Source organism: Aulonocara stuartgranti (genome assembly GCF_965226115.1).
Source record: "Aulonocara stuartgranti genome assembly, chromosome: 15".
Lineage (NCBI taxonomy): Eukaryota > Metazoa > Chordata > Actinopteri > Cichliformes > Cichlidae > Aulonocara > Aulonocara stuartgranti.
Window position 1 is genome coordinate 38,564,035 of NC_138951.1, and position 52,461 is coordinate 38,616,495.

General features: G+C 41.0%; 2 protein-coding genes and 1 pseudogene across 3 annotated transcripts in view; all 3 read left to right on the forward strand.

The window, feature by feature from the left end:
• The window catches only part of LOC309690041 (5-hydroxytryptamine receptor 3A-like), a gene marked incomplete at its 3' end in the record, with an annotated part of 24,836 nt that extends 24,243 nt beyond the window's left edge, over positions 1–593 (forward strand). Inside the window, exons 17-18 of the mRNA XM_082506874.1 lie at positions 18–227; positions 310–593. Coding sequence (XP_082363000.1) covers positions 18–227; positions 310–593 — 494 coding nt within the window. The remainder of the gene's footprint in view (positions 1–17; positions 228–309) is intronic.
• A 13,865-nt stretch (positions 594–14,458) lies between these two features.
• Positions 14,459–28,867, forward strand: LOC309690042 (5-hydroxytryptamine receptor 3C-like; annotated as a pseudogene). Its single transcript, XR_014280753.1, has 11 exons — positions 14,459–14,642; positions 14,934–15,119; positions 15,260–15,503; positions 20,882–21,045; positions 21,349–21,393; positions 21,674–21,780; positions 22,397–22,566; positions 22,689–22,852; positions 23,609–23,819; positions 27,404–27,613; positions 27,799–28,867. The product of XR_014280753.1 is annotated as a 5-hydroxytryptamine receptor 3C-like (transcript).
• Positions 28,868–32,006: 3,139 nt separating this feature from the next.
• LOC309690044 (5-hydroxytryptamine receptor 3A-like) lies at positions 32,007–46,139 on the forward strand (the record flags this gene model as incomplete). Its single annotated transcript, XM_082506876.1, has 9 exons — positions 32,007–32,061; positions 42,188–42,351; positions 42,514–42,558; positions 42,678–42,787; positions 43,348–43,517; positions 44,081–44,241; positions 44,835–45,045; positions 45,215–45,502; positions 45,740–46,139. The coding sequence occupies 9 exons, from the start codon at positions 32,007–32,009 to the stop codon at positions 45,955–45,957; spliced, it is 1,422 nt and encodes a 473-aa protein (XP_082363002.1). The 3' UTR covers positions 45,958–46,139.
• Between the last annotated feature and the right edge of the window lie 6,322 nt (positions 46,140–52,461).

Sequence of the window (52,461 nt, forward strand, 5' to 3'; positions counted from 1 at the left end):
CACTATCATTTTTATAGATGTTTTCCTGTCTATGTGCCTGACTATGATGGTGGGCAGTCTACTGGAAACTATTGTCGTTACAAGCTTCCTGCACGGTTCCTCTAACTATTCTCGAGCTCCTCGCTGGATCAGAGTGCTTTTTCTTAAAATCCTGGGTCGACTAGTATGCCTTCCTCCAAAGCCCAGAGATCGGAACGACACAGTGATCCAAAATCCAGTCACACAGGGTAGGAAACAAGATCAGGATATGCAAATTCTTAAAAAAATGTCAAAGCTGACATAATCTTCTGACTTGTCTCCGCTCAATAGAAATGCCAATCTACTCTCCAGTGACAGAGGAATCCAAGACTCTGGAGAAGAAGGGGCCACTGGGTGAGGACAAAACCCTGCAAGAGCTGAGGAGCCTGGGCAGAGGCCTCCAGGCCGTCCGCCTTCAGTTGGAGAAGCATCTGAGCAAAAGCCTGAGCACAGAGGAATGGATCCAGATAGGTTTAATCATAGACCGCCTGCTGTTCATCCTTTACATCATCTTCATAACAGTCAGCTTCATTACCATCATCATTATCTGGATGGTTTCATACAATGCGGCCTAATTTAACTTTTTAGCTTGTCTGTTCTTTAAACTCTTTGTATTATATGTTTTGTCTTTTTAGTATGCCAGTTATGCAAATAAATATATAGCAGAGCCCTGTTTTCCAACAAAGCCCTTCATCTGTCTTAAATTTCAATGACTTTGTGAACCAATAAGACAATTAAATCAAGATATTTTAAAGTCCAGATAATAAATCTTACAAATATTCTAAGCTGTGTAAAAGCATCTTAACTGATGATCGTTTTATATTGAGTTCTTGTGAACCCTATACATACATCTTCTATAGCAGCAGTTTTCTGTATTTGATGTTTGGTGCTAAATTACTCAAAAGGATTCAAAATTAAAATAAAATTAAATAATAAAACAAAAGCACTCATAGTGTGCAACCCCCACACTATGGTGTATTTTATTATCTTCACCCACTGCTATCTTTTATGGTGTGGTCTGCTGGGGCGGCAGCATCTCTGCTGGGGACAGGAAGAGACTGAACAGGGTGATCCGAAGGGCCAGCTCTGTTCTAGGATGCCCTCTGGACCCAGTGGAGGTGGTGAGTGACAGGAGAACGGCGGCTAAGCTGTCATCCCTGTTGGACAACATCTCCCACCCCATGCAGCAGACTGTGACAGCACTGAGCAGCTCCTTCAGTGGGAGACTGCGGCACCCACGGTGTGGGACGGAGAGATTTCGCAGGTCTTTCCTCCCCACTGCTGTCAGACTCCATAATAAAGACTTTAACTGATCAAGCACACACATCCATACATATGCAATAATACTAAGTGCAATAATCCTTTCTGTCATCGTTGTATTTTTACTCAGTTGTATATAGTATTTGTATTTGTATTCTATTTTTATCTTATTGTATATTTATTTTATTTTATTCTACTGTATATAGTATTTTATTTTATTCTATTCTGTACAGTTGTGTACTGTATTTATTCTTATTGTATTCTAATTTTTGCCTCATAACTTTTGCACTGTCCACTTCCTGCTGTGACAAAACAAATTTCCCACGTGTGGGACTAATAAAGGTTATCTTATCTTATCTTATCTTATTTTGGCTGAAATTGTTTGCTTCTATAAGCTGTAAAATTCCTTTAAAGCCTGAACCACACTAGAGGATCCTTTTTTTGTTTTTGAAAATGGACTGTTTATTGACTCTATTGATGACATTTTTAAAAAATCTTAAATATTAAATTCAGTATAATTTTCATTTGTGTCATATTTGCTACATCCTGCATTTGTTTGTTATTTTAATGCTTAGAAAAAAAAATTCCAATTTATTTCACGCTGACGATGCAGAAGTTTCAAAACCCCCCAAACTCATGTAGGAAATATGACACGGATGGTTTTAAAGGGTTAAGATGTTTTCATGTACTGTGTGATTTTGCTACATTTATTGCGTCATTGTGATTGGGAAAAACTATGTTTTGCACAGTTCTCTACAGGCATTTTCATATGATATATTACTCAGTGTGCTTTGGGGGGGGGGGTTTGTGGTCAACTTTGATCTTGGGATATAACAATGCTCTGATTTATTCCATTCGAATTCTCACCACCATGGTCATCACACTGAAAATCTTAGGATCTACATGATTGGTCTTGTTACCATGCCTTTGCCAAACTTTATGGTATGCTGAAGAGGTAATTCAACCATTTGATTCAGCTGTGTTGGAGTAGGGATGGATCCAAAGCTGCAGAACAGTAGCTCTGGACTAATTGGAGTTGGAAACACCTGGTTTGAAGCATATTGCACACCATTCTATACTGCCCCCCTGTGGTCATCTTACACACAATGTAGCATGCCGAAGTTGCATGTCACATACAATGATGCAATGAGAATCCTTTTTAAAATAGCCAGAGGGGGTTGTAAGACGTTTTTTCAGATGTTTGGAACTGCAGGTGTTTGCACTTTTAAAGCACTTTTACGAAAGTTAATATTTGGTTGGTTTTATATATTGTGCTTTTTTTTCTTTTGTATAATCATGAACTTAAGTCTGTTAATAAAGCTTGATTAATGAATTATATAATCACATGGAGCACAAGCATACTTCCAGCCTATTGTAAGATTGTGTTGTATAGATTACATTCAAATTGCTTTTTGGATTTTTATTAAGAAAAAAAACATCAAGAAGACACAAGCAAAAGGAGAACACACAATTGTATTCATCAAAATGATTTATTAATCAAATTGACATAGCATAATTTTTTCACCAAAAAATATATGTTCAAAGCACCAGAACGGTAGCCCAATATCCCACAGAACCGTCACATGATCTTAAACAGAAGCTGTCAAATCAGCTCTGCAGATGGGGCAATCATAATTAGGGATGGGTATCGTTTAGGTTTTATCCGATACCGGTGCTTAAATGGTGCTCGAACCGGTGTTTTAAGAATGGAGAACACAAACTTTGTCCAAAAACCTCTCATGTTTAGCTGTTTTTCTTTGTAAAAAGATAACAATGTTAGCCTTTTTTGTAGCTATAGGGCATATATGGTATCACTCTATCAAACAAGAAGACAGCCGCATGTACTAGGGCTGGGTATCATCACTGATATCTAGAATCGATTAGATTCCAATTCACAAGGTCCTGAATCGATACGATTCGATTCAATTCGATTTGAATCGGGGAAATTTTGCCTCAGACAGTCAGAAATATTATATTTCAGATCATGCGTCAGTACATTTCCATATTTTTATATCTATAAAAAGAAAGCTGACACTTGCAAGACTTCATCAGAGGTATAAGCATCACAGCAGATGCCTTTGTGTCAAAGTAGATGAGGATGAAACACAGAAAAACATGAAGGCAATTTTCCTGGCCTGGGATTTTATAAAAATATTCTGCAGTAGATGTTTATGTGAAGCCTACACTGTAAAAAATGTTTGTGAAATTAACAGTAAAATTGTGTAAAATCTTGACATCAAAAATGTTTAAATAGAAAAACAAGAAAGCAATGTTTAATTTACATCAACATTTTGTAAATAATACATATATACCTGTAAAGTCCTGAACCAAATAAAAGTGTTAATTTTACAGTAGGAATATGTTTTAAATATCAAATGTCCTTGTTGAATTTACAGTTTACTGTTTTATAAACACTGAAAAATTGTAATTTAAAAGTCAACACATACAACTGAAACTGTACCAAAATAATGTTAAAATTACATATTTTGTTAGTTTTTTTTAAATTCAGAAAGTATCTGTATTACATTTCACAAATTCATTCAAACTCATTTACAATGTTGGTCACATGCAGACCACTTTTTAAGTGGGACAGACCAGTACAATTTCTGTCAGTGTAAGGAAGTTATCAGAGATATCTTTATATGACAGTACAATTTCAACAGTACTTGTCAGTTTTTCTACATTTTAAAGACAAACTGTTGTAGTACATAAATGAAATCATTCAGCATAAGTCTTTAGTCTTAAACTGTAATAAATAAATGTTAAAAATGACCTAAAAGTTATGGCGGCCCACTGGCCAGATTGTCATGTAATTATAAAATAGAAAGGTTTTTGTTGTTTCATAGAAAATGTCCTGTTTTTTTTATAGACAGTGAAAAGACAGGAATGTTTCTTTCATTTAGTTGTTATTATTTTGGTGTAGTAGGAATGGCTTTGGGGGAGGTCTTTTTCAGTGGAAGAAAAATCCAAAACTTGTTAAAATTAAAATTTCCAAAGCTGGCCAGTGGGCCAGACTAGAGTCTGTGCTGATTATCTTTCAAATAGACAGCTGGTCATCTCCTCCATGTTAGTCATTTCTTTAATTTTGCACCACGTTCAATCAATTTTAGCCAGATTTAGTAAAAGTTAAATTAATCATTTGCTCAAATAATTATTTTTTTAATGCCCAAAGTGTGTTAGTATTTAAAACTACACAAGCTCTACCTTGGCAAATCACTGAGAGTTTGTTTCTGTTCTTTGATTGGACTACTTAAAATTATTGCGGGAGTAGCAAGCTTGGCGGCTCGTGCCATTACGCGCTCAGTCTGCAAGCAGAGTGGTGGAGATGTGTATACGTTGAGATATTCAGCTATTTTAGCATGAGCAAAAGTTTTGGTAAGCTAACATTGCATTTTCTGTTATCTTAAAATACATGAGAGTATGTTTTCCAGTAATAGTATTAATGGCGTCTGACCGAGCAATAGGCTACTCCTATTTTTTCCATGCTGTTTTCAAGCAGTGGTTATTATAAGGTCATAGGAGGTTAGTAACCTAAAACAAATGTGCTGTTGACAGCTACAATGATTTCGTGCTCTTTTTGCAACAAAACGCTGAAGACGTTGAGGGGTTATGTGCTGCATTGTCGCGTTCACAGGAACAAACCCCATCATTTTTTCAAATGCATCGGTAGTGAATGCAGGCATACATTTTAAAGCCCATTTCTATCGGGTTCACAATGTACCTGCACGCCCTATTGCTGGTAGCGCCATTTTTACAGACTTAAAATGTGCCACAACACTATGTGAGCGCCAATGTCACACAGTGAAAGAACTTATATCTCACTTAAAACAGCATAGAGTGGAGGGGTGACCTGTGGCATGTCCAGTAACTGGTTGTAAAAGTATGTTCTCTGTGAAATCGTCATTTACTGCTCATATGTCCAGAAAATATAGAGAATGCTCTGTTGAAAGCATAAACGACATGTATAGGGGGACACTTCCTCAGTCTTCTACTGTATTTGAAAAAAATAATAAAATAAAAATAATATGTACATTTGATGACAATATGTACTTCTCTCGGCACACAGACTCATTGAGGTGTGTAAGGTCGACACATATGCGTACATCTTCTGTCTTCTTCAGTACCACCACCACCAGAAATCAGTGTCAATTAAGCCCGAAGCTCCTCGGAAGGTGCGGATGCCGCTGGGTCCATGTTTGGTCGGCTCGTACTATCACGGCAGCCGAGGCAAGCCGCGTGGTGTTGGAGGAAAAGGACCCAAAATGCAGGCAGTTGACTGATAATGCAAGTGATGTTTATTTACAAGTAATGGGGTGACGGAACTGGCAGTGACAAATGACTAAAGAAACCTAAACTGGGAAAACCAAATAACAAACCTGAGAACATAAGAAACGGGGTGCGGGGCAGAGAGACGCAGAGAGGGGAACGAAACACCATGGAACACAGACAAGCCCACGACGAGCACAGACCAACACCCACCATCGAAGGCGTTTGGAAAGGGGGGGATGGGTGTGTGCATATCAGTGTATATGTATGTGTGTGCGTGTCCAGAGTTCAGCTGAGACAGTGTCCTTCGCCCTGCAAGGCTAAGTAAACAGTCTTCCAGCCAACCCAGGTGGCCTTGCATGGAATGGGAAGGAACAGTCTAAACACAGTTGTTATCAGGGTGTTTTTGTTCGGCTCCAGCCTTGGGACCGAAGCTGGCGCCGAAAGGGTATCCACATGAGGTGTTGGTGCTTTTTACTTTAGTGCGAGCAGCTCATATGAATTTCAAAGCTGTTCTAACAGCCCAACACTGGTAGGTAGATATCTTCAGCACTCAGGCTCACCCAAGCCCAAACTTCTCGTTGAGAAAGGGGTGTCAATTGCATTTAGGGACCAGTTGATCAAATCCATAATTCCTCTTTTAGGTTTTAGAGAACAGACTGTGAGAGAGTGTTCCAGGGAAAAGTAATACAAAAAACATGAGACTAGACAAGGACATAAGAGGCAGGGAAGCTAAGGGAGAGGAGGAGAGGAGAAAAGTGCGACCGCCTTCGTCAAGAGCAAGAGGTGATGAATAGGTTGCTGAGCTGAGGGCGACTGAAGTAAAGGTTGAGATGATAACGGTGGTGAAGTTGGAGTAGGTGGTGGAGTAGATGACTGCACTAGCGGGGAAACAGGAGACTGAGCTAGTGAAAGAAACGATGACTGGGCTTGTGGCTGGGCAGCTATCTGAGCTTGTGGCTGGGCAGCTATCTGAGCTTGTGGTTGGGCAGAAAACTGAGCTTGTGGCTGGGCAGCAAACTGAGCTTGTGGCTGGGCAGCAAACTGAGCTTCTGGCTGGGCAGCCAAGTGAGCTTCTGGCTGTGCAGCCAAGTGAGCTTCTGGCTGGGCAGCTGACTCAAAAAACACAGCCCCGGAATAAACAGTCACAAAGTCTGGCAAAACAGAAAAAGTGTCTTTTCCACTCACCACAGCCGGCAGTTCTGAAGTCCCAACATCCGGCTGTGGGGTGATGGGCCGACGGCGCGAACGTCGCTTCCTTCTCGGAGACGGCTCCGATGGGCCGGGTAATTCCATATCCGGCGGGCCGGGCCGCAGATTCCCTGGCGGGCCGTGCAAAACATTCACCGCCGGGCTGGGTAGGGAAGCGGTAGCAGCTGGAGGGTGAAGGTGAAGCTCGTGGAGGATAAAATCCTGTGCGAGCAGGTGAAGAGAGTCCAGTAGCCTGGGGTGAGCAGAGATTAATTGCTGTAGCCTGTAGGGGTGGGGGGAAAAAATCGATACTGTGTAGTATCGTGATATTTAGTTTGCTAGTAATGTATCGATACAGGGACAGCAGAAATCGATATTTTGTTACAAAAAAGGTTTTTGTGCTCTGACTTCAGAGCATGTTGATCCTTTTTCTGAGCAAGAATCCTGACATTCCTTCACTGTCCAAATGTGTTTAACTTTTTTTTGGCAGCAATAAACATGACAGTTTACTTATTTTAATTTAAGACATGTTTTATTTTAATTAAGTTTAAAACTTTTTTATTTAATGTAAAATTATATTTTGTTTTAATTTACTTTCAAATTCTTCAGTTGCTGAAGGGGCTGCATAGTTTTCATAAATTGCATAGTTTAGAATAGCTATAATTGTACCAGATGGTTGCATTCAGTTAAGTTGGACTAGACTGTAATACAAACCGTTCAGTTTGTCAACAATAAAACTGACTGAAATGAGAGAAAGACTGAGTGTGAGACTTTGATATTAGATAAAGTGAATATTGATAAAGTTTACCTTTATGTACAGAATCTGAATATCGCAAAATATAAAAAAAAATTGCAATAATATCGTATCGTGCATTAAGTATTGTGATAATATCGTATCGTGGGATGTATGGTGATTCCCACCTCTAGTAGCCTGGCTTCCACAGTGCGGTGAAATCCTTCTCCCTCAGGTTCGAGCCACAGGTTAACCAACCTCGAAACAGAGTCAATTTAAGCCCGAAGCTCCTCGGAAGGTGCGGATGCCGCTGGGTCCATGTTTGGTCGGCTCGTACTGTCACAGCTGCCGAGGCAAGCCGCGTGGTGTTGGAGGAAAAGGACCCAAAATGCAGGCAGTTGACTGATAATGCAAGTGATGTTTATTTACAAGTAATGGGGTGACGGAACTGGCACTGACAAATGACAAATGACTAAAGAAACCTAAACTGGGAAAACCAAATAACAAACCTGAGAACATAAGAAACGGGGTGCGGGGCAGAGAGAGGAACGAAACACCATGGAACACAGACAAGCCGACAATGAGCACAGGCCAACACCCACTATATATACACACAAACAAGGAGACCAGGAAATGACATACAGGTGGGAGCACAGACGACCTGAGGATACAAGCTGAACACAGTGACAACAAACACAGACCTTCAAAATAAAACAGGAAATCCACAACACGAACAGGGCACAAGGGGAGGACACAGAATACCAACATCAGAATAAACTAGAACCGAAGACAATAATAATATGAAACACAAAACGCTGGGTCAACGACCCAGCACCATGACACACCTTAAGGGGTAGGACTGTCACATCAGCGCCCGTATCAATTTTAATTGACACGTTCTTGTTGTTTATGCTTAAGCCGACAGTCCACGGCTCACCCTCACACTTAACAAATGCCTAGGAACAAACCACGTTCATCCTCTTCAACCTCATGCACGGTTTTGGGTGCCCTGCATATGCTCCTGTAATGTCCTTTTTCCCCACATGCATGGCATTTCCCTTCATTCGCTGGACAATCCTGCTTTGAATGGGATGGAGCGCCACCACATTTCTGACAGGTTGGCCCTTTTTTGCCGTCTTCTCGGAATCCACGTGTTTTAGCTTGACGACTATCAGCCTGGAGAGGTTCGGTTCTAACAGGCTTACGACTGATTTTGTGCACTCTATCTACAGACTTAGCATCGCTAGCCACAGCTCTAGAGTCAGCTCGTAAGGAGGATTGTTGTCGCTTTACCTCTTCACTTTGCCTCGCCATGTTGATAGCCTTCTGCAAAGTCAAATCTGGGTCAAGCTGCATGCATTCTGACAGCCGTTTGTCCGTGAGACCAAAATGAGCCTGTCACGTATCAGCTCATCATGTAGCACTCCATAGTTGCAATGTTCTGCTAGCACATACAGTGCAGTCACAAAAGCATCCACTGTCTCATTTACGCTCGTAGATCACATTCTTCTTCACAATGAAAAAAGCCTGGAAACCATCATGTACCCCCTCATATGTTGTCCTTTGCTCAGCTGTTAAACTCAGACCGCAAAGCACATCGTCCTCCTCGTCTCCCATGCAGTAAATCAACGTGTTGACTTGGTTCTCCTCCGAACTGACGTTCAAATTACTGGTGAGATGGAATCTCTCGAACCTCCGTATCCATTTGGACTCTTGCGGTTTTGAAAAGTCGAAGGACTCCGGTGGCTGGATGCTGAATGTCGCACTCGGCCCCGCCGGTGCTCTCTGTGCAGTCTCATCCGCCACATTCTCCCCCTCATTTTTACGCAAGCTCCACCAGACACAGGTTCATTCAGTCGAGGTTATATGGATCAGTACAGGACTTCTGTCGTGTTATTCAATTGTACGCGGGTCCACTGTACAATTCTTCTCCCCACATAACATAACATTCTATTCAAAACATACCGGTCTCGCCCTCTAGCTGCCGTCAGCCTAACTACACTTACCGGCTGCATTAACATCTACTGTACAATGCAATTACACCACAATAACAGGCACCACACCCGCAGTAGATGTGCTCGGTGTGAGGTCTTTCAGCAAGCTATCAAACATGGTGCAAAGGGGCGATCGTGGCTCAAGAGTTGGGAGTTCGCCTTGTAATCGGAAGGTTGCCGGTTCGAGCCCCGGCTTGGACAGTCTTGGTCGTTGTGTCCTTGGGCAAGACACTTCACCCGTTGCCTACTGGTGGTGGTCAGAGGGCCCGGTGGCGCCAGTGTCCGGCAGCCTCCCCTCTGTCAGTGCGCCCCTGGGTGGCTGTGGCTACAATGTAGCTTGCCTTCACCAGTGTGTGAATGGGTGGATGACTGGTTGTTTAAAGTGCTTTGGGGTCCTTAGGGACTAGTAAAGCGCTATACAAATACAGGCCATTTACCATTTCTTGGCTTTTAAAAAAACACACCAGGTGTTTCATCAGATTCGAGGTGTTACATCCTTTGCATAGTATCACCTTAAAGCACTTCTTGCAGGCTGCTGAGTTTGCATCTTTTGTTGTGAAGTACAGCCACACTTTTGACCGCTTGGCCTTGGGCGTTTTTAATCTGTAGCTCTGCTCTAAAAGAACGTACGTACCTGGGCCCGCCTACTATCCTTGGAAAGGTAAAATGATTGGCTAGAATCCAAAGTGTATGACATCTCAAGAAAAAAATGCACAGAAATAAAGCACCGAAATGTGCGCTGCTTTTCAGTCTGGTTACTACCGTTTATGTCAGAACCGGTGCCACACCGGTATCCATCACTAATCATAATGAAGCAGTTTATTTCAAGTTGTAGATTCAAGCTGTTATTTATATTTTTGGCCACCAGATGTCAGCCAAGAGGACTGTGTTGAAAAATTTTGCATAATGAACCCTTTGTCAACATAAACTTCAGTAAAAGTATTGGCCACAAACAAGAATATCAAGAACAGGTGTGTGATTACACCAGGTGGGTGGAAACAGAAGACAGGAACCAGAGGAAGGCCCCACTTTTGCACCAAAACCAATTCATGGTTTAAAACTTTAAAAACAATTATGATGAGTAAACATTTATGGTATCTAGCAATGAGTTTTTCACATCACTGCAGAAGAATTGTGGGAGGTTTTGCCTGGAATATTTCATTTTTTCTGGACTGAGCTGTAATTGGAAATAAAAATTCATTAAATTCCAAATTATTTCTAAGAAGTACGAGATTGTTGAAATTGTTTTATTGTGAAACTCATATTGCAAACCAAATGCTGCAACATAGTTTGACTCAATATTATTGTACTGTCTCATCAGCACTTTGCATTGCTTGCAAGGCGAACTGCTGTAAGCCAAACGAGCCCACCCTGGTTGGTTTGGCCACAAGTGCCAAAATGAATTCAATAAATACATCATTAGACCATTAATTACATTTGTGATTAATAAATTAAAATAGACAAAAATAAATATATAAATAGTTAACTAAAAATCAGGCAATTTCATTTAAAACATTTATGAAATGATTCATTTATTTCCCAATTTAATTAATTCATTAATGACACATTTAATTAGTTATTCAGTTATTTATTTAATTATTTATTTTCAGCTTACATAAACACTGACTGCCACCAGACACAATTCACTTATATCTGTTGGGTTAAGTTTATTTCGCTGTTTTATTTGTTCCTGAGCAAATTAATATTAAGAAGTATGCATGCATTGTTATTGTATATAACTTAAACCAAGTCTGAAAAAATAGTAGACAAAAAAACTTTTTCAATAAACATGTTATATAAAATGATAAATAGCTTGGCTAGTAGGAGGTTTTGAAACCAAACACCACCTGTTTCTCACAGGTTACTCTTATTTGCTTGTGATCAGCCGGTGTGATACTGACGTTGCTGTGGTCAGTCTTCACCATTTTTTGAGTCACACACTGAGGTACATTACATTACCTGTGGTTTATCTGCACTTTGTTTCAAAACACATACAGCCAAAGCAGTCGCTCTGCCTTTAGTTTACCCTGCTCCACATCATTTGCCCGTGGTTTGTCCTCATCGCGCTTTGTTTAATGAGAATATGTATATCTTGGCCATGAAGGCTGGAAATTTGGAGCTGGTTTCCCAGAAAAGCTGCAGACTCTGAAGTCATGAAAAGGAATCTTCTGGTCTTTATGTTATGAAGTGTAACTAATAGGTAATGTACATAATAACTAATAGCAATAGTGCATCTGTTACTTTAATGCAATGTTTTACTGCTAGCTATTATTAATAAAACATCTTGATTATACTTCCTTTTAATTATACGGGGTCCTTCCATCATCAAGCCAACCATGATCGTTATATATATATATAAATTTCTGTTTAACCAGTTGGTGAAAATTCAATTCAATACTTTATTTTCTCACAAGGAGAAATTAGTTTAGCAGCATGGACAAAAAAAGACAACATGCATGGGAACATAATTAGACTCAATATTATTGTTCAACTGTTTCATCAGTTCTGTGCAGTGCTTACATGGTGAACTGTTCTGTGCCAAACCAACCTGCACTGCTGGACTGTCTGTCTCCAGTCTTTGAAGTAAGTGACATATGCCCCATGTCGGCCCTTTCCTCATGCTGTGTGGGATTCTAGGAGTGGTATGTTCACCTCTTTGAAGATGAGCTTGATATATAATTTAATGAGAGTATATACAGGCCGCAACATTTTCCAGAACTGCTTTCTAAAACTCTTCAAGTGTAGACAAATTACTGAGAGAAAAGCTTCATGATTTTATAAATAAATATTACATATGTTCGCAAACATGGCCAAAGCCTTGAATGTGAGTGTGAATGGTTTTCTGTCTTTATGTGTGAAATGTGTGTTCTTTGAATTTGAATGTTATGTTCTAAATAGACTTTAAAACACACATTGTTATTGTTTTCCTGGAGTTGATCTCAGGTGTGGTGCTTGCATTTCCATGTTCAAGAGAAACCCCCCCCACAATAGCCAACTGTGCGATATCCAAGTCTACCTTAAGACTGCATGAAAGTACTGGAAGTATTGGACTTTGAACATTTTTTGAACATCTAAAAAAGGCCAGCAAGCTTCTGGGATAAAAATCTTTGGACAGATGAAACCAAGATCAACCTCTACCAGAATTATGGCAAGAAAAAAGTACGGAGAAGCCGTGGAACAGCTCATGATGCAAAGCACATCATCACCACATCATCTGTAAAATACAGCGGAGGCAGTGTGATGGCACTAGCGTGCATGGCTGCCAGTGGCGCTGGGACACTAGTATTTACTGATGATGTGACACAGGACAGAAACTGCCAAATGAATTATGAGGTGTTCAGAGACATAATGTCTGCTCGATTTTGGCTTAATGCATTCAAACCGATTGGGCGGTGTTTCATAGTACAGATGGACAATGACCCAAAACATGCAGCCTAAGAAACCCAGAAGTTTATTAAAGCAAAGAAGTGGAATATTTTTGAATGTCCAAGTCAGTCACCTGATCTTAACCCAAGTGAGCATTTCACCTGTTAAAGACAGGCCCACAAAAAAAAAAACAGTAACTGAAAGCCTAATGGCCTGACAGAGCATTAAAAAGGAGGAAACCCTGGTGATATTCATGAGTTCAACACTTCAGACCGTCATTGCCAGCAACGGGTTTTCAACCAAGTATTGGAAATGAATGTTTTATGTTCAGTTATTTAATTTGTCCAATGACTTTTGAGGCCCTGAAATGAAGAGATTATGTTTAAAAATTCTTAGTTCAGTTCCACTGAATTAAAGCTGAAAAACTGCACTTCACATGCATCTGAGTTGTTTCATTTTAAATTCATTGTGGTAATGTCCAGAACCAAAATCTATCCAAATACTTATTTAGCTACGATATGTAAAGTAGTATGATAGTCCTATAAGTCCCATAAAGTGATTTAAGGGTTTAGATTTATATTTTGTAAATGTGATGACTACTCAGACCTGCTCTTTGTGCTGACACCAATTTTATTATTTTAGTCCTGGATGAAAGAGTTCATCAGTTGGGACAAAGTTCAGTTTGGTACTGACCTCCTGCATCTCCCCAGAACCAAATTCTGGCTTCCAGATATTGTAATCACTGAGTTGTAAGTATCATCATACAAAAGCTCATCAAACTGCACAAGTATTTTCCAAAGAACAGGAGAAATGTTGAGATAACCTCTAAATAAATAAATAGTTTGTTTAATTGTTTATTAATTCTTTGAATAGGGATATAATTTATTAAAACTACTGTACACTAGGTTTTGGTAAACAATTGTGCATAATTCTGCACGAGTATTTTGAGTCTTCAGACAACTTTTCTTTAAAAGGAGAGATGTGGAGATAACCTGTGTTTTCCTTACTGTCAACTATTATCATAAAAATCTTTCCAGTATTTAGACCTGTTAAGCTTAGGTTAATAGGTAAATGAATAAATATAATTGTATACTTTAAATCTTTGGGTGCCATTCTCTCACTTCACACATTTGATCGCAGTATGGAGGAAAACAAAACACCACCTACTCCCTACCTGCATAGCAACAGTAAAGTGGATGATGCTCAGCCTGTCAAAGTTGTCAGTTCCTGTAACCTTGATATCTACACCTTCCCCTGTGACATACAGACTCTACCATCGGTGAATGGGAGCTACTGGATATCACCTTGGATAAAAAAACAGAGAATGATACTGGCAGTGATGGTTTATGTGTTAATGAGCTTGAATTTTATGTAAGTTGATTGTAACTATAAACTACTATAAATAGTCAGAGTCAAAAGTAAGCAAATTTATATTGGAAATTTATTTTCATTTTTAAAAAGTTTTTCTTGTATAAGTCAAACACACCTAAAAATATGAATTCAATTAAAACCAGAATTATACAGTTATATAGTGAAGATACATGTACAGGTAATGACAAGACAGCTTAAGGACGCCTCTCATCTCTTCTTTTCATTCCTTCCACAGCTCAGATTGAAGCGCCGGGCCATTATGTATATGGTAAACCTCTTGCACCCAAGGTTTCTCATCGCAGTTGACCTCTTTAGCTTCCTGCTGCCTCCACAGACCGTGAACAGGTATGCTTTCAAGATGACCCTCAGCCTCGGCTACACTGTCTTCCCGCTCATCATGAATGACCTGCTGCCAGTCACTGGAAACACCACACCCCTCATAAGTCAGTGACACTCAACAAAAAGTCTACAGTGATTTCTTAAAATTACATTCTTACAAGAGTGTCTAAAAAAATTGAGTGTAGATAAAAAATAGAAACCTTGCTTGTAGCGTCTACACTTAATGCCTACAGCATGTATTGCTCTTCCTTCATGAGCATGTAGGACAATTAATGTGGCTCAAGGGCAAAATTACTAAAAGTGTTTATTGTAGTTTACATATATTTAGTCGATTAGACTGTGAAATTGTAAACCTTTGTTTCTGGGTCTCAACACAGACCGTTGTCTCTCTGTAGCCGTGTTCTTCTCCATCTGCCTGGCTCTGATGGTGGCCAGTCTGCTGGAAATAAACCTCATCGCCAACCTGCTGTGTGGGTCTGCTGACTTCTCTCTTGTCCCTCGCTGGAGCTGAGTCCTCGTTCTGCAGTTTCTGGGTTTTCTTGTCTGTACAGCTCGATTGAATAAGAGATCAGGAGCTTCAGGTATGTAGTTTATATTTTAACAAAAACAACTGAATTCACGGAGTAGTTGAAACTCATTTATTTTGTCATGAAAAGTTGTAAAAGAAGAGAATCACACTGAAAAACTAAAGCTAAAAAATATTTTTCCTGAATTAACTTAGAAGTAGACCTTAAGACCACAACTGCCATCTGAATAATGAAGCCTCAAGAAACAATGGGGCCAGCAGTGAAGGACAGGGCTGTGCGGGAACTAAAGAAAGTGGGCAAGGACCTCCAGGACATCCACCTGCAGGTCAAGCAGCAGCAGAAAGAGAACCAAGGCTCGGAGGAGTGGATCCAGCTGAATCCCGCAGAAAGTCAAGCCTTCGAAGCTTCTATTCATCTTCATCTCGCTGCTCATGCATGGTAACTAAAGTTCGTATAACATGCTAATACACATTTATTTATGTTTCTTATATTATTAATTCAAAATTGCAAAATCAATGTCAAAGAGCCAGATTATAACACCTATCAAAGGATAGTGTGACATTTTTGGATTTTGACAGTTAACTGGACTTAAGATAAGATAAAATACCTTTATTAGTCCCACAAGGGGAAATTTCATGTTAAGGCTGCCAACCTATTGCACGCAATGGCGGCGCCATCTTACCTTTCCTTTGCAGCTCAGTACAGCTCAACTACATCTTCAATGCTGGAGACACTTAAGCCATACTTTTACATACTGTACAAGATAAAGAGCATAAAATTAATCTTTTCTTTCAGGATAAGAAAGCCCAACTTCTAAAAACATTTCTCTGGCAAGATATTTTTAAGTACCTCATAGTAAATTCTGAATCAATAATGTTGATTTCTATCCATGCTATCCATAAAAATGTTTTTATAGATCAGAGTGTAAGTTTTGTCATTAAAAGAAATTCTGTACAGCAGAAGGTCAAACCCATTAGTTACTTTCAGTTAAATTCAATTCAATTCAGTTTTATATATATAGCCCCAAATCACAACAATTGTTGCCTCAAGTTGTAAGGTAAAGACCGTACAATAACACATTAAAATGATGAAAGACGGTGCCAGGCTCTTTAGTCTCTGGAGTTTCTTTTCATATGAAAACATCTGAGGTTTGAAATGGTAACTGTCTGGTTCATTTTATGAGACAGAAGACAAATATGCTCAAAGTATATTTTGTTAAATTTATTAAGGGTTAAAGGTTTAAGTTAAAAACAGTGCTATGTCTCTTACAGGAGACTGAAATGAACAAAGAGCACCACACCCAGGTTGCATACGCTTTTACTGTGTGTCATAAAAACACAATGTTAATGTGATTGGTTGAAACAGTTGAGGGTGTACCACGGTTTTAGACTTGGTCCTCCCTTTGGCTTGGGTCCATCCCTCAGGTCATCTTCCACCCTGTATGGAGCAAACATCTCTTGTCCTCTGGCTAGGCTAGCAGAGGTAGATTTAGACCATGATTTATACAGTTGTTTTCTTTTAGGTTTCACAACCCACACCCAAATCCTCAAGAGGGGTCTTCTGTCTTGTGTCTGTTAGCATCACAGTCCAACAGTCTAAATCCAAATCAGATTTGAATGTGTGATGTCAGATAAAGCATAAATGTGTGATCGAAATTATGAGCTAATTGTGAAATATAAAATAATGGGGTTAATAATGATTAAAGATAAAAAAATAAATAAATTCTAACATAACCAACAGGTTTCATGTTTTCTGCATAATTTCTGTTGTAGGAATGGGGAAACGAATTTACCAAGTGGGACCCAGAACAGTGCGGCTGTAGTCGGATTTAAGTTCCACGAACAAATCTCTGGGTACCAGACATTGTAATCAATGAATTGTAAGTCCCATCAGCAACTATTCAAAGATTACAATCCGTGTATATTTTATGTTTTTGTAAGATCTTGAGAACTAGAACTGAAGCATTATTAGCTCATAAAGACCTAAGTAGCAAAAAAAATTAAAAAATGTAAAAAATGCAAGTGAGAGTTTTTTCATGAGAGAAGACAAATATGCTCAGATTATACGTTTTCACAATTTATTATCAAACGGTTAGAATTTCAGATTAGTTTTACATGGCGCAATGGACCTCTGTCTCTCTGACTCAGAGACAACCAGCCACACACAGGCAGCAAACACTTCTATTGGTGGGCTCACAGAAACACAACGTGAACATGATTAGTAGAATCAGTTGAGGGTGGTCTGATATCGGCTCATGTTTCTTCTTCTGCACCTCTCTGGACATTTCCTTACATGGAGATGACCCTATTCCAGGCATCACTACCATTACCATGGCAACCCCTTCTTGTCCTCTGGTCAGGCATGTACAGTTAGAGAAGAGGAGAGAGTCAATTCCATTTCCTAACACCAGATATTACAGCCCTGTTTTGGTGTAGGAGAGTCAGCCAGTTTTGTACCTTCTGGTGCCATCAAGAGTCCAGGCAGACCATCCCCCACAAATTCCTCAGAGAAGAAGTCCTCTCTCTGTTTATATCTGTTATTAGTGTAACAATCTAAATCTCAAATATTCTACAATACATATCTGTGTGTAGTAAATGATAAAACAAATGTGTAATGCTAATTATGAGGTAATTGTGTAAGATACAGTAATGGGGGGACATAAGCCTTAAAAATAAAAAATAAATAAATTCCAACAGTACCTGAATGCTGTTGTCAGAAAATATTTGGGATGGGACTACAGCTACTTGCACTGAAAATAAAACAATGATAAAAGGGTGGATGGGATAATTTAGTGGCTTGTTGTTAATACTCCTATTAATATTTGAATGTTTTTGTCATCCAAAATGTATTTAGTCATGAAAATAAATTGAAAATAATTTGTGAATATTTTAGATACATCGAATAGGCAAATATTCCGCAAATAATTTGGAGTGAATCTCCATGAATCTGCGAATGCTGCACTGCAAATAGGCAGGGGTCGACTGTAGACGTAATTTTAATGATGTAGATTGGTTTTATTTAAAATCCATACTGCAATAAGGTCAAAACTGTGAAGCACTTCAGAATGTGTTTTAAAAGCAGCTGTACAAATAAAGTTATTATTACTATTAACAGGAAAACAATGTAAACTATCACACAGAGGATTTTATGTTCTCACAAAACTGGTGAATTTTAATTACCGTGTTATAAAAAATGACAACGCTTCACTGGTAGGAGGTTTTGAAACCACCACCTTTCTCAACGGTTACTCTCATTTGCTTGTGAGCAAAGCAGGTGTGGCACTGACGTCACACACTGACTTGAAAACCACATTAACCGTGGTTTATCTACACTTTGTCTCAAAACACATACAGCCAAAGCAGCTGCCCTGCCATGCCTAGTTTTTCCTGCTCCACATCATTTGCCCGTGGTTTCTCCAAATCCGCCAAATCAATCTTTGTTTAGTGACAATATGTATATCTTGGCCATGAAGGCTGACTTTAAGAGGGGCAAGAGTTAGTTTCCCAGGCAAGCTACAGACATACTTTTGCACTGTAGCTGCTCACTAATGCATCTGACAGCAAAATGTTTTGAATGTGACAATTCTTTAAAGAAGATAAATATTCTGTAGTAGTTTGAAGACAAACTTCTCAGAACGGAAAGAATACAATTTCACTTGGAACATCATGGTAAGAAATATTCTTGTCTTTATGTTACTAATAAGTAAAAACTGCCTTTTGTTTGGCCTCTGCGTTCTGTTTGTCTCAATCAGCTTCTTTGCTCGGTTACATACTGTTAGTAGCCGGCTGCTATGTTTTAGAGGTCCCAATTTATACTAGTGACATGAATGTTTACTTAATTTTGAGTAATATCCTTAGAGCGTTTGAAAATGGGTACATAGATAAGAATTGATATTCAAATATTTTTAGCATTTTTGGGTGCATATACAATCATAAAGCATGCTCATCACTCAAAAATAGGAAAAGAAAAGGCTTTAGCAGAAGAGTGTTAACAAGCGTAAAATGACTTTTATGCAGTAAACGCTTGTTTGATGAATGCGGAAAAAAACAACATGAAGTATGGTTGCTGAATCTTATGGTAGTTCAAATTTCTTGAATAGTCAAGTTTTTTATGAGACTGAAAACATTTATAATGTTGTGATATCCTGAAAACCCCTAAGCATATTTCTGTATTTTCCTGATACTATCAGTAATATGTTTACAAAATGTTACCAGTTAACGAAGGTAATTTTGCAGTTTTCCTGCAACTTAAGAATATCATTGATATAATGTCATGTTACAGTGCAGCACTTAACCCAAGTAATCTAAAACATGAATATATAGTTGTAACAGCTCTTATACATATAAAAAAACACTGAGTCAATGACCCAGGTACCCTAACATGAGTCAGCAAAGTAAAAGTAATCTCTGTGTCCCTTGAGCTCTCGCACTCTCTCCTGCCTCTGTTGCCTGGGTTTCATCTATCTCTGTCTCTGTGTGTTTCCCATACTTCCTGTTTTACTAAGTTAGTCTCCTGTCCTGTGTGCATCATGTTCAGATTTGCTTCTCCCTGTCTTGTTATTTGGATCACACTCAGCTGTGTTCCCTCCTGTGGTGTGTTCCCTCGTTTGCCCATGCCCTGGTTCAGTTTGAATGGTTTTTGAATTAATTGTGATGATTTTCTTAAAACAATAAAGGCAGTGTTACATTAAAAGTGAAAAACATTATTTTCTGTTTTGTCTTAAATAAAAATATTTATTTCATATCTTGAAATATCTGATTCTACTGTTGGGGATAAGTATCAGATTTTTGAAACAGACGAAGAAAAAGAAGAGATGTAATCATTAAAAAACACTTAAAATGCCACTAAGAATCTTTACAGGCATTCCTCACCACTTGCACACCACTGAAACTGACAACCTGTTTTGATGTAATTTTAATGTTTTTAGTGCTGCCTGCTGAAAGTAAGACCTTCTAAGCTTCTATTCATCTTCATATCTCTGCTTGTGAATGGTAAGTACAGCTGCTAAAATGTATAAAATGAATCAACTTGATTTGTCTTAAAAATGTATACACATCTTTTATGTGATTCCTTGATTTACATTTTTAATCAATTTTTGAGTGTTGATTTTCTTACAGTTTTCATTCAAGTCAGTTATCCAAAATACTAAAAAATATGCAAATGATTGTATGCATGGTAATGGTTCAGCATTAGAACTTTTTATTTTGTCTGTTAATCCAGGGTCATGACTTGTTTATTTTGTTAGCATAACTCACAATGACAGTTTAGCCAAAACATGTCCAAATCACACATTTAGTCAGAATGTGTGTTCGTGTCCACATTTTAAAGATTTTCTATGGCTGGATTAAAGACAAAATATTCAAAATCTTCGGAAATCTGACCACTGAATAAAATCACGTTTAGATTTAGACACATTTAGACTGATCATGCCTCGTTTGTGTTTTTAAAAATGAGGCATGATATTTAGATATTAAGAAAACTTGCAATAAATTGAGTGGGACTTTTACTGTAATGTTAATCAATGTTTACTCTGTACTCTGTTTTCACCTAAATGTAGGGTTGAAAAACATTTTGATGAAAAAATTCAAAATTGCACAAAACATTACCAGTCGTAATTGTTCATCCAAACCGAACCACTGTATACATTGAGGTTCAGGGTTATGGTTCTTCATTTCACACAAATGTTTATGTGGGTTTCTGATGCTTTGCTAGGGCCATTTATTCATTTGGGGCAAAAAAACATATCTGCTCCTAGATAGTGAAGCAAATGTCAATGTATATAAATCATAAGGGCACATTTCTTCTATCCTTTGTAGCTCAGTACAGCTCCACCTTGCTGAACTGCTCTAACCCTGATTCACCTTCAATGCTGGAGGCCCTTAAGCCAGTCTTCAACCTGAACGCCATTCGACCTGTGGTGAACATAACAACCGTCACTAACATTGGCATTTCTATAACTGTGTTTGGCATTTTGGGAGTGGTAAATAACACCTTTATTAACTTAAAATCAATTCAGTAATGGTCGCATGTGCTTTTCTGCATACTGTACAAGATAAAGAGCATAAAATGGTCAAAAGAAACTTCTCATGAGAGGCTTTTTTAAAAATGTTGTCTCCCTCTCATTCCACATATTTTTAATTTGAGTTTTAAATCAAAATGAATAAGTATAATACATCTGAACATCAATAATTAAGACAAATGAATGATTCAGTTCAGTATGTGCTCTACAGACATTAAGGTTCAGTAAAACTATCCAGTTATGGATAAAAATCTTCTTTTTCAGAATGAGAAAGCTCAACTCCTCAAAACATTTCTCTGGCAAGATTTTGTAAGTAGTTTCTTCATAGTAAGTTTTCAAGCAATAATGCTGATTTCTATCCATGAAAACGTTTTTAGGGATCACAGTGTAAGTTTTGTCCCAAAATAGCAGTAGAAGGTCAAATCCACTAGTGACTTTCAGTTTAGTACAGTTTTATTTATATAGCCCCAAATCACAACAATAGTTGCCTCAGTTTCTTTACATTGTAAGGTAAAGACCGTAAAATAATACAGAGAGAAAGTTAAAAAGAAGAAGGACGGTGTCAGACTCTTGGGTTTCTTTGTTGCAGAAATGGCAAAATGAATTTACCAAATGGGACCCAGAAGAGTGCGGAACTAGTCAGATGTCTGTTCCAAGAACAAATCTCTGGCTACCAGATATAATAATCAATGAATTGTAAGTCCTATCTTCAACAATTCACAGATTACAATCAGTTTCTTTTTTATGTATTTTTATGATCTTGAGAACTAGCCCTGAAGCATCATTAGCCAATAAAGAGCTAACTCTGCTAAGTAGGAAAGAAAAAATGGAGAAAGTGCATACAAGTGAAACTACAAAGGTACAGTTTATGTGTAGAATTTTGTCAGAAAACATGGGGCTTGTGACTCCAGTTGGTTTCATTGTACAAAAAAAAAAATCATAATGGCATGCACAGGACAATAGAGCAGCTTGGTAATCAGAATCAGAATCAGAATCAGAATACTTTATTGATCCCTGGGGGAAATTATTTTTTGTTACAGTAACACTGCTATCCGCTATATAAAGGTATAATCCTTATCATCTGCCTCCTATAATATTTAGCAGACAGAAAGAAGCAGATAATTTAACAATAATAAGTCACTTATTATTAGGCTGCACGTTTCTCAAGTCTTTGATCTATTATCATACCTGGTTATCACTTCTGGTGAAAATCAATATAGGCTACAGTCCAGTTTAAGCTATTTCTCCATACATTTTCCATTTCTTCCATGTAGATATCTGACTTCAATTAATGTCTTTTATCTTCCTGCAGCATGGATGAAAACACAGCTCCAAAGGTGCCATATGCCTACCTGCTTTCTGATGGTACTGTAAGTGATTCACAGCCTATCAAAGCCATCACCTCCTGCAAGCTTGACATCTACTTGTTTCCATTTGACATTCAGAACTGCACTTTATCATTCAACTCATACACACTCAAGAGTAAGTATAACCACGAGGATGTATCACAAGCAATCCTGGTGAATTGAGTGGATTAGTCTTTAAAGCTGTTTTTTTATTTATATGTATATGGTTTTATCTGACTTTGACTGTTTTCCATGCAGGTAATGCTTTGCAGCTTTACCTGAAAGAGACTCCAGAGAGGATGACTGAATACTCTAAATCTAGGATGGCAACTATGGGTGAATGGGAATTAATTGGAATTGCAGCAAAGAAATACACACTAACATCTACAGCATCGGGCTCTTACGATGAAATTCGCTTCTATGTAAGAAACTGCATTGCACTGTAAAAATTTAATGTTATTGTATGATTTACTTATTCATACTATAAGAAAACAGAAGACAAGTTCTTTCAGGAAGTAGAAGAGTTTTCTCTTCATTACCATTTGACTCTATTGTTTGTATATTTGATAGGAACCTAGGATATATTGCTTCATGTATATAAAGAATTTGGGTGTATAGTTGCAGTTTCCCATATGGAAAAGATATATATAAATCTTATAAAGTTTGTATCTGTTTTGTGTGAAACTTGTATGAAAAGCATACAAGAGTGAAAACAGATATAAGGTCCCTTGAAAAATTATATAATGAAACTTGTATGTTTTGGATACTTACTAAAACAATATATGAAAGTAATGAGAAAGTGGCCACTTTCATGAGTAAATCATATAAGCCTTACATGATTCACTATATGAAGCAAGCCAAATCTGATGCATGTCTTTTATAAGTTTTTTCTATTTATTTTCCATATGGATTAATTGCAGTTCAATTGTTTAGTTACTAATGAGAAGAAACTTCATTACCTGCTGCCACAAGTATTCTGATCATAACTAGTTCTCTACCACAGTAAACAGATTGAAAGGCTTTGTTTTACACACTTAAGATGGGGAAACCATTTCACAATTAAGTTATATCTGCAAATTTATGGGCCTTGTCATTTAACTATTGTATATGTATGAGGTACTGTATAATCAAAGCACAAAGAGCTATGTGAGATTAGTTAAGTTCTCACTTTGCTGCAGATCTCATTGCGGCGCCAGGCCATGCTGTATGTAGCGAACCTCCTGCTCCCCAGCTGCTTCCTCATCACTGTGGACCTCTTCAGCTTCATCTTACCTCCCAATGATGCTGACCGGTCTTCATTCAAGATGACACTGATCCTAGGCTACACCGTCTTCCTGCTCATGATGAATGACCTGCTGCCTGCCACTGGAAATGCCATACCTCTCATAAGTAAGTTTAAATTGTCTTGATTGGTATACACTTATTCCCAATGTGACTCTTTGGCCCAAATACAAAAGGGTATACAAATACAAAGTGGATGGATGACTTGTTTGGAACGTTTGTGAGGATAAAGAGGATAAAGTTCTCTCCAAACAATAAATCATCCAGCCATTTTCTTTAACTTATCTAAAGTCAGGTCAAATGGACAGCAGCCTAACCAAGGAAACCCCGAACTCCCTCTCACCAGCTGCCTTCTGCTTATTAGTGATGTGTGGATCGATCCTGAAATATCGATTCCTCCAATACCAATCATGTATGTTCTAGAATCGATTCTCACATTAAAATATCGATATTTTAGTAATTTAGGGTAAATATGTAGTTTAGCATTAACAGGAACACAGTGGAAAGAAACTATATCATTCAGATCGTTTACATTCAAAGGAACTACTTCCTCTTCCGCCTTTCATAGTCATGTGCGAAATACGGCTGTATAAATGTCTCGCAGTCCCTTGGCGGGCGCACTCACAGCAATGGCTGAGCGTAATTGTGCGGACGTATTTTACCTCCACAAACAGCTGAGACGTGGTTTGCGATACATGTGGCAAAAAAGTGAGGTGTTGTGGCCATACTTGCCAACCTTGAGACCTCAGAATTAGGGAGACGTTCAAAAGGGCTGTTTTGGGGTGATAAATACATTTTACAGTGTTTATTTATCGGATAAAATACGTTAAATGTCACCGTTATTATTGGCCGGCCTGGAAACAGCGGGGGTGTCCAAATTCAGAGGCTGCTTCCACCTGAGGACCCGGCCTTCGTGGTCTAAAGAAAGCCAGGTAGTACATCACGAGTTCCCTTGGTGGAGTGAAACTCTGCCGTCTGCTCCTTGCTATCTAAAATATAACAGGGCGCTGACGTAAACTCTCGACCGTCTCACACTTTGTTTAATTAGTTTTCTGTTTAACGTTTATTCAGCTGTGTGAAAACCCCGGAGGAACCCTCCCGAGGGATTAATAAAGTTAAATTTAATTGAATCTAATCTAATAACTTTAATCTCAGCCAAACCGATTTACTCACGAACAAATAAAACACTGAAAAAGCCAAACAGTAACATTTTTAAGTTATCAAAGTGACTTATATATCATGTTTACCCGAGTAGTGAAAGGCCGCGGGGGTTTGAAAACGATGTGTCGGTCGGCTCAGATATTTGAAGTTTACACAGCTTCTCACCTGAAAATATGTTTAAAAAAAATTTGCGACCCAGAAAGGGAAATAAGAGTAATATTAAAACTAAGTAGCTGCCATCATTGTTGGAAACTGGAATTGGCTATGGATTCTGCAATATGGTTTTCACTTTTGTTGCCTGGGTGGAAAATCGGGAGAAATTCGGGAGAATGGTGGCTCCGGGAGATTTTCGGGAGGGGCACTGAAATTCAGGAGGGTTGGCATGTATGGTTGTGGCAACATCACTAACCGTGTCAAACACCTCAGAGTAAATCATATCACAGAATATGACGAGCGTATGTTGAGACGAACTGAAGAGTGGGAGAGGGACAGGTGCTGCTAGGGCGAGACAGACGTCTCTCACGGAGTCCTTTAGTGCTGCAGGCAGGCAAGGTGTTCAAATAGCGCACAATTTCAGTTTTTTATTTCTATATGATGAACCCTGCATTATTAAGTGATAAGAACAAGTAATCTGATGTCCTGTAATCATTATGACGCTATAATTTGAGATACAATAAATAAAACAAGCTTTTGTACAAAGTATCGGATCAGTATCATCGATACCACCCTGAATCAAAATTCAAATCAAATCAAAATTTATTTATATAGCACATTTTTAAGACCGAAGTACACCAAAGTGCTTTCCATTAAAATCGCAGTACAAATAAAATCACAATAAAATATAAATTACAAATATATAAAATATAAGATAATTACATAATCTAAATACAGAGCCAGATGTAAAATACCCTAATTTGCCTCAAATGCTAGATCAAACAAATACGTTTTTAAACGTGATTTAAAAGACTGAATGGAATCTGACGCGCGAATATGAAGAGGGAGAGTATTCCATAGCCTGGGTGCAGCAACGGCAAAGGCACGGTCTCCTCTGGTCTTCAGCCGAGACCTAGGTTGCACCAAGAGCAGTTGGCCCGATGATCTTAGTGCTCTCTGAGGGCTGTACAGACAGAGGAGATCAGCTAAGTAGTCAGGTGCCATATTGTTCAAAATTTTATAAGTAAACAATAGAATTTTAAAATCAATTCGATATCTGATAGGAAGCCAGTGTAAATTTTTCAGAACAGGGGTGATAGAGTCAAACTTTCTAGTGCCGGTCAAGAGACGTGCTGCGGCATTCTGGACCAGCTGCAGACGCTGCAGAAGGGAAGATTGTAGACCCAAGTAGAGAGAATTACAATAGTCCAGTCTTGACATAATGAAAGCATGAATGAGTTTCTCCATATCTTTGTGTGGTATGTAGGGTTTAGCCTTAGAGATTAGGCGTAGTTGATGGAAGCTAGTTTTTACCACAGTAGAGACCTGTTTGTCAAGTTTGAAGGAGCTATCCATGAAAACTCCAAGATTCCTGGCAGTATCAGTAAGGTGGTTAGCAACAGGCCCAAATGTGTCAGTCAATTGTCCCAGAGGCATATTTTGGTCAAAAACAATAATTTCTGTCTTCTTTCCATTTAAAGTAAGAAAGTTACGTGATAACCAGTCCTTGACATCACTCAGACAATCAAACAGAGGATGTGGTGAGGATAAAGCATCCCCAGTCAGGTGAAGGTAGATTTGAATATCATCAGCGTAACAGTGAAAAGAGACATTGTGTTTTTCAAAAATGGAGCTCAAGGGCAACACAAGGGCAATATTACTTGGTATCAGATCGGAAAGGAAATCAGTGGTATCGCACATCACTACTGCTTATCCATGGAAAGATTGAGGTATTCCCAGGCCAGTCACGAGATTAAATCGCTCCAGTGTGTCCTGGGTATTCCGGGGGCTTTCTCCTGGTAGGAGATGCCCAGCTGGAACAGTTTACCCAGGAGGCAACTGCCTCAACTAGCAACCTTTCAATATGGAGGAGTAGCGGCTCTATTTTGAGCCCCTACCAATTGACTGAGTGAGAGGCCATCAACCCACTGAGAGCTAATTTCTGCCATTTGTATTCACAATCATTTGCTTTTAAAATATTTCACAATAATAGTGGTAACAAGATCAGGCCTAGATTAAAAACCTTGTTGACGTTTCTCAACAACAACATAACATTTTGGACACAACAATTTACCGACATTAGGCATCAATTAAAATGTTAATAATGAGATTAAACAACAAGTATGTCTGGTATCAATTAGTGATAATACTGAAAATGAATTGTCTAATCAAATAGTTGCACACATCCCTACAGTTAAACATTATTAGTTATGCAACACTCTTTACAGTGAACTGAAGGAATGTATCTCTCTCTGTCTTCCTCCATCTCCATGTCCTTTTTTTAGTTTTAAATGTTTTTGTCTGGATTTAACTTGTATTTGTCTGTAAAATATTGGCATTAATTATTTCTCTACTATTATTATTATTATTGTTATTAGATGTTTTCCTTTCTATGTGCCTGGCTATGATGGTGGCTAGTCTACTGGAAACTATCGTCATTACAAACTTCCTCTGCGGTTCCTCTAACTATTCTCGAGCTCCTCGCTGGATCAGAGTGCTTTTTCTTAAAATCCTGGGTCGACTAGTATGCCTTCCTCCAAAGCCCAGAGATCGGAACGACACAGTGATCCAAAATCCAGTCACACAGGGTAGGAAACAAGATCAGGATATGCAAATAATTAACAAATGTTAAAGCTGACATAATCTTCTGACTTGTCTCCGCTCAATAGAAATGCCAATCTATTAGATAGAATGTCGGGATGAGCAAGTTCTTAAAAAATGACAAAGCTGACATAATTTTCTCTGTTGTTTTCTCTGCAATACAAAATGCCAGTCTCCTCTCCAGTGACAGAGGAATCCAAGACTCTGGAGAAGAAGGGGCCACTGGGTGAGGACAAAACCCTGCAAGAGCTGAGGAGCCTGGGCAGAGTCCTCCAGGCCGTCCGCCTTCAGGTGGAGCAGCATCTGAGCAAAAGCCTGAGCACAGAGGAATGGATCCAGATAGGTTTAATCATAGACCGCCTGCTGTTCATCCTTTACATCATCTTCATAACAGTCAGCTTCATTACCATCATCATTATCTGGGTGGTTTCATACAATGCGGCCTAATTTAACTTTTTAGCTTGTCTGTTCTTTAAACTTTAAACTTTAAACTTTTTGCATTAACTTTTAGTTTTCAAATAATATTTAACATCACGCCCACAATGAGACAGGGAAAGCAAAACTGAACATAACACAGATGGGACAAGATGCTTTCAAAATAAATTAGGAAGTAACAAACACTGAGACCAAGACTAAGACAAATGAACTTGGAGGCTTGGGAGGCAGAAAGGTAGACAAACATGGATTCAAAACTGACTTCCAAAAGAAACGCTGAGGACCAGACACAGACGAGACTGGGAAGAGAACTAACATAATTTCATAAAGAACTAATTATTGGAAACACAGGAAATAACACCAGAAACAAAACACCATAAAAATAACACCATCTCTCAAAATCAAAAGTAACAAAAGGTCCAAAATGAAAAGCTGAAAATACTGGGTCAAAGATCCAGGTCCATGACATATGTCAGTTACAAAGGGTAGAAAGACCGAAGCTGGCATACATTAAGCTGCTAATATATACGGCGTGACTTACAAACAGCTAAATATCGTTTGACAAAAATTAATATTTTATGTGTTAAGTATCAATTACTTGTTGCCTTTACCTTTATTCTATTACTTACTATTAAGAATTTCTGATCTTGTGTAACTAGTATGATCTTTTGTTTTGTATCTGTGTGAAAATATTAAAGGTCTTTCTCACATTTTCTTTGCTGTTTGTTATTTTGTGTTTAATTCAAAAGTTAGTGGTAAATTTCTGTCTTGTTTAATCTTAGAATTAAAAAGACCTTGACTTTAAAAGTATGGCATTACTAGCATGTCATTATATTATTATGAATTATTATAATAAAAAAGCTGTCACTCTTGGTCAGTTAGTTGTCAGTTTTGCAGTTTACAATTAATTTTAACAAGCAACTGAGATGGAAAAAGTGCAATACTTGCTCAGATTGTTGTTGTTTTCTTTTGTTTGGTTGAGTTATGGAAGTGCATGGAAGCCTGTCTTCTCATCTCTGTTTAAAATACATGAATGGATGGTGTAATTGATTAAACAGCATTTAAAATTCCACTACTGGTGTCCCACTGATTAATATCCTTTGGAATTATAAAGAAATTCAATTTAAATACAAAAAGTAAAAATACAATGCCATTTGGAAAAGTTAACTGCAGTTCACTCAGTACATTATATTTAGCAACATGAAGACAGACAGCTTCTCATTAACAGATCTGCAGAGTATGCGCATCTAGAGAAACCCTCACACCCATCCAACCACACCTGGGGGACAACGTGTTGAAGGAACTGGGTTGGTCGTTGACCATCTATTAGTCATGAATCTTGTCTTCTGTCTGCTTTATAACCACTGTGTTTGGCTTCAGATGAAATCAACAGATCAGTCACCTACAGAGTTCATCTGGTTAAAAAAAAGGATTATAATATGCTGAATTTATTGATTTAGCAAGTGTTTACAATATTCAAAATGTTACTTTTCTGTGTTTCATTTCACACTTGCCTGACTAGTAGCTCCAAGTTTAATATATAATTTCATTATGAACCTGATTATCGGGGTAATTTGAGCCTTCCAAGAGTTCTACATCATACATCTTTAATGACTTTTAAAAACAACAAGTTAGAATTATTTTGGATTTTCTCTAATCCACACAGGGTTAAGAGTATACACACACAGTCGAATATAAATAGCCACCCCCACTAATTTTTGGTTATATATCTTTTTGTGTGGTTTTGTGCAGCCATCAACAAGCCTTCCCATATGGAAAAGATATATATAAATCTTATAAAGTTTGTATCTGTCTTGTGTGAAACTTGTATGAAAAGCATACAAGAGTGAAAACAGATATAAGAACCCTAGAAAAATTATATAAATGAAACTTGTATGTTTTGGATACTTACTAAAACAATATATGAAAGTGGCCACTTTCATGAGTAAATCATATAAGTCTTATATGATTCACTATATGAAGTAGGCCACATCTGATGCAAGTCTTTTATAAGTTTTTTCTATTTCTTTTCCATATGGGTTGGGCATAATTCAAGATAATTGATTACTCTTTTTGGCAGATTTGATAGTGGTTAGTTTCCTGACTTGGATGGTGAAGCTTAATGTTAGTCTGCTTTATGCATTCCAAAACCAGTGTTGATGTGTGTTTGCTTTCATTATCCTTTGGGAACATTGAAATGTGTTGCAAACATCTAGCTGTTGATTTGTAGTAAAGTTAAATAATTTGAAGGTGGTCTTCCGTTTGAATATTCCGTCCATTTGTGTTATCTACAAGTACTACTGGTAGCATAACAGCACCAGAGTATTTTGCTACCACTATCATGGTTGACGGTTTAGTGTTCTTTGGTTTCAAAGTCTCACCTTTACTCCAAACACACCGCTTGTTATTGAGGCCAAATAGTTCAATCTTTGTCTTGTCTGACCATAAAAATGTTCTCTAGAAAGCGTTTGGTTTGTCCACGTGGACAGATGCAAACTTCATTCAAGCTTGAAGGTGTGAGTTTTGAAGTAGGGGTGTCTTTCTTGATTGGCACCTTGGGTCCTTGTTCTTGTCTTTGTTTATGACAAAATGTACAATTTAAGAATCATACGTTTTATTTTAAGCTATGTATCAGGGTCAGAGCCTGTCATAGGTTTTCAAAAAAGCATAAATCCAAAAATAATTGTGTGGATCATTAGCACAGTACACACCGAAAGGTATCGGAAAAGACTGCTGCTCCCACAGGTGGAGGTGCTGAAAAACAAAATGGGTGAACGGTTACTGTAGGTGTGAAAAACAAGTTCTGTGCTACCCTGTATGTGTTTGTGACGCATTGCATAGACCACAGTTTTCTATTTACTGCTATTTTTGTTGGTGATTTTTGGTTTGTGTGTTTGTTTTTTAATCTATTCACGAGGCCTCAGTGACCTCAAACAGACTGAAATAATCTGCCATTGTGACTGTTTGCATAATAAAACACGTTAAAGGTTTGGGACTGTAAAGTTATTCGCCAGTATTGGTCTCTAATCCATGATCATTTACAAAATGTTTTTTCATTTGTTTTTCCTTCAACTTTTGAGACCATATTTTTGTGCAATGCACCAGTGGATAAACTGAATTCTAATGACAGAAGACTCCTGTATATCCTTCTGGCCGCAAGTAAAAAGCCTCTTACGAGAAGATGGCTTAAGCCTGAACCACCAACGATAGAAGACTGGATACATTCTGTACAAGAGATCTATACGATGGAAAAAGTGTCATTTTCTCTTAAACTTCAGAGGGATACCTTCTATGGAATATGGTCTAAATGGACAGACTATGTTAAGCATATGAGGTGTGATTTTGTATATGATGTTACAACCCTGAGTACTACGTAAACCTACCTGCCCTGCTGCCTCCTAACCCTAGTTTTTTTTTTCTCTTCTTCTTTTCTTTTCTCTTCTTTTTCTGTCTTCTTTATTTTTCAATTGCAAGTTAAAATGTGACAGCAAAGAAAGTGTAAAAAGGCAAACTACTGTTATGTTCAACAGCTGTCCCAATAAAAGAGATAATAACACAAAAAAACGTGTTAAAGGGTCCTGAAAGTTTGACAGGTATGCACAACAGAGTTCTAGCACATATATTGTTTTGTTTATTATTTTTGTTGTTCTTTTTTAGTGAAATCTGTTATTTGTGAGACACTTATAAAATGTGTATAAAACATTGATGATTTAAACAATAGAGTGTTTATTAGTCTTAAGATTGCTGTTTTGTTCGGGGTAAGGCAGGTAGTGGCTGTGGTTAAGGAGGCACTAAATCTCCAGAGGTTCATCATTACAATATTTCTTTAAGAGACAAAAACAAGTATGTGTGTGTGTGTGTGTGTGTGTTATCAGGAGGAGCTTTTCACTGCACATTATTAAAAGGTGGTGGTGGAGAAAGTTTAGTCTATCAAAAGCTTTCAGCATGAGCCCGTCTCAGCAGAGAATCAACTTCATCACAGGATTACTCTTAATGTCAGGTAATGATAACACCTCTATTTCCTACTTAAGTGTTCATACTTTATTTTCTAAACCTAAGCAGGTTTTCATCTGCAACAAATGTTTTTAATAATAATGATAAGCATGACTGTTATTATTTTAATTATTACTAATGTAAAGGTTTTATCTGTCAGGTTCAGGTTAAAATCAGTCTTACTGTGCAAATATATTTGTTTCTTTTCCCTTTTGTACATTTAGTTTATGTCACTGTGGTATGCTAGAATCACACTTTCTAAGTATAAGTACTGCAAAGACGTTTGTTTTTTTTACTGCTATAAATATTTTTTGTTATTTCATCTTCTAGTTGGCAACTGTCGTTATTGTTTAATGGCTTTTAATGAATAACATTTGATTTGACATTTGATGAATAACATTTGATTACAGCAGATCTCTTTCTAAAAGTGCTATAAATAAGTTCAATCATCCCCCCCCCCCCCCCCCCCCCCCTTTATCTTATGTGCAATACCACTGATTTCCTTTCTGATCTGATAATACAGTAAAATTCAGGCAGCAATACTGATCCAATACCGATACTTTGAGCAAAAACTTGATGTGTTTGGATTAAAAATGAGAGTATTTCAAACTATACGTTTATAATGAATACAGGACATTAGACTCTTGTTCTTATTGTTTAAATATGAAGAGTTATCATACAGTGTTAGTACATACATTTTAAAATATTCAGTTAAGAATCAAAACAAATCTGGCTGATTGAAAATGATAGAACTAAGTAACATTTTGTACATACACATTATTATGTCTTATGTATGAAATACGCCTATAAAAATCCATCATAAAGTCTACAATCAGAAGTGCCTAGTGTAACTCATAAACACACACCTGAAAGCAGATAAGCTGTAAACTGGAGAGGAAAAGTCATCTCACTAATTTAGAAGACGCTTATTTAGTTTAAGAAAAAAGTTTGTTGCGCTTTAAAAACCAAAAATTAAAAACTCCTCGGTGAAGCTAGGGCACTTATTGTTCATTGCTGAAAAAAGAGAATAGAATCATAAGGTTTCTTTTCAACACTGTAACCAAGCTGACAAACAGTCAGAGCTGCTGAATCAAGTTTTTCTTTAATCGAAACAACTAATGACTAAATGAATATTTTCACAAAATACATTTAAACCATCAGAGAATAAATTAGTCATCGCCATCTCACAGCTAATATTATGTACAGCTACTTGCACTACTACTGATATTTGTTTAGTACAATTCTCTCCAATGACCTTTCTGAATCATATCTACTGTATTTTTCACACTATAAGCACACTTAAAATCCTTTAATTTTCTCAAAAAACGACAGTGCGCCGGTGTGCTTTATGTATGAATTCTGGTTGTGCTTACTGACCTGGAACCGATTTTATGTGGCACAGCGTTCAAAAAACTGTCAAAAATGTTTTAGTACGACTTTTGTAAGCTATGAAGCCGCACTGCTGATGGATTGTTGGAGCATTATGGCTACCGTAGTCAGGAGCCTCGCGGAGTAATCTGGGTCCAACAATCCATCCGCCTCGGGTCCCAAAGTCAAATCAACACTGCGGCATCAATGAGAGGTAAAAACTGTCTAAATTCTTTCATCTTTAATAAAATGATCAGCGTTGCTGCTTTACCAGATGTAACAATTACGTTTAACATCCAGGCATCCATGAAAATAGGATTTATTAAATTTAACAGAGATAGAAGTTAGCCGTAAGTTAGCTCGCTAGTTTCCACCTAAATATGATATAGCATGTTCTGACTGAGAGATTTCTGAAACAATTCAAACATACAGCTCTGCTATCACTTCCAACATAAATGAAGACAGAAAACTAAACAGCAGTGACGTTTGTAGGGTTACTGAAGTTGGGCTAGCTCATAGGTGTCAAACTCTGGCCCGCAGGCCAAATTTGGCCCGCAACCTAATTACATTTGGCCCGCGAAGCCATACCAAATTACTATTAGAGCTGGCCTACTGGTATTATACAGCTAATATATATATATTGTTTTGTGGAGGTAAACACAGACGACACGAGAGCTCTCGATAAACACTGCTCATTTATTACTCATCACCACAGAACTGAACACTTTCCCTCCAAAACACAGCAACAACACTTCCTGAGAACTGGGTGTGAGTGGAGCCCTCCAGTGGTCCACCACACATGTCCCCCCCCCCCCCCCCCCCCGAACACCCAGTAGGGTCATCCCCTAGTCCAGAACCCTTGCTTTAATTAAACGTCCAGAACGGCTGAACCGGGGAGGTGGAGAGCTGGCGGAGGGGAAACGAGCCTGAGGGCCAGGCTGGCACGGACGGTCAGGAAAAACTGAAGATAGCTCGGGCCCCGCCAGGTGGGGGGCGCTCCCAGAGGAAGAAGCAGGGTTGTCCAGTCCAGTGGAAGGCGGGCGGCCACGGCGGGGGGCCTGAGCCGGCACCACTTGGTCATCCAGAAGCACATGTGCTGGTTTAAGTCTGTCAATAGAAACAGCCTCCTGCCGACCCCCAAAATCCAAAAGGAAATGCTTCCGGCCCGGTTGAATAACCCGAAAGGGGCCGTCATACAGTGGACGCAGCGGAGGCCTATGAGCGTCATGCCTGACAAAAACAAACTGCGAAGAGTCCAACGACCTCGGAACAAAGGTGTCAGGCACACAATGGTGCACTGGGCCAGGAAGAGAAAACGAGTCTCTTGGGGCACGGAGAGACAGCACAGAGGGAGCGAAGCACGGGGGTGGGCTCTCAGGCAAGAATTCCCCGGGGACCCGGAGGGGCTGACCAAGGACAAGTTCAGCCGGGGAAACCCCAAGGTCTTCTTTAACCGCGCAGCGCAACCCCAGTAAAACCCATGGAAGACGGTCAACCCAGTTGCCATCTGTGAGAGAAGCACGGAACGCGGCCTTAAGCGACCGGTGGAAACGTTCGCACATCCCGTTGGCCTGCGGGTGGTACTCAGTGGTGCGGTGGACCTTGACCCCCAGGCCGTCAGCCATGGCAGACCAAAGCTCGGAAACGAACTGGGGGCCCCTGTCTGAGGTAATGTCGGCGGGGGGACCGAAACGCGAAACCCACGTTGACAAAAATGCCCTGGCCACTGCTGCTGCTGTAGTGGAGGCCAGAGGCACTGCCTCAGGCCAGCGGGTTGTGCGGTCCACTACAGTCAAAAGGTGCGTGAAACCTTGTGACTGCGGCAGAGGACCAACCAGATCCACATGCACATGATCAAAACGCCTCCCTGGAACGCGGAAGGATTCGAGGGGCGCCTGTGTGTGCCTATGGATCTTAGTGCGTTGGCATGGGATACACGCGGCTGCCCAGTCTTTCACCGATTTACGAAGGCCCGGCCAAACGAACCTAGAGCTGACCAGCTTGACCGAGGCCCGGACGCCTGGATGAGAGAGGGCGTGTACGGAGTCGAAAACGCGACGACGCCACGAAAGGGGAACTACAGGGCGTGGACGGCTGGTGGAAACATCGCAAAGCAGGCTAGGCCCGCCGTTCCACACGGGTCTGTCCTCCAGTACAAGGCCCGTTTGCGCAGACCGAAGGGAAAGGACGTCCGGGTCGGCCTGTTGGTCAGCGGCCATAGCCTCAAAGTCTATGCCAACATAAACAGGAGAAACCAGCACGTGGGATAGACAGTCAGCCACGCAGTTGGACTTACCAGCCACGTGCTGAATGTCCGTTGTGAACTCGGAAATGGCTGCCAACTGGCGCTGCTGGCGCCCGCTCCATGGATCAGAGACCTTGGACATCGCGAATGTCAAAGGTTTATGATCGACGTACGCGGTGAAGCTCCGACCCTCGAGAAAAAAACGAAAATGCCGTGTGGCGAGGTGTAGGGCCAGCAACTCCCTGTCAAAAACGCTATATTTGCGCTCACTGTCTCTAAGCGTGCGACTAAAAAAAGCGAGCGGTTGCCAGACACCAGAGACCCGCTGTTCTAACACTGCGCCCACTGCCACGTCCGACGCGTCGGAGGTCAACGCAATCTCCACCGACGGAAACGGGTGGGCCAGCAGGGCGGCGTTTGCCAGTGCGGTCTTGGCCCCAGAAAATGCCTGGATGCGTTCAGGGAGCCAATCAATCGGGTCCTTAGCTGTTTTACCCTTCAAGGCAGCATAGAGAGGCTGCAGCAGGTGCGCAGCTCTGGGGAGAAAGCGGTTGTAGAAATTGACCATCCCCAAGAACTCCTGCAGCGCTTTAACTGACGCAGGACGCGGAAAAGCCGAAACGGCCCGGACCTTGTCTGGCAACGGAACCACACCGTCAGCGGAAATGCGGTGGCCCAAGAAATCCAGAACCGGCAAGCCGAACTGGCACTTGGAGGGGTTGACGATCAGGCCGTGTGCCGCCAAGCGCTGGAAAACCTGATGCAGATGGGACGCGTGCTGACTCTCAGAGCAGCTGGCCACCAATATATCGTCAAGGTACACGAAGACGAAAGGCAGCCCGCGCAAAACAGAGTCCATCAACCGCTGAAAAGTCTGGGCGGCGCCTTTCAGGCCGAACGGCATGCGCAAAAATTCAAACAGGCCGAAAGGGGTAATAACGGCAGTTCTGGGGACGTCTTCGGCGCGCACGGGAACCTGGTGATACCCCCGCACCAAGTCAATTTTAGAAAAAAATCGAGGTGCTGGCGAGGTGGGCGGAAAAATCCTGGATGTGGTGAATGGGGTAACGGTCATTCTCCGTGACATTATTCAAACGGCGAAAATCCCCACACGGCCGCCACCGACCGTCTGACTTGGGCACCATGTGTAGCGGAGAAGCCCAGGCACTATTCGAGCGCTGCACTATGCCGAGGCGCTCCATTGCGGAAAACTCTTCCCGAGCAACGGAGAGTTTCGCGGGGTCGAGGCGGCGCGCGCGTGCGAACACCGGGGAACCGACCGTCGGAATATAATGTTCAACCCCGTGCTTCGTTGCCGTGTTCGAGAAATTAGGAACAGTCAGTGAAGGGAACTCCAAGAGCAAACGCTGAAAAACATTCCCTGAAGTCACTAAATTAGCCCGATTCAGGGGCTCGATGGCGCGAGTGAAACAGGGTATTGAAGAAAAAGACAGTGCATCGATTAAGCGTCTGTTAGCGACATCGACCAGCAGTCCGTGGGCACAAAGAAAATCAGCGCCCAAAATAGGTACAGAGCTAGCGGCAACAACAAAGGTCCATTGGAAATCCCGACCATGAAAACAAACAGTCACGGACCTTTCCCCGAACGTTGCGATGGGAGAGCCATTAGCCGCAATAAGCTGCGGTCCGCAGCCTGCTGCTAAACTGTCGGCTCCGGACGGGGGAAGGAGGCTCTTCTGGGAGCCAGAGTCGACCAGGAAACGTCTCCCAATTCAATTCAATTCAATTCAATTTTATTTATATAGCGCCAAATCACAACAAAAGTCGCCTCAAGGCGCTTCATAGATACAGAGAAAAACCCAACAATCATATGACCCCCTATGAGCAAGCACTTTGGCGACAGTGGGAAGGAAAAACTCCCTTTTAACAGGAAGAAACCTCCGGCAGAACCAGGCTCAGGGAGGGGCGGCCATCTGCTGCGACCGGTTGGGGTGAGAGAAGGAAGACAGGATAAAGACATGCTGTGGAAGAGAGACAGAGGTTAATAACAGATATGATTCAATGCAGAGAGGTCTATTAATACATAGTGAGTGAGAAAGGTGACTGGAAAGGAAAAACTCAATGCATCATGGGAATCCCCCGGCAGCCTACATCTATTGCAGCATAACAAAGGGAGGATTCAGGGTCACCTGGTCCAGCCCTAACTATATGCTTTAGAAAAAAGGAAAGTTTTAAGCCTAATCTTAAAAGTAGAGATAGTGTCTGTCTCCCGAATCCAAACTGGAAGCTGGTTCCACAGAAGAGGGGCCTGAAAACTGAAGGCTCTCCCTCCCATTCTACTTTTAAATACTCTAGGAACAACAAGTAGGCCTGCAGAGCGAGAGCGGAGCGCTCTAATAGGGTGATATGGTACTACAAGGTCATTAAGATAAGATGGGGCCTGATTATTTAAGACCTTGTATGTGAGGAGCAGGATTTTGAATTCAATTCTGGATTTAACAGGAAGCCAATGAAGGGAAGCCAAAACAGGAGAAATATGCTCTCTCTTTCTAGTCCCTGTCAGGACTCTTGCTGCAGCATTTTGGATTAGCTGAAGGCTTTTCAGTGAGTTTTTTGGACATCCTGATAATAATGAATTACAGTAGTCCAGCCTGGAAGTAATAAATGCATGAACTAGTTTTTCAGCGTCACTCTGAGACAGGATATTTCTAATTTTAGAGATGTTGCGCAAATGGAAGAAAGCAGTCTTACATATTTGTTTAATATGTGCGTTGAAGGACATGTCCTGGTCAAAAATGACTCCAAGGTTCCTCACAGCGTTACTGGAGGCCAAGGTAATGCCATCCAGAGTAAGAATCTGATTAGATACCATATTTCTAAGATTTTCAGGGCCAAGTACAATAACCTCAGTTTTATCTGAATTAAGAAGCAGAAAGTTAGCGGCCATCCAGGTCTTTATGTCTTTAAGACATTCCTGCAGTTTAACTAATTGGTGTGTGTTATCTGGCTTCATGGACAGATAGAGCTGGGTGTCATCTGCATAGCAGTGAAAATGTATGCTATGTCTTCTAATGATGCTGCCTAAGGGAAGCATGTATAATGTAAACAGAATTGGTCCTAGCACTGAACCCTGTGGAACTCCATAATTAACCTCAGTGTGTGAAGAGGACTCTCCATTTACATGCACGAATTGGAGTCTATTAGATAGATATGATACAAACCACTGCAGTGCAGTACCTGTAATACCTACAGCATGTTCTAATCGCTCTAATAGGATATTATGGTCGACAGTATCGAACGCTGCACTGAGGTCTAGCAGGACAAGCACAGAGATGAGTCCACTGTCAGAGGCCATAAGAAGATCATTTGTAACCTTCACTAAAGCTGTTTCTGTGCTGTGCTGAGCTCTGAAACCTGACTGAAACTCTTCAAATAAACCATTCCTCTGCAGATGATCTGTTAGCTGTTTGACAACTACTCTTTCAAGGATTTTTGATATGAAAGGAAGGTTGGAGATTGGCCTATAATTAGCTAAGACTGCTGGGTCTAGAGATGGCTTTTTGAGTAAAGGTTTAACTACAGCCAGCTTGAAGGCCTGTGGTACATAGCCGATTATTAGAGATAGGTTGATCATATTTAAGATCGAAGAATTAATTAATGGCAGGACTTCTTTGAGCAGTTTTGTAGGAATGGGGTCTAAAAGACACGTTGATGGTTTGGAGGAAGTAATTATTGAAGTTAACTCAGAAAGATCAATTGGAGAAAAAGAGTCTAACTTAACATCAATGGTACTAAGAGTAGCTGTAGATAATATTACATCTGTGGGATGATTATTGGTAATTTTTTCTCTAATGATAAAAATTTTATTTGTGAAGAAGTTCATGAAGTCATTACTAGTTAACGTTAAAGGGATGGTTGGCTCAAAAGAGCTCTGACTTTTTGTCAGCCTGGCTACAGTGCTGAAGAGAAACCTAGGGTTGTTCTTATTTTCTTCAATCAGTGATGAATAGTAAGATGTTCTGGCTTTGCGGAGGGCTTTCTTATAAAGCAGCAAACTATTTCTCCAGGCTAAATGATGATCCTCTAGATTTGTGACACGCCATTTCCTCTCCAGATTACGAGTCATCTGCTTTAGGGTACGTGTTTCAGAATTATACCACGGAGTCAGGTACTTCTGATTTGAGGCCTTAGTTTTCACAGGAGCTACAGTATCCAGAGTCGTACGTAGTGAGGAGGTGAAATTATTAACAAGATAATCGACCTCTGTTGGGGTAGCGTTCAGATAGCTACTCTGTTCTGTGTTGGTACAGGGCATTGAAGATGATAACAGTGGGTGGATTATATTCTTAAACTTAGTTACAGTGCTTTCAGAAAGACATCTACTTTGATAAAGTCTACTCTCCACCGCTGTGTAATCAATTATTGTAAAAGTAAATGTTATCAGGAAATGATCAGACAGGAGAGGGTTTTCAGGAAACACTGTTAAATGTTCAGGTTCGATGCCATATGTTAGAACAAGATCTAGAGTGTGATTAAAGTGGTGGGTGGGTTCTTTTACATTTTGAGAGAAACCAATTGAGTCTAATAACAGATTAAATGCCATGTTGAGGCTGTCATTTTTAGCATCTACATGGATGTTAAAATCACCCACAATAATTATTTTATCTGAGCTCAGAACTAAATTAGATATAAAGTCTGAGAAATCAGACAGAAACTCTGTGTAAGGCCCAGGTGGACGATAGATGATAACAAGTAAGACTGGTTTCTGAGTTTCACAGCTGGGGTGGACAATGTTAAGCATCAGGCTTTCAAATGAATTAAAAGTCTGTCTTGGTCTTTCATTAATTAATAGGCTGGTGTGAAAAATTGCTGCCACACCGCCCCCTCGGCCTGTGCTTCGAGGTTTCTGGTAGTTAGAATGACTCGGGGGTGCGAGTCTTCTATGAAGAGCAGTTTTTCTTTGTCGCCAGCGGTCGCGGCCGCTACAGCGCGCTGGCGGGGTCCATGTCCCAGGGTCGGAAAAGCGCAAGGCGGCAGGCAGCGGCGCGCTCCGGCGCCAAAACGCTGATGGTAGAAACAGAGGTCCCGTCCGTGGTGTCGCTGTGCCGCGATCTTTGCCGTCAGCGAAGGATCGGGTACGTCGTGGCAGGTCAGCGGGGAAGTGGAAGGCGCCGCCGGCGAGGCTGGAACTAGGTCGTGATCGTGGAAAGTGCAGGTAGCCAGGAGAATACGATCCGCATCCTCAGCCAGGGAGCGATAATCCTTCGTGCCCAGAAGCGGAGAGTTGGCGAGGCCGGCTCTCACGGCCGCCGGCAGCTGTTGGAGGAAGATGTAGGCGAAGAGGAATCCCCCGTCGTCCGGTCCGAGAAAGGATAGCATGTGCTCCATCAGTTCGAGAGCCGTACCGCCACCTAGGCCTGAGAGGGAGAGGAGCTTCTCGGCTCGCTCTGCGTCGGTGAGGGCATAGCGCCGAAGAAGCAGCTCCTTAAGGGCAGCGTACTTCCCTCGGGTGGGTGGGTCCCGGAGGAGAGTCAACGCACGACGGGTGGCTAGCGGGTCGAGAGAAGCCACCACATGGTGATATTTCGTGTCGTCAGCCGAGATGCCACGAAGGGCAAACTGAGCCTCCACGTGCACGAACCACGACGGGGGATCGTGAAGCCAAAAGTCCGGCAGCTCGAGCGCCACAGCAAACGTAGCTGCAGCCGGAGGCAGAGAGCTGGCGGCTGCTGATGCATCCAGAGCGGAGTCGGCGCCACCATCGGACTGCAGCATGTTCGAGTCAGGGGTCACCAATGTGGAGGTAAACACAGACAACACGAGAGCTCTCGATAAACACTGCTCGTTTATTACTCATCACCACAGAACTGAACACTTTCCCTCCAAAACACAGCAACAACACTTCCTGAGAACTGGGTGTGAGTGGAGCCCTCCAGTGGTCCATCACAGTTTAGTATTAAGCTTTGCTTGTTCCATATTCAGTTTTTCAGCAAAACGTTTTTGAGTCCATAAGAAAAGATTCATTCTTATATCTGGAGGAATAAATATATTTCAATAAATATTAACGTTAGCCTGCGACTTTGTTCCAGTTTTGAATTTTGGCCCACTGTGTATTTGAGTTTGACACCCCTGGGCTAGCTGGTATATAATGATGTGCTCCGTGATCGCTAGCAGCACAGCTATATTAGCATAGCATAGCATAAACAGTGAAGCTGGAGGATGAATGCTAATGCTTGTTTTGCTTAACAAGCGCCTTATAATTCGGTGCGCCTTATGTATAAAAACACAGACCCGTTCATCGACAGTGCGCCTTATAATCTGTGTGCCTTATGGTCAGAAAAATACAGTAATTAATAGATTTCAATTTATTGTGCTTGCTCCAAGGGGGTCATTATTTTAGGGGTTTTATCTTACAATATAAAGTGCCTTGAGGTGACCCTCTTGGTCACCCCATCTAAACTGACACTATAGGTAAAAATCCATAAAGGCAAAAACTCAAAAGCAAAGTTTATTCTTTGTGTTTTGTTGTTTTTATGAAATACATTTTCTCTGTGGTCAGTGTCTGTATGTTACAGTATACTGTCTTGTAAAAATGGCCACAGTGGCCCAACACACGAGTCCTTGCAGGCTGTCTTTGACCTCCAACCCTTCAGGCCAGCCGTGAACCTCAGCAATCCCACCATAGCCAACATCTCCTTCACTTTGTATGCTGTCCTCGGTGTGGTGAGTTTCCTTATTACCACTTTAAGAAATGCACCAAGACTTCTTAAGGAATTTCTCTAAAACCCCATATTATTATCATACCTATTCTTATTTAATGCTGTTTTAACTCGAATTGAGTGGTACCAGTCAACAACAGGTTTACTCATATTCACTGTATTTCAGAATGAGAAAACTCAGATGCTCACTACTTTCTTGTGGCTGAGACTGGTAAGTACTCAATAAATGTCAAACTTATAGTAAGTATAACCATGGACACTGTAAAAAGCTGCTCACATATTTAAATGTTACACTGGAGGTTTAAAATGAATGCATTACTTCTGTGGCAGTACTGGCACAATGAGTTCCTGGTCTGGGACCCCAAGGAGTGTGATGGTGTCACGAAGATTTCTCTACCTGTGAAGGAGCTCTGGTCTCCGGACATCATTGTTTATGAGTTGTAAGCACTTCAAATAAAACATTTTTTTAAATAATAACATTTATACATTTAATCAGCTCAGCAAAATGAACCTTTAAGCACAAAACCACACATGCATAGTTGCCATAAGTACAGAGTGATAAGCATGAAATGCTGATACAGATCTGAAAAAGATATTTTTGTGAACAGGCTTGGAATCAGCCAAAGATCCTGAAGTCCAGTTACAAAATACAAACCATGTCGATATTCTAAGATGTCATCTGCAGGTACATTATCGACCTTTTCATGCAGACATTTTAGCTTGTCACAGTGGAGGAACCACAGGTGTAATAAGGATGGATACAGACCTCTTATGGTCCTAGTATTGTGTGTACTTGATTACTGTAATTACTTACAGGGGCACTTATAAAACTATGGAGTTATAAATAATGACTGTACTTGTATTTAGTTCTATTTTTACTTTACACTGTCTCATACATATGTATCCACAGTGGGACTGATACAAATACGATCTCTCTTTTCTGTCATTGTTTTTGTTCAATATTATACTATTTCCTAATTTCCCCACCTCCCCCTGCCAGTGTGGATGACGACGTCTCCCAGGCATGTCCTTACGTCTACGTTAACCACACGGGTCACATCCGCTGGGACAGGATGCTGCGGCTCGTCTCATCCTGCAATCTGGAGATCTTCAGTTTTCCTTTTGATGTGCAGAACTGCACATTTACATTTGGCTCTTACATGCACACCAGTAAGAATGGGCTGCTTTCAGCTTTAATTCAGAGGGTTTAACAAAAAAATTGCATCAGCCGTTTTAGGAATTACAGCCAATTTTACACATAGTTCACATCTTCAGTGGCTAAATAATATTAATGGAACAAAGTAACATAATTTTAAACATAATAATTGTTTTTAATACTGGGATACAAATTCTCTGACTGCCTGAAGTGCAGAAGCCATCTAACCAAATACTGTTTCCTCCCTTTCCTCCCTGCTAGGGTTTTACTGAAGCCACCTTCAGTTGCTGTTTGTTTTTGGGTCTTTTTGGGTTGTAATAAATAAATAAAAAACATGTTTGTTTGGGTTGAGATTGGGTAACTGCTATGAGACTGACTCCAATTAATTTGAAGGACTATGTTTGAAAATGTCTGTATTTCCTAAAGGGTTAATTGAATACCTTTATTAAACCGCTTAAATGAAAGCCAAACATCTTCATTTCAATCACACAACTACCATACATTGTGTGCAAATTACAAAATTACTTTTGTATGTATACCTAACAGTGTATTGTGTTGCTGTGGTTGTCTTACATAGTACGGGATGTGAGGGTCAGTCCAGCTCTGCCTTTTAAGGAGATGTCTCTAAACTCAAAACGATACCTGGAAGCAAGTGGAGAGTGGGAGCTGGTGGACATACTGGGAAAGACCTCCATACTTAAATTTGGAATCGACGAATGGGACATCATCACCTTCTGGGTCAGAGAGCCACACTTTCACTGAATTTCCTACTTTTAAATAAAACAAATATAACAGACTGAAACTAATTTGGGCATCAGAGACTCCACAGCACAGCAACAATGGGACTGATGCTTACTTATTAATGCTATTTACCACTAGTGTCTGTATGGCAAATATACAATGTAAGCCAGCAGGTATAGTTTAGCTCAACACAGAGTGTGACATGTAGCTGAGTCTCTTATTATTAAGGTCAGAAGTTGTTTTTAAAACCATCCAAAAGGCTTTACTGCTTGACCACAGATTATCTGCAAGCCACTGCATCACTGTAGACCTTTAAAGTGATTTTTAGCTAACTGTTTCCTTTCTTACTTCTCCTATACAAACTTTTTGAACTGCAACAGGCAGATGGTTTTGTACATTCTCATCCCCAAACAGGAGTCGGTGAACAGATTTTAGAATTTAGCATTTACTAATTCAGTATCTATCAGTTTATAGAAACTAAAAAAGAACCAACAGAAAGTGAATGCAAAATTAAAAACTCACTTTTCTGAATACAGAAGTCACACCCTGTGAAGATGCATCTAAACTGCATGTGCTTTCTTGTTCACTAGGTGGTCGTAAAGCGGCGCCCAGTGCTCTACGTGGTCAACCTTCTGATCCCAAGCTCTTTCCTCATGCTCATTGACATCATGTCCTTCTACCTGCCTCCCCATAGCGTCGACCGTGCCTCCTTCAAAATGACCCTCATCCTGGGCTACACAGTCTTCCTGCTCATCATGAACGACCTGCTGCCAAGTACAGCAAATGGCACTCCCATCATAGGTGCATACTTTTATAAACCACCTTATAGATAAGTAGAAGAAAATGGTTGGAAGGCTTATAGGCCCCAAATTTAGCTGCCTGTTAAAAGTGCTGATAAACAACTCGGCCAACATCTTAAAAGTTAAATGTATGACTACTTTAATGTTTGTTCTTTGATTCTTCAATCTAGGTATCTATTTCTCAGTGTGTCTTGCCCTCATGGTTATCAGTCTACTGGAAACAGTCATCATTACAAATGTCCTCCACCATAACTCCTTGAAATATCGGGAGGTTCCAAAGTGGGTTAGGATTGTTGTGCTCAAACATATAGCAAACCTCATCTGCTACCGCTGGCCAGAAGATATCCAGCCACCTTCTACACCACAGAAGGATAAACCTGGAAACTCCAATGGCAGTTCTGGTCCTTGGATCATTCAACCAGCCAGCCGGGCACCTGACCAGCACCCAGTTAGTAACGGTAGCCAACCTACATAATACTCTGTCATTACTGCCAATGGCCAATTGGTGCTGAAAAATCTTGTGACCTTAAAAGTATTTGAGAAAACATACTGGCAGGCATCACTTGGTTCACTCAGATACAAAAAGGTTACATGGGCAAATGTTCTATTCTGTATTAAATTAAAAGATATCTGTGGTGTTAAATATATTATGGAGTGCTCTTTATTTGACTTTTTAATCTCCACTTTTCTGCCAGGTACATCTGCTCTGCCTGAACTGCAACAGATCTGTCAGTACCTTGCTGAACTTCGTGCCCACCTCGTCTCTCTGCAGAAGGAAAGCCAGCTGTTGGACCAGTGGTGCCATGTAGGATATGTCCTTGACTTCCTGCTGTTTCGTATCTATCTACTGATCATCAGCTGCTATGCTATGGTTATTGTCACAATGTGGTGCATTTGGATCACTCAAACCTAAATGAATATTGATATGATCCAGGATGGGTGTCTTGTATAAACAATTAGAAAACGTGAATGCATGACAAGGACTGTATTTTTTTTCTCTAACATAAAGTATAATTTACTTGTAATTTTGAAACAGGCCAACTGATAAATACAGTGCAGTGGTTTTAGGACAGGGGCTGGTCATCATCACCATCATCTGCCACAGTAATAAATGAGTTAATCTTCCCTCAGAGCAACAAGGTCCTTTCTCTCACAGTCCAAACACATGCATGTTAGGTTAACGGGTGATTGTAAACTGGCTGTGCATTTGGGGATAGATCATATTGCTTAAAGTGGATGAATGTATGATTCGATGTGGTTTGAGCTTTGCATGATCAGTAAGATTTTCAAAGTGCTAATATATATATAGCATGCCTTTAGATTTATTGCTTTTTACCATTAATCATGTACAGCAGTAGCTTCTTTTATTAACCCTACCAGTTACAAATTTTTTAAAATTAACCCAAGATCTGATGACAGAAAACAGTAACATAATAACTGAAGTGAACTATAACAATGCAGTTTTCTTGTCTCTATGTGTGAAATCAGCTGAAGAAGAGTCGTGTGGTAATAAATTCTCAGACGCATTACATTTTTAATCCATTTTAAACACACACATGTATTTATTATTATTTTTATTTTGTCAAAGAAAGAAATTTTAATGAAAATAAAATCTTAATTAGTAATTCTGAAAATAAAAACAGTGATGCTTACCATTATTTTTTAAATCAAAGACACAAGTCACAGAGGAAAATCTACTTTAGAAAAAGTATGAACAATAAAGTAGGAAATGAAAATTTGTTGTTGTTACCTGATATTAACAATAAGCCAGCAATAAAGTTGATCCTGGGCTGAGATGGACTGACCCACAAAGCTTTTGATGGACTATTTATTCGCCATCACCACCTTTTAATAATATGCAGGATTTAAAAAAACGCCAAGGGGCTGCGAGACATTTATACAGCCGTATTTCGCACATGACTATGAAAGGCGGAAGAGGAAGTAGTTCCTTTGAATGTAAACGATCCGAATGATATAGTTTCTTTCCACTGTTCCTGTTAATGATGAACTACATATTTACCCTAAATTACTAAAATATTGATATTTTATATGAGAATCAATTCTAGAACATAAATGACTGGTATCGGAGGAATCGATATTTCAGGATCGATCCGCACATCACCACTCACAACAATGGCTGAGTGTAATTGGAGTCATGTGCGGACTTATTTTACCTCCACAAACAGCTGAGACGTGGTTTGCGATAAAAGTGGCAAAAAAGTGCTCCAAGAGTGAGGTGTTGTGGCCATACTAGGGAGACATTCAAAAGGGCTGTTGAGGGGGGATGAATGCATTTTACAGGGTTTATTTATCGGATAAAATACGTTAAATGTCACCGTTATTATTGGCCGGCCCGGAAACAGCGGGGGTGTCCAAATTCAGAGGCTGCTTCCACCTGAGGACCCGGCCTTCGTGGTCTAAAGAAAGCCGGGTAGTACATCACGAGCTCCCTCGGTGGAGTGAAACTCTGCCGTCTGCTCCTTACTATCTAAAATATAACCAGGCGCTGACGTAAACTCTCGACCGTCTCACACTTTGTTTAATTAGTTTTTTGTTTAACGTTTATTCAGCTGTGTGAAAACCCCGGAGGAACCCTCCCGAGGGATTAATAAAGTTAAATTTAATTTAATCTAATCTAATAACTTTAATCTCAGCCAAACCGATTTACTCACGAACAAATAAAACACTGAAAAAGCCAAACAAGAACATTTTTAAGTTATCAAAGTGACTTATATATCATGTTTAACCCGAGTAGTGAAAGGCCGCGGGGGTTTGAAGACGATGTGTCGGTCGGCTCAGATATTTGAAGTTTACACAGCTACATGCTCACCTGAAAATATGTTAAAAGCTTTTTTGCGACCCAGAAAGAGAAAAAAGAGTAATATTAAAACTAAGTAGCTGCCGTCATTGTTGGAAACTGGAATTGGCTGGGCCGCGCTATGAATTCTGCGATATGGTTTTTCAATTCTGTTGCCCGGGTGGAAAATCGGGAGAAATTCGGGAGAATGGTGGCTCCGGGAGATTTTCGGGAGGGGGACTGAAATTCGGGATTCTCCTGGAAAAATCGGGAGGGTTGGCATGTATGGTTGTGGCAACATCACTAACCGTGTCAAACACCTCAGAGTAAATCATATCACAGAATATGACGAGCGTATGTTGAGGCGAACTGAAGAGTGGGAGAGGGACAGGTGCTGCTAGGGCGAGACAGACGTCTCTCAGGGAGTCCTTTAGTGCTGCAGGCAGGCAAGGTGTTCAAATAGCGCACAACTTCAGTTTTTTATTTCTATATGATGAACCCTGCATTATTAAGTGATAAGAACAAGTAATCTGATGTCCTGTAATCATTATGACGCTATTATTATTATACAATAAATAAAATAAGTTTTATACAAAGTATCGATCAGTATCGTCGATACCACCCTGAATATTACTTGTTATCGGATCGGAAAGGAAATCAGTGGTATCGCACATCACTACCGGAAAGGGTTACAAAGGCATTTCTTTGTGACTTTGGGACTTGAACTGACCGACCTACTAAAATTACTCCAAGGCTACGTCCACACGTACACGGGTATTTTTGAAAACGGAATTGTTTTAAAAAGAAAATCCTGTTGAGCCGTGCAGTTTTGAAAAAATATCTCCGTCCACATGTAAACGCTATAAACTAAATGGTGAGCAATCACAAGTCTAGAAAGACCCAAACGCATAGAAAAATATGCATTTGGGTGCAAAATACCCGTGCACGTGTGGACGTAGCCCATCGACGTTTCATCCAGGGGGTCACAAAAGAACTGGAAATAAAAACCTAAAGGCTTCACTTGTCTCAATTAATGCTCCCTGAAGCCTTTAGGTTTACCAGGGCAATTGTTCCACAGACGATGCCATCTCTCATCTCCTCCACACATCACTCACTCACTTGGACACTAGAAGGGGGAATTATGTTAAAATGCTCTTCATAGACTACAGCTCTGCATTTAACACCATAATTCCCTCCACACTCACCACCAAGCTGGAGCATCTGGGACTCAGCTCATCTATGTGTCAGTGGATCTCCAACTTCCTAACTGGCAGACCACAGGCAGTAAGGATGGGCGGACATGTCTCAGCCTCCACCACTCTCAGCACTGGAGCCCCCCAGGGGTGTGTTCTGAGCCCCCTGCTGTACTCTTTGTACACATATGACTGTGTGGCCACTACCAGCTCCACCACCATCATCAAGTTTGCTGACGACACCGTCGTGGTGGGCCTGATCTCTGATAACAACGAGACGGCCTACCTGAAGGAGATTAGGAATCTGGAGAACTGGTGCCAGAGGAACAACCTCCTTCTAAACGTCAGTAAGACAAAGGAGCTGATAGTGGACTTCAGCACTAAGCAGGAGAGGAACTACCAGACCATCAACGAGTGCCCAGTGGAGAGAGTGGACAGCTTCAAATACCTCGGAGTTCACATCACGCAGGACCTGTCATGGTCCTGTCACATCAACACCGTGGTGAAAAAGGCCCGTCAGCGTCTCTACCACCTCAGACGCTTGAGAGACTTCCAACTGCCCTCCAAGGTGCTCAGGAACTTTTACTCGTGCACCATAGAGAGCATCCTGGCGGGAAACATCTTAACCTGGTTCGGGAACAGCACCATGCAGGACAGACGAGCTCTACAGAGGGTTGTGCGGTCAGCTGAGCGCACCATCCGCTCCGAGCTCCCTGACCTGCACTCAATCTACAGCAGGCGGTGCTGGACCAAGGCCAGGAAGATCGTGAAGGACCTCAGCCATCCCAACAACAGACTGTTCTCTCTGTTGAGGTCAGGAAAGCGATTCCGCTCCCTGAAGACCAACACAGAGAGACTGAGGAGGAGCTTCTTCCCGCAGGTGATACGGTCTCTCAATCACACCACCACACAGTACTGACCCACACATATGGTTCTTACACACACTGGACATTCTGGACATTGTTTTCACTTCATCACTTAAATCACTTTAAGCATATTTGCACTGCACAAGACATAATGTGGATTGCACAACACTGGTCACTATATTCTTCATTTCCGGTTAATACTTGTACAGCTGCTGTTATTGTGTATATATTTATTTATATTTATATTTCTTCATACATTCTTATATAGTTCTATATTGTGTATTTTGTTGTACAGTTATTTTATTTTCAACTTTAATTTATATATTTTATCTTATTCTTTCCCAGTTAAATTTACCATCCATCCATCCATCCATCTTCATCCACTTTGTCCGGGGCCGGGTCGCGGGGGCAGCAGCCTAAGCAAAGAGGCCCAGACCTCCCTCTCCCCAGCCACCTCCTCCAGCTTATCCGGGGGAATACCAAGGCGTTCCCAGGCCAGCCGAGAGATATAATCTCTCCAGCGTGTCCTGGGTCTGCCCCGGGGCCTCCTCCCGGTGGGACATGCCTGGAACACCTCACCCAGGAGGCGCCCAGGGGGCATCCTTGTCAGATGCCCGAACCACCTCAGCTGGCTCCTTTCGATGTGGAGCTGCAGCGGCTCTACTCTGAGCCCCTCCCGGATGGCCGAACTTCTCACCCTATCTCTAAGGGAGAGGCCAGCCACCCTTCGGAGGAAGCTCATTTCTGCCGCTTGTATCCGCGATCTCGTTCTTTCGGTCACTACCCACAGCTCGTGGCCATAGGTGAGGGTAGGGACGTAGATCGACCGGTAAATTGAGAGCTTCGCTTTTACACTCAGCTCCCTCTTCACCACGACGGACCGGTGCAGCGTCCGCATTACTGCAGCTGCAGCCCCAATCCGTCTGTCGATCTCCGGCTCCCTTCTCCCATCACTCGCGAACAAGACCCCGAGATACTTGAACTCCTCCACTTGGGGCAGGAACTCATCCCCGACCCGGAGTGGGCACTCCACCCTTTTCCGGCTGAGAACCATGGCCTCAGATTTGGAGGTGCTGATCCTCATTCCCGCTGCTTCACACTCGGCTGCGAACCGTTCCAGTGCGAGCTGGAGGCCCTCACCCGATGAAGCCAACAGAACCACATCATCTGCAAAAATCAGAGATGAGATTCTGAGGCCACCAAAGCGAAAGCCCTCCTCCACTTGGCTGCGCCTAGAAATCCTGTCCATAAAAATTATGAACAGAACCGGAGACAAAGGGCAGCCCTGGCGGAGCCCATCACCCACCAGGAATGAGTCCGACTTATTGCCGGCAATGCGAATCAAGCTCTTGCAACGGTTGTATAGGGATCGAATGGCCCGTAGCAATGGGCCAGACACCCCATATTCCCGCAACACCTCCCACAGGACACCCCGAGGGACACGGTCGAATGCCTTCTCCAAGTCCACAAAACACATGTAGACTGGTTGGGCAAACTCCCATGCACCCTCAAGTATCCTGGAGAGGATAAAGAGCTCGTCCAGTGTTCCGCGACCAGGACGAAAACCGCATTGTTCCTCCTGTATCCGAGGTTCGACTAACGGACGAACTCTCCTTTCCAGCACCCTGGCATAGACTTTCCCAGGGAGGCTGAGGAGTGTGATCCCCCTGTAGTTGGAACACACCCTCCGGTCCCCTTTCTTAAAGATGGGGACCACCACCCCGGTCTGCCAGTCCACAGGTACTGCCCCTGATCTCCACGCAACATTGCAGAGGCGTGTCAACCAGGACAGCCCTACAACGTCCAGAGCCTTCAGGAACTCGGGGCGGACCTCATCAACACCAGGGGCTCTGCCACCAAGGAGTTGTTTAACTGCCTCAGTGACCTCGCCCCCGGAAATTGGCGGGTCATTCCCCTCATCCCCAGACTCTGCTTCCTCCTTGGAAGACGTGTCAGTGGGATTAAGGAGGTCCTCGAAGTATTCCTTCCACCGCCTGACAATTTTCTCAGTCGACGTCAGCAGCGCTCCGCCAGCACTATTCACAGTGCAGGTAGAGCACCGCTTTCCCCTCCTGAGACGTCTGACGGTTTGCCAGAATCTCTTCGAGGCAGTCCGAAAGTCTTTTTCCATGGCCTCTCCGAACTCCTCCCACACCCGAGTTTTTGCTTCAGCCACTGCCCGAGCCGCATTCCGCTTGGCCTGTCGATACCTGTCGGCTGCCTCCGGAGTCCCACAGGCTAACCAAGCCCGATAGTTCTCCTTCTTCAGCCTGGTGGCTCCCTTCACCTCTGGTGTCCACCATTTGGTTCGGGGATTACCACCACGGCAGGCACCAACCACCTTGCGGCCGCAGCTCAATGCAGCAGCTTCGGCAATGGAGACGCTGAACATGGTCCATTCGGACTCAATGTCTCCAGTCTCCCTCGGAATGCTGTTGAAGCTCTGCCGGAGGTGTGCGTTGAAGATCTCGCGGACTGGGGCCTCTGCTAGACGTTCCCAGCACACCCTCACTACGCGTTTAGGTGCACCAGGTCTGTCCAGCGTCCTCCCCCGCCACCTG